This window comes from Lepisma saccharinum, chromosome 10 (genome assembly GCF_977018435.1).
Source record: "Lepisma saccharinum chromosome 10, izLepSacc3.1, whole genome shotgun sequence".
NCBI classification, from domain to species: Eukaryota; Metazoa; Arthropoda; class Insecta; order Zygentoma; family Lepismatidae; genus Lepisma; species Lepisma saccharinum.
The window spans coordinates 44,137,156-44,209,244 of NC_139238.1; the positions used below are offsets into that span (position 1 = coordinate 44,137,156).

General features: G+C 37.3%; 2 protein-coding genes across 3 annotated transcripts; one reads left to right on the forward strand and one right to left on the reverse strand.

Annotated features, from left to right (window-relative positions):
• Positions 1–615: 615 nt before the first annotated feature.
• On the reverse strand, positions 616–43,383 carry Tango11 (transport and golgi organization 11). Of its 2 annotated transcripts, none has more exons than XM_083129776.1 (6): positions 43,269–43,383; positions 32,876–32,995; positions 26,658–26,759; positions 22,564–22,658; positions 7,282–7,424; positions 616–2,093 (listed from the first exon to the last, which is right to left on the reverse strand). In XM_083129776.1, exons 2-6 carry the CDS (start codon positions 32,991–32,993, stop codon positions 1,892–1,894), a joined length of 660 nt encoding a protein of 219 aa, XP_082985902.1. In that variant the 5' UTR covers positions 32,994–32,995; positions 43,269–43,383; the 3' UTR covers positions 616–1,891. The 2 variants fall into 2 exon arrangements, with proteins under 2 accessions (XP_082985902.1, XP_082985901.1); XM_083129775.1 differs by having other exon boundaries at positions 32,876–32,998; positions 43,269–43,381.
• A 24,322-nt stretch (positions 43,384–67,705) lies between these two features.
• On the forward strand, positions 67,706–68,512 carry LOC145994079 (protein CFDP2-like). Its single transcript, XM_083130164.1, has one exon. It carries the CDS (start codon positions 67,706–67,708, stop codon positions 68,510–68,512), a length of 807 nt encoding a protein of 268 aa, XP_082986290.1.
• Positions 68,513–72,089: the final 3,577 nt, after the last annotated feature.

The following is a 72,089-nucleotide window of genomic DNA, read 5'->3' on the forward strand; positions in this document are numbered from 1 at the left end:
TACTCTGCAAAGGACACTAACAAAGTAAATGGATTGGAAGATTTATGTTTTATTTTCTACGCAGCTCTCTTTTCCTTTCACGATAAAAATAAAAGCTAAACTGTGAAAAACGTGCCTCGGGGCATTTATAAATAGGTTTAGTCAATGAAAGTTGCAATTCTTCACGTCTATGGAGAAAAATTCATGTAGAATTCATGCATAATTCCGGGAGGTAAAAATTCATGCATAATTCCCGGAACTTAAGGAATTCCCGGTGAGTAGCCACCCTGTAAATCTTTGACTATCAGCATCCACTCCTGCTGAAATTGACATGGAATGATACATATATTCCGAGGTGAGACAGGTCACATTGCACACAAGATGATACATGTTTCCTCTTGATACCATCCCTGTCCACCAAGATATTGAATGGGCTTGCTTGGGTAGGTTATTTTTATTTCTTTCTTTCCACAGGCTCAAAATCTGCTTGCCCAGTACTGAGAATGATATTCACAGAAAGAAATAACTTGGCTCAGTTTGTCAAATGCAGCCATTCTATTCATCCATTTTTGTCATCCTTGAAAAGTAAAAAAACAAAATAATTTTGAAAAATGAAAATAAAAAGGAAAGTTTGTATAATTCAATTCTCAATAGTTTTATATAAGACAACGGTACAACCCCAAAAATGGAGAGAAAAGAAGTGTAATAAGGCTAGTACATTTCCAAACTAAAATAGGTTCATAAATATTTACCCAGCATACAGTGCATTAAAAATGATCGAATGTGTAAACAGTGCTTCCTTACAATAACATATAAAATGCCTTTTTACACTTTTTATTTGGTTACCAGAGTAATAGTTTAGCATATTTGACAATAAATATATTATTTAATTAGGCAACATAAATCAAGAATTCATTCTTACAGGACATCCTTTTATATTACACTGGGGAACTTAATTATTTGAAAAAAAAAGGTAGCCTCTGACTTAAGGCAGAAGCATGTCAGATATAGATTGAAAATATTAAAAATACGTATCACAAAATATATGCATATATATACACACTTTGGTTCAGTGGATAATTTACGTTGAACCTATTCAAATTCAATTTTATATTTTACTGCTTAGAAGTGGAACTTTTTTTTAAAGTATTACGACAAGAGGAAAAGTGTTGAAAGGGTCGAATTTCAAGAGTACATAGAGCATTAATTAATAGCATATGTGACATATGTACAATAGATCAAATAAGTAGCAAGAATTATATTATTTTAGGCTCCTCTCCGTAACTCTCTAAGGTTAATGAAAAACGAGATTGAAATTTGTACTTTCCATTTATGAACCGAAATACTTAAGCATCTATCAACTACTGTATTACACTGGGAAACTTAATTATTTGAAAAAAAGGTAGCCTCTGACTTAACAACATGCTACTGTATTATTAACGTCAATGCATAGGAGTTTCACCATTATTAAAGATGTGCCATTTCTATATATTCCTATTAACCTTCCCTTTCAATTCTTGAGACCAAGGATAAAAAAAGGGAGAAAATAGGGTTGGCATTACAATGCTTCTATTGTTCTGTACAAGAATTGTAATAAACAATTTATTTGCAACAAAGAATCTATCTATCTCAATGCTACTTCTAGACTGAGACCACGTTCTTGCAGTACGCTATCACAACCTTCATTCACTTTTTGGCATTTGTGACAAGTTATTGAAATAGGCTTCTACGTCTTTTATGGAGGTAAACAGGTCTCCAACTGTACAAAGGCAATGTCCAGTTCAGGTAACACCCAAGAAGGTTGCACAGTCCTCGATATCACACCGTAAGAAACATTCACGCACACACAAGTCTCCCGTAAGCAAATTAGTAATCTAGAGAAGAAATGCTAATTAAATACAAGTGCAGCTCATTACGATCTATTCAACCAAATCAGAGCTTTCAAAAAGAAATAGGCAAGTCCGATGGCATAGACCATTTTCTCTCTCTGCTGGCGTTGCAGGTTATCCAGCTCTATGGCCATAACTCTCCTGTTGAGTTTGGCTATTTGGCGACGGAGATGGGCTGTCTCTTCAGCTGGCGTCATGCCCTCTAAAGCAGGTGGTGTAGAAGGTCTGCAAATATAAGATACAGAAGTTACAAACCCTTCATGTATATGTTGCATAACTGAAAAGTCTTAAAACTTATAATTCATTTTTATGAACTTCGACTTGTTTACATGCAGGTGGGCCATAGGGGATAGTAAAAGAAAACTCCGATAATTAAAAATGTAGGGTAGTTACTAAGGTGCTTTGATTTAAATCGGGTGAAAAAGAGGACTTAAATTGCTTTAAAGAAATTATTTACTGAATAATGTACATGAGGAATTTCTAGATATCAGAATTACTTTTGGTGAAAGTACATTAATCTCATAATTGCTAAATTGGTGTTTATTAGGCTCTAAGAAAGAAACACACTTAAACACAAATACAAGTTCTGTACGGATGGTGGCTAACTGAATTTAATAAACAGGTATGCTGATACGTTAGCATGTTTCATGTGTACATTAATTAATTGATTTTTTCAGATTCATTTCAAAGGACTACTGCCTTTATTAACAAAGGTTATGGCTTCTGGGATGGACATGATAGTGCGTCACTGCTTTGTTTGTTCCTGGTTGGTGGTAGTTCCGATTTTTCCCATCTGGTGGTGCTGGTGGGTATTTCTCCATTCCAGATACTGTAACCTTTATTAATGAAGGGAGTGGACCTTCAAAATTAATCAGAAAAAGCAATTCAATTTTTCAACATGGAAATATCAGTGGTGGAAACTAGTCAAATGGTCAAAACTACCAATTTAACTGACCAAATACCGACCTATTTAATTACACCATATCAATATATTGTCATCCTAAAAGTAATACTGGGATTTCATTTTCTTAACATTATTTTCTGGTCTCCACCATCCTGATAGCCAGCCACCCCAAATTATTTGATTCATGATGAGACAATGCTTCTATTATTGTGCAAAATTATGTAAGGCAATAAAACAATCCTTTACAAAATAGTCTGTAGCAGATATTGAAATCCAACACATATACAGGGTAATGCAAAATTATCGATATAACATGAAAGGTCAACTCATCAAGTTACTTGGTACACGAACTACACGTTTCTACGGACATTCAATGTGCTCTCACGATATGTTCATTTGGTGGGGCTTCGTAGGCAAGTCACATGAGTTTTCAACCACTTCGTTCTTGACTGATGGCCATCCTGTGCTGCTTTTTCCCTTGCATAAGCATCACGTTTCCTCGAACTGTTTCACCCACCTTGCAATGTTGTAACGGTGAGGTGCTTCTTTGGCAAATTGGGCCCAGACATGTCTCTGAACAATAGTTGCTGATGAAGTTTTTGCGTATTCTAGCACACAAGCCTTTTCTTTCACTGATGCCACCATTTTGGATGACGAGCTTGTTTTGTTTCAGTGTTGCCAGATGAAACCTTGAAAGGTTATCATGCTCCATCAATAATTGTGAATTAAATTCATTACAGCAGTCACAGTTATGGTTTATTTGTGTACCATTCATCTTGAATTACCCTGTAATTAAAGGGTAATTCAAGATGATTCAATACTGATAAAAAAAAATATAATTAAATGCTTTAGTTTCTCTAGTTCTCTGCACCTCACTGGCATGCATTCTTTGCTTGTTCTACTTGTATTATTTCATTGCTTTCTCCCCTCCTCCTACCATGTTTGAGCAATCATCCTCTTCTCATTTTGTCCTCTCGACTTCTCCAGGTTTGCTTCCTTCTCTTGTATACCGTTCTTTTTGCCACCGATCTTCATCAGCCTTTCTAACTTCTCTGCCTTTTTCCTTTTGTTCATTTCTTTCTCCCGTTGTTCCTTGTCTTTCAACACAACACTGTTCATCACAATGTTGATTGTAATGAACATAAGCTGCTCTTGCCATCTGTAAGAGCTTCTGTGTGAGATTAACAAGTTATACCTTGATCTCATATACCCAGACTTACCATAAATACTGTCACAAGATTTAGATTGATATAGCAGCAGATGCTTTAATATACTATAACACCCCATGGCTGTGTGTTCCATGGATATATTGTGTACAAAAAACACTAATCATTGTTCAAAATGAAAACCTTTAGTCCGGACACATGCCCTAATTCTTTGTGGCCACTTGCATTACACACTTTATGAAGATAAAATTCTGCAACTGCTTTCACAAGAGAGCACTTCTGCAAGCCATGTCCGAAAAGCACAGATCGCAATTTGTGATCTAGAGGGTTGAGGTCTGTATTGCAAGATGGCCAATCTGAAGGGAAAGTGAAGTCGGGCAAATTAGTCTCAAGCCACTGCTGGGTCCTTTGTGGCTTATGAGCTGGTGCAGAACCCTGTTGAAAGCTCCACTCCTGAGCATGAAAGATAGTCATGCTAATATCCTTGACCATTGTGTCCACGGCTGACTCCAGGTACACCCAGGCTAATGTTTTTTGCAGAAATGGAGCTGTGGTGCCATTATAACTCACCCCCACCCCACCATGATTGATGCAGGATGGTGGCCCCTCTGCACCCTTCCCACTACCTTCTCAAGAACTTGTGACATTGACCCTGACATTTTGAGAGTTGAAAGCCTCCTCAACTATAACATTTTTCCATCAGTGAACAGAATTCTTCTGTCCCACTTACTGAATAAAGTTCCTGTAGGTGCATTGCCTTTATTGCCCTCGTAATGATCTAACTCAGCTGTGAGCAAGTGGCCTGTGCATGGTTCGTAGGCTTTCGGTCCTTGATCACTTCGTAACACCTGACACACGGATATTGTGGAAATGTTCAGTTCATGGTCCACCACTGACTGCACATGCACAGTCCTTGCTTGGCCATCCCTGAATGGACCTGGCATTCACTGTTCCAGTGTCACTGAAATGCTGGATAGTATGATACATGGACATCTTGCAGATTCAAGGCTTCTGAAACTGATGAAAATATCGCCTGCTGACTCCCCTATCTTACGGAGTGCCCCATTCTGCCATGGGAGCTGTATCTCAACTAACAATGACTCACGTGTTGAACAGAGCTTATACTCAAGAAATGCTTTCATCACTAGTAGGGAAACTGTCTTGCCTTTAATTGAATTTTAAAAAAAAATCACTGGGAACTCATAATGGAGTAACAAAATAACAAATTGCACTCTTTGACTTTGTGTTTTAAGCCCACTTTATGCACAGATAGGTTAATTGGGATTGCACATAAAACAATTCAAACAAATTACAGTCATGCAAACACAAAAATACTGACCTTATTGACCATTTTTTTTAAATACTGACAAATTACAGACTAAGCTGAAAAAAAACAGACTTTTACTGATTTTACTGACACATTTTCCACCCCTGAAACATGAAATATCACCTGTACAAAATTTCATTTTGCTGGCGGTGGGAATAAAAAAAATATATATTTTTCTCTGTATATTTTCTCAAGATAAATGTCATTCATGTTAACTGTGGAATTTGGCTGCACAATGCAAGATAATGGGTGTATATCAAGAATTTGGCATGAGGGGGAGGGGTGCAAGGATGCATTTAGAGCCAAAATGCCCATAAATTAGGTCTCCCAGAAATTTTTTTGGAGCATTAAAGAAGAGGGGAGGGGGGTGAGGTTGATAAATCACTGGTGCGAAGTAGCAGCTGTTTTCTGCTTATTGCTGTTTCTATTTCAATTCATAATCATCATATTGTGGAAAACAGAATGAAAATGGTGATTGCTGTCGTGGTCAAGAAAAGGCTGCTTTTCGAGGCTTGTACCATCAAAATGAAACCTCGACAAGAAACACATTGAGAAAACTCAGTGGCGTATCCTGGATTTTCATAAAGGGTAAGCTGTACACAAATTTTTTAAAACATATATATTATGGAATAGGGGATAGCATTATACGTATTCAATAGTTGACGGACGATTTGCACATTAACATTACTAAATATTGCATAACGTATAAAGTAATAAAATATGGATAATAAAAGTTTAAAACTTACGACGTTTGATGTCTGATGTGGAAGTCTTCATAAAATTATAAAATCACTTGATATTTATGAACAGTTTATATTTACATTGGAGATTCACAATTTAGTTTTGTTTGGCTTATGTAAATAAGATTATAGTAGAGGCCTAAATTACAATCAGAGATTCAGGAACAATAGACCAGACTTAATTTAAATTATTTAAATGTAAATTCTGCTCTTCCGTTTTCAGTGGTAAATTTCCTTATAACATCTTCGTAAAATGATTTTGTTACGGCCTCATTATGAAGCTTTACAGATATTTTCAATTGTTGATTTATCTGGAGATCTATTCTTGTTCGCCCAAATGTCGAAAGCTCTAAACTTGCTCTAATATGACAGAGAGATTTTTCATGTCTTGAAATAGAAACCGATAGTACGTTTAAATGTCTAAATCCATCCTTAATCCACACACTTGTTCTATCAACACCAAACAATAGACAAGCCCAACAGAACAACCTCTCTCTAACATCACAACCTGCTAACCAGCTAGTTTTCTTGTATTGCGCAGTTCGAAAATGTCTTACATACTCCTGTTTCTTATCCTTATGATTACTACAAAGACCAGTTAAAGAAGGGCAAGGTCTATCATTTTTAACTATTTCTTGTTTTTCTGAGAACGAGCAAAAGTTGAATGCTTTTTTAATTAGGTCCTGTATCACACCCTCTGTTTCATTTTCAGTCATTTTTTAAATATTTTGGGAGAATACTGCACTTAGTCATGTGGAACTTTGAAAGAGGCCCAGAAATAAAAATAAACCAAACTTTAAACTAAATGTGCATTGCATTGCATTTCTCCAGGGAGAAAAATCAATCGTGCCACTGCTCTTTGTTCAACGAAAAAACAAGCACACTCTTCTCTGTAGCTGTTACCTCACCGCATGCAGTCAACGTGATATTCACGCATTGTGAGGGGGAAGAAGCACGCGAGCAGCGCTTGCCCATGTTAAAATCTTCCTTCGCTGATATGGTCCATCCGACAGCTTGCTCTGCGACGACATTAATGAGCATTTCTACATTCTAATTTCTTCATATAGGAGAAGTATTACACGAGAGTGCTCAACTACGCTTATATTACATTTCTTGGATCTGAAGTGAAAGAAAGTAATAGTTCTTTTCCCACAATTGACGCATGTGCCGCATGCACCCAGAAGATGCCTCTGGAAAAGGTACATCCTATACATAGTGGGAAAGTTTTGTCAGTGTTGTGCAGCAACACCCTGTATACTGTGCATGTGTCCTTTACCTTACTGCAACCCTGTAGTCCGGTTCTATTGCATTCATTTGAATGCTGAGAGGTTTGACAATGACTGCTTCTTCAGTATTCACCGGTTCTTCTTCTGCAGATGGAAAGGTGTGCTCCTCCAAGGAAATAACACGAGGTGGAGTCTGGAAAAGAAAAATAAATTATAAAAACTCATTTTAACAGGTACATGAGAATGTGTGTGTTGTAACATTATGAAGATGAAACACTGGAGATTCTGTGGATGAAATTTTACTTTAGTCACATGATAATTTTCAAGTGCAAATCAAAGTCTTCCAGGGTAATCTTTTGAAAATTCCAAGGTTAATGCATAGGGTGATGTAGGTATTTTCTTCAATTATTGCATTATTAAGTATCTGGCAGAATTTCATCTATTTATTTATTTCTTCATCACAGGATCAAAGTCCTGTTTATGTTGAACATAATATATACCAAGATAATATAATTATATATAATGGTTTTATAGAATTTTGCACCTAAGAACATTATATGTAACAAAGAATATGTCCTAATCACATACTAGGTGTTAACCAATTCCTGAATTCTTACGATTGGAGAGTTTTTGTGTAGATTTAACCTTGAGAATGGCATGTAGAAAGTATTCCATTCCTTGCTGTAAAAGGTATTACACGGAAGTTTATTTCCTCTTAACAGCTCAGAACATGGCCAATCTTGTCTTACTAATTTGCATAAAAATATTAGATCATTAAAAACTCTTCTGCCTTTCAAGATACTGAGACCAAAATGACTACTTAAAAGGCCATTGTAATTCCTATTATGATATTCAATACTGCTTGTGCATTCGGAAAACATTGCGACACCAATTTAAGAAATGGTTTCAAGAATTTGCAAGTGAGTTTTTTAAAGAAATCTGTAAAAGTAGAATGATGATAATTTTGTCTTAACAATCATTGCTTTTTCTACAGAAGCCAATAACACCAGAACATGGTTAACCATATCTGTAACTCCATAACACAGTGCATTTATTAAGATGGCCATGAAATCTCCGATAATACTAGCTTCTGATATATATATATATATATATATATATATATATATATATATATATATATATATATATATATATATATATATATATATATATATATATATATATATATATGGGGTGGTCCAGTTACCCTGTGACCAACTGGGTCAGATATACAGGGGACAAAAATATGGAAACACCACATCGGAACAGGTGAAATCGGTGCAATTTTTCCTCTTGAAATAGAATGCGGTGCGACATTGGCACACTAGACAGCATGCAGTGCAGTTGATACTGAATCATGTCTGAGCTGACATTGTTTCAAAGAGCGCAAATTGTTGGTGCCCACCTTGCAGGCACCTCTGTGACCAAAGTATCCATGTTATTTGGCATATCGAGAGGGACTGTATGTCATGATGGCATATAGTGTATCCGGAAAGACATCATCAGATAAACACCTATGTGGAAGAAAATGTGCACTGAGTAACAGAGACAGATGGACATTGAGGAGGATTGTGACCAGGAATAAGAACTGGAATATGTTTTGCATGAAGAATGGTCCAGAATCCCCTTATCCACCATCCAGGACTTGTATTTGCCCATTCCTTGGAGACAGCAGGCCGTTTTGGATGCTAAAGGCGGTCCTACACCATATTAGCTTCAGCATTCAGTCTTTTCGCAGGTGTTTCCATATTTTTTGTCCATCCCCTGTATATATTGTAAACAGAGAAGGAGATCTTGAAAGAGGAATGCAGGTGCAACTTCTGATGGGAGTCATGAAAAACTTAAAGACATTGACCGGAAGGAAGTCATGGCTGATCAAGGAGGAGTTGCTTTTGAGAAGTGTGGCGATTTGCTTGCTGCAACACCATAATTTTGATGCGTCACGTAAACTGCCACAATTCAGCCCTTTCCGCCACTGTACCAGTTGCGGCATACTCTTTCTATTGTTTGTGGAAACGCTTGGGTCAATCAACACTAGGTGGCAGCACCAGCCACCTCACCACATTGTGTGGAAAACAGGAAGTTAGACAGACGCAGTTCACAGTTTGCTTCGACTCGTGGTGTAGAAAGACTAGGAGTGTTTGCCGGTATGTCTCTCGCTGGTACGAGACTGGACTTGATACTGCTTCCACTGCCAGGAAGAGAAAAGAGGAGGATGTGGTAACTACATTTTTGTTCATCACCCAAAATGCAAGACATACAAGATACAGAGAACTACGTCGTCCAAATTGATTTGGCTCCAGCAGCGCGAGACTTTGACCGTCAAAAAGAAGAGAAGGCTACAACAATTTATCGTCTCTGACTGACACGAGGTTGCCAAATACTACGACGTTGGATTTCCATCACCACGCAGAAGCCGAGAAATTAGTGCTAAAACTTTGAATGCGGAATTGACAACAAACTCTTGTGCATAAATACTTTGATAACCTTTATTTTTTGCAAATAAAATAAATGTACGCAAGGTTTAAATTGTTCTTGGAACATTATTGATGAAAATTACATAAATCATTGGTGGGTCATTCCACGTCAGATCGATCAGGGCCTACAGGTCATGGTTATTTGATTTCGATGAAATTTGGCATGAATGTTCAAATCATATCTGGAAGGCTTGTATTCCAAATATTAGGTTCCTCCGAGAAATAGTTCTAGAGTTATAGCCTGTGGAGGAAGGTGGTGCGCAACAGAAAATGTGATCCAAATATGAGAAATGAGCCTCACAGCTAACTTCATGACTCAATAACTTTGGAACTATTGATCACAGTCTAGTGATATTTACACACCAATCAATCTTCTCACCAACGAACACGTGTATTGCATCAAAATACCCTCAACTTGTTTACGTTAGCAAATAAAATACCCCAAAATATGCCTTAAGAAGCTGTAGGTGGCAAAAAATGCATATTTTGTGTGCCTGCTGTTACAACTGTAATCCAACCAGGAGGGTGGCATTAATTTTTCTAGTAACCCTGATGTGAGCTCAGTATGCACACATTATGTTGTCTCCATATATATATCACTCAATCCATATTATATGTTGTTGAATATGCAAGAAATTGAAAAATCACCGGAAAATTGTGTATTTTTTAAATGGTGTAGCACAAAAGGGACAAGAGATATCCAAGCCAAGTTGCATACACTACATAACTAGACCTTCCTCTAATGTATGTTAAAATTTCAACTTCTTATTGCAAGGCCCTAGTGCACAGTAAGGGTAGACCCTTAAACGCCCAGCACATTTTCAGTGAAGTTTAAAATTACGCAAGGTTTTAAATGAAGCTTTATATATCTGTAACTACGAATGCCATAGTTACAAATTATAGCTTGTTTCTTTCAGTATAGTCTCTGCTACACTCCTATTGTGGAAAAGACCGAATCTGCACTAACCAAATAGAAGACGACGAGAGTCAATAATCTTATTTTTTCTTTACAAAATTTCAATTTCGTCTGGCACCCACGTAGGCAATGCCAGGACGTGAGGGTTCAAAACAGTTCCTGCGTATTGCCTAATATGTATTTCATTCTCGAAGCAAGAATTGTGCACTTACTGATTACACTTTCATAGAAAAATATTTTCTAATATAAAAGCCATGCTTTTTAATGGAAAATTCAAAATTCCAAAAATTGTTATCCCTGAAACTATGAATCCTAGAGTTAAAACTTATGTCTAGTTTTCTTTCGTACACACTAGACAATATGCCCATGGTCGAATAAACTTAATTTGCATTTATCAAGTAGAAGAATATGAAAGTTAAATAAAAATATATTTTTTACGAATTTATTGTTTTTTTTACCATCAGATGATACAAATGCAAAACCCACACTTCATGAAAGTGTTATTTACATTTTTGCTTGCACATTTATAAAATTATCATGTATGTGATTCCAGCAGTTCACATTATGGCATTTGCGTAAGTAAGTTTTCCATAACAACTTGTAAACCCACTCAATATTGTAAAGATGCTCTTCCCTCCCATGTCACTAGTAAAGCATTATCATTTCCTCCTCCTTTCCTATATTTTCTTCTTTTGATTTATTTTCATGTATTTTTGAGGAAAAATGTTTCTACAAATCTTCAACCAAAGAACTATGGAATTATATGGGACCAGCTCTACAAATTGCAATAAATGGGAGCGATAACTACGAAAATGGAATAAAACAACTAGTGCAAATCAACAAATACTTCATCGTGACCATCAAGTTTTGGAAGTATCAACTCTCAGTTACAGGAAAATTTGTCAAGTTTGGTGGTATTGTGAATTACAATTTTTGGGTATTTTTAAATGATTGCCTTCTTTTTCAGAGCTTAGATAGAAATGATTCTTTGAGTGTTTACATGAAACATAAATTATTAAAAAACACTAAGTTGCTGACCAAGGCAGTTTATTAAGATCTAAAAACAATTAACATGTAAAGTTTCAACCCTGTCTCAGGGTCTTCCTCAGAGGAAGAACTAAACTAAAATGATGAATAGAGACCAGATGTTTAGGCACTAAAAACATATAAAATAGGCAGGCAAATAAGCACTTATGATTTTCAAAATAGGCAGTAAAATAGGCATTAAAATACAAATAGGCAATAAAAAAGGCAATTAAATTTAACTCAAAATAATGAAGGTAGACATACAAAAAGAAATAGGCGTTTAAAAAATATATAAACATACCTGTACATTCTTTATAATTGCTTAAAATAAACCAGGAGCTCATAATTAGAGACAGCAGTCCAATATTGTACTTAATAAATCACTGCAAACAGGAGTCACGTCAGTAAAAATTTTTTTATTGTATAATGGCTACACACAATAGTCTGACAAAAGAAATTGTTGGCTACTTCCAACCAGTATGCAAATTATTTAAATATACACTTTATCACTGCACACAGGGTTATTTCAGTTAAAAAATTTACACTATATATTCCACACAGCAGTTCGAACTAAGAAACTGTTTAAATGCATTTCAAGTTTGTACTGTACGGTTTGGCAGTCTCTGAATAAGAAGCACTAATTGCGGTACAAGGTATTTCTTAAGGTGATCAACCGACAAGTTATGTCTGCAATCGGACAACACATTTTTTAGAATTGAAAAAGATCTTTCAACCTCCACAGATGTTACCGGAACATACTTAAAGCACGCGAGAACATGTGGATCTAACTCAGTTTGTATATTTTCAGCTTTCAGAACTTGTTGAATTGCCCTTAATTTGTCCAAGTTCTTATTAGCTGCAATAACTCGCTAACTGTTATTTTTAAATTTCTTGGAAGCATCGGAAACTAATCCTGGGAACAGGAAATTGTATGCACAGAGTTCAGTCATGTCCCAATTTTAAAGAAAATGCCTAAAATAGGCAATATCTGGCATTTATGAAATAATATAGGAAATATCATATGAAATAGGCAAAATTAAATTGCCTTTAAATGAAGCTAATCCCTCCCCCCTGGCCTTCGCAACATTCGTTTTCATCATATCTCTAACAGGAAAGAATAGGCATTTTGCCTAACATCCGGTCTCTAATGATGAAATATACTACACACAGAAAGATTACATACACAAAGCAGGGTCACTAGCCACACAACAAATCAAGTTGACAGTCCTTATCTTGGAAGACTTCTTCAAAGGAATTGAACATATCACCTCTTGACAGTTGACTAATGGGTCTACCACAGTGAAAGGTGATTGACAGGTCAAGATTAGCAAGTCTGGAACCAACTGTTTACCATTCCCCCAACCCTCCTGCCACTTTGAATATGGATGAATACCTCCTCCTCTGGTCATCTTCTTTTCTCTTCTCTTTCTTCCTTGTTCATTCTTCTCCTTTTTCACCTCATTTTTTTTCTTCATCCTAACAACTTTCTCTAACACACTCTTCCATTCCCTGTTTATCTTGAGTCCTCAATTCCAATTCATGATGTCTTCTCCTTTCTTTTCTATTTCATTGGCCTCCTTCCATTTTCTCACTAGTTTTCTCTTCTCTTTTCCTATTCGCCTAGACGAATCCCATTCTACTTCATGTCCCATTTCTCTAGTGTGTTTGAATATGGCATTCCTGTCTCTCTTCAATCTCACATCATCCGTGTGTTGCTTTAACCTGTCTTTCAGTCTCTTCTTCGTTTCCCCTATATATACACTTTCACATCCTCTGCACTTCACCTCGTAGATAACCCCTTCCTCTTCTTCCTCTCTCTTTTCTTCCTTCTTCTTGCTGGCTGTACTTAAAACAGTGCATCCTCCCTTCCTGTAAGTTCTAATACCCACTTTCCTCAGCACCCACTTTCCTCAGCACTTTGCATATCTTCTCTGTGACATCTCCCATACTTCTTATTCCAAACCATCTCTCTTTTACTTTTTCTTCCTTCTCTTCCAGTCCTCTCTCTTTTATTTCTTTCCTTCTTCTGTTGATGTTGTGTCTGTCTTTCTTTTCATAGCCATTCTCTTCCAGTTGTTCCAACAGGCTATTAATCTTAATTTCTTCTTCCCCTTTCTCTGTGCATATCTTCTTTATTCAGTCTTCCATGTTCCTTATAAAATTACATTTAGTTGCATCACCCACATCACTTCTTTTGTGGCAGAACACTCCTGCCGAACACTTCTTTTGATACCACGTAGCCATAATCCCCATTCCTCTCTTCTTTTTCATCATAATATCCAAGAAATTTAATGACCCTTCCTGTTCCGTTATGAGCTCAAGGAATATCCCTGCTCTCTCTCATCTTCTATATCTTTAACAAGCTTACTCAGCTGCCTCTTCGATCCCTTCCACATCCCAAAACAATCATCCACATATCTACAAAACAGAATTAACTTATCTCCTCCTTTCACTATCACTTCCTTCTCCCATTCATTCATAACTAATTCCGCTAGCACAGGGCTCAAGCAAGAGCCTATATTCAGACCTTCACTAATCTTGATGATTTACTCCCCACTCTGCTGTAGCCATTGTCCCAAATGGTTTCCAGTGCTTGCACCACTCTCTCACTATCCCATTCCCCTATAATGTTTCTTCCCATTTTCTTTCTCACTATCGTACCCACTACATGTGCCCCTTTTGATGCTCTGGAACATGCTTCTCACGTCTAGGCTAAACATTGCTGTTTTATACCCACACTCCTTCAGGCCTTTTATAAGGTCCACCACCTGCTCACTGTTTTTCATGGTTCTGCTTTCTTGTTCTCTCACTAACACTTCAATGACCTTTTCCAACTTCTTCTCCAATGGTTCCAAAATATTTTTCCTGCAATCCATCACTGGTCTCAACTTTATCTCTTCTTTATGTATTTTAAACTGGGTAGTCTTCCTGCCTCCTTCGTGAACTTTTTAAACCACCTCCTCCCACAATCTTTTATGATCTTTTCTCTAATATTGTGTTCCTCTTCCATTCCACAAATCTCTTCATACGTGTCTCCTTTTAGGTCTTCATACTTCTTCTCGTAACATTCTTTTTCCATCACGACTGTGGCCCCTCCCTTATCTGCCTGTTCCACCACCACATCCTACCTTGTCTTGATTCTTTTCATACCCTCCCTTTACTTCTGGCTCAAATTATCTAATCTTCTATGTTTATCCATTTCTTTCTTCAAGATGGCTGCTGTTCTTCTTCTAATCTTATCCCTTTCTGCCTCTTCTTCAATCTGTAACACCGCTTCCTCAATGTCATATACAATCTCTTCATAGACCACATTTCTCTCCATCACTTTGAAACCTCGGCCTAATTTAAAAAAAGCTTCCTCCTCTTCCGATATTTGAACGTCTCTGATTATCACCACTCTTCTCCTTTCCTCTTCATCTTCAGTTTCACCTTCTCTCTAAAGTTTTCTTGCCAGCTTCTCATTTCATGGAATTTGAATTCTCTAGTAAATATGGTGAGTCCATCTTCTATTGTTTCTTCCATTCCTGCTGGCAGTGGTGTATCTAGTGGGAGATAAGTACATGTAAAGAACACAGATTTGTAGTATTATTACGCAATGAACCTTCTTATAAATCACTTGATTTTGCAAGAAACCCTTTGATTCGATAAATAAGTTGTGGCATTCCATGACAAATGACGACACGGGTTAAACATGCTAAAATTGTGAATGTAAATGTTTAATAAGGTGTGAAAGAAAACCCTTGTACTAATAGTCGCCCTCGAGTTTTGTCCTTATACCACTTCATAATTTAAAGATTATATTATGGTGAAGAAATAATTGAATTATAAGTTATAAGGAGCATCTGTTTTTTCGTGAGATGGGTTACATTAATTTGATTAGTGATTTGTTAATGTTTTATCTTGGTGCTGGATCACGTAAGAAATGCCAAAGGCGTGCAGACGTTGTTATTTGTTATAAATGAATTGTCGCTACTGAAATTCTTAAATTATAACAGTGCATTCATTAACCTTGTTGCAAGAAGTACGTTAAATAAAACGAGTTATGTTAAATTGTACCTCAGACTTGTTTGTAAATTTTCCTGCGACTAAATACAAGCCTGGCCATAACTAAGAACGTAGTTGGTGGTTGGTGTAGAGCATTGTAGTGAAGTAGCAAGCAGTTGGATCTAAACCTGTAATATTGAAAGTGTACTATCTGGCATTGCTACGTACTCCATTATGTGCTAGTCTTGAGAAATTGCATTTTGATTTTTGGCTAACAGTAAAGCTCTGGCAGTGAGGATCAATAGGATCCTTGAGGTGGCTTGTAACCTCGAACCAAAAGCCTCACAAGTAAGAGACACTTGTGCGTTCTACTATAATTTGGTGCCAACTTCCCGGACCTCACGCATGCTTTCCTGGTTAGCCTAGATAGAGTAGAACATCACAGAAGTAGAGAGTCTTGTCCACAAGGTTGAGGTGCTCTCAATAAATGAAAGATTGAACAAGCGACAGGAAGGGGGTCTACTCAGTTACATCCCAGGGTTACCAATGAGGTAACAACATGGTGTGGGTCTTTAGCATTTTTTTTCTTCTCTCTTAACGCCTAGTGCAAAACGATTCCATACTACACCTCGAGCAAGAGTTAAGCCAGTGCTTGAACCTAATAGCAGATTTAGGAAATGCCTTCATCACAAGTACACCCATCACGGAAGGCTGCTTAACACGTCTCCAAGCATGGAGACAAAGAGAACTTCAACAGGCAATTGCTTCCAATCATTCTTCAGAAATTTTAGAAAATTTGCACGGACATGGATGAAAATATATCACCCAGAAGAGACCCAGAACAAATAGATTGATTATTTCTTCCTTCAAAATACAGAAACTGTAAATTGTTTCATAGAAATTTAAAAAATAACTTATCAGATTCTATATTGATGTAGACATCCAAAATAATTTTCAGTTTGCTTTGTCTATTGTTGCAGGCTAAGAATTTTATTTCATTTTTATATATATAGCATGAAATAGGTTTGGATGGTCATGCCTAATTGTAGAATGTAACACAGAGTCAAGTTTTTTTCATATATCTTCCATCTGGCTTGTAAGGCATTTAATAAAATGGAAAACTTCTTGTTTGAGTGGTTTCAAGATAGCCCACATATTATGAAAATCATATATTTTTCTATTTATAAGGTTATTTCGTTGTTCTTGGTTTGGTCCACTTTATAAACAGCAATGCCAACTGGGACTGGACTTACAGTTTAAAGTCGAATCCGAACCACAATGTGCCTCCACTGGGTATTGAACCTCAGACCCCTTGAATCCAAGGCAATAACACTGCACCATCGGGGAGGCCCCATAAGGTCGTTTGGAACTCCATATGTGTTATGTCAGATGTGTATTTCATGTTTCAATCATTTGCAACTACAAAATGAAACAACACAAAGTTTCTCTAACATTTTTTTAAGTAAAAAAAAATAAGCATTGTAATAAAAGTTACTGAAAACATATTTTTAATACATAATATAGAAATAATAATAACCAAAAAAATTCTTCTTGGGATTGAAATAGTCAGTAAATATGAAATCCAAAGCTGAATCCTCGTAAAAAAAATTCCACAATGTGCATATACGAGGAGGAGTCAAATTAAAACCTTAAAAGTGTCATAAAATGTTTAATATGCTATTGTGATGAAATTTGGTGGCTGTTACTCGTACTTTACTTTCTCTCCAATAGGTGGTAGAAGAGTGTTGGTGACCAGTCGTCGTCATAGGAGCAGTTTCAAGATGGCCACCCCACTAACAACATTCACCAAGGAAAAACAGTGTTCTGTGATCAAATTTTTGATGAGTGAGGGTATTAAACCTATGGATATTCATCGTAGAATGAAGATGCAGTATGGTGAAGCTTTGTGTGTCACAGCAACAGGTATATGAGTGGAGCAGGAAATTCAGAAGTAGTGTGACATCTGTTGCAGATGCTCCTCGGCCAGGCCAAGCACATAAAGAGTTGTGTCGCGGGAGAATATAGCGGCTGTTGAGGCCCTTCTATGGGATAATCGCCAAGTGACTGTGGATGAAATGCTACCATTATAGATATTAGTCATTGTTCAGCACATAACATCATTCATGACATGCTCCTGTTTCGTAAAGTGTCAGCCATGTGTACCATGTCATCTGACAGACGAGCTGAAAATGTGACATATTGATGCGAGAGAGGAACTTTTGCAGCGCTCCAAACAAGAGGGTAATGACTTTTTTAAGAGACTTGTAACTGGAGATGAAACATGGGTCCCTTATTACATTCCCGAAACAAAGAAAACAAGCATGGAATGGCACCATTCATCTTCCCCTAAACCCAAAAACTATTGTTCAAAAGAATCTGCCGGTAAGGTCATGCTGACCCTTTTCTGGGACCAAAACAGTATTAATCTGGAGTACTACACGCCAGGGGGACACACAGTAACTAGTGCTTCATATTGTGATCTCATGAAGAACCATCTGAAACCTGCAATAAGGTCAAAACGACGCAGACTGCTGTCGACAGGTGTCATTTTGCAGCATGACAATGCTAAGCCACATACTGACTGAATGACTGTTACAACAAATAATGACTTGCATTTTGAGTGCCTACCCCATCCTCCTTACTCCCCAGTTTTCACCCCAAGTGATTACCACTTGTTTGGACCTTTTAAAGAGGCCCTAGGAGGACAGAAGTTCCATTCTGATGACGAGGTCAAAGAGACTGTACATACGTGGTTATGCAGCCAACCAAAATATTTTTTTCCAGAGGCATACAAGCACTTTGTAAATAATAGGAAACTTGCATTCAACGTGGAGGAGATTATGTAGAAAAATGATAACCATTTGTTCACTTCCACTGAATACATATATTTTTACAGCACTTTTATTTGATTTGACTTGCCCTCGAAAATTATTTAATGCTATTCAACAGTATAAACAAAAGTGTGCCACCTAACTCAACTCTAGTACAAGTAAAAATCAGTAATGATTTGAAAGAGGTGGTTACAACACAAGTGCCCATGAGACGTGATGCGTCATTCGCAATATAATTTTATAGTTAACAACAGACCATGCCAATTACCTGTCTTATTGGACAGTAATTGTATGATGGATTATGCCTGTTGCTTGTCTTGGAAAGGGTTAAAAATATTAGTCATTACTCATTTTCAGGAGGAGGGATAATTTATATAACAAACGAAAATACATTTCACTCTCTCTTGAACTCGAATTTAATGTGTGAACAGGATATCTTCAAATGTTTATTTATTTATTTATTTAACAAGAATTCCAAATACAGTGTTAACCATTTTACATTGGAATGTATAACAGTAGAAAAAGAACAACAAAAATAATAACAAACAAAAATTACATCATATAAAAAGCCTTACACGTTTTTCTACAATAGCCTTTCAAAACGTGCTTGATTATCAAAAATGTATATTTGACCTGTTAACATTTTGAATTGACTGGGTAGTCTGTAGAGCAAGGAACGCTGGATGAGGCTTAACTTTGGCTTCTGAGAAGCGAAAAGCTGAGTGCTTCTTGTTTTGCGAAATGACACTTGAAAGTTAATTTCCTGAAGAAGGCTGTCACTTCTGATGGTACCATTAACAATTTTATGAAGGAATACATGGTCTGCCAATTTCTCTCTCTCGCGAGGTGGTTGGATATTTAAAATTTTCAGAAGAATAGTGAGTGGATGGAATTCGGTAATGAACAATGGCCAGGAAGAAATTTAAGACAGAATTTAGTCTATCTAAATTTGAAGGGCATGCCATAGACCAGACCGGAGAACAGTATTCAATTTTAGGAGAAACGAAAGATTTGTAAAAAATGCCGAGAGCAGACAGGTTCTTCATTTCGGTAAAACGATAGAGTAGACCCAGCATATATGTATGGAACCCTTCGTGACTTCGGAGATGTGTTCAGAAAAGTAAAGTTTCTCATCAAAGATGACACCGAGGTGGCAACTCTTTGAACACAATTATTATTTATGAAGTATTTTGTGTTAAATGTGTTTTTCTTTAAGGAGAATGTCATTGTAGTATATTTTTGAGGGTTAAGTTTCAAGTTCCATATTTCAGATCACTTTGTCAGGGAGTCTAAATTCTTTTGCAGAAGTGCCATTTCACTGAAATTTGATATTTTACTGTAAATTTTGCAATCGTCGGCAAGCAAAAGATGTTTTTACAAGAGTCTGAAAGATATTCTGGAACGTCATCAAGATACAGGATGAAGAGAAGAGATCCAAGAACACTGCCTTGGGGCACACCAGAAGAAACAGCTTGATAAGAAGAAGAGATTCCAGAAAGTACAACTTTTTGTTGCCTATTTTGGAGGTAATGTTTGAGCAGAGAGAGAAATTTTCCATGAATATTGAATTGAAGAGATAATTTATGTAGCAAGTAATTGTGGTTTATGGAGTCAAAAGCTTTCGAAAAAACAAGATATATATTACATCCAGTTGGGAGTTTTCAGATATGGAGTGGATAGCGTCATATAGTAAAATGCTCAAGTTAGTTAAGCAGGAGCTGCCTGGTAAGAAGCCGTGCTGTGCTGTATTTATGTATGGAGAAGTAAATTTGTAGTCTGTCTGTAAGCAGCAACAGCACCCTTGTCTCCATATTTTTATAACGGCACCACATTAGCGTTTTTCCATGAATCTGGGAATGTACCCTCATTGAAGCACCTGTTTAATAAAATGGAGAAGGCGATAGAGAAGAAGCAGTGGTTTTGAGGAAAATAGAAGTGATTTCATCAGGACAATTAGCGCACTTTTCAGGCATTGAAGATAGGATATATTGCACTTCTTCTGGAGACGTAGAGAGAGATGTCAGAGTGTGATAGGAAACTGGGGTGAGGTTGGGACGAGTAGAAGCCGGTGTATTTGATGCTGTATTTCTAGTGAAATACGAGTTGAAAAGATCCACTCTGTCAGGGCCCTCTGCGTATACAGAGTCGTGTTTAACTTCGAATGGTATATGAGAATTTTGCCCCCTCGAGTTAATGAGTGACCAAAAGCCTTTGGGATTTGATTTAATTTAGTTTGTGATATTGCCAATATATTCACTGTATTTAATTTTCTGCAGTTGTTTAGAGTGGCGTCGTAAATCCATGAAAGTTTTTCGTGTGTTTTCATTAGGAATTTTCTTCCACATATCCCAGGCCTTCTTCCGGTTGCGAAGGGCAAGTAAAAGTTCAGGGTCAAACCAAGAAGGGAATTTGCAAGATTTATTTTTCTTGCGTGGCACATAGTCTTTTATCACTGCGTGAATCACATCTGTCAATAGGTCACAAGCTTCGAACACACTTTCCAGTATCGTCCAGGGGATGGAATCCAGTGTCGAACGGATGCGCCCCAGGCTGCTTTGCGTCTAACAAGGAATTGCCATCCGGGGGTGGAAGGTTGTTGACTCTTCAGGTGGTCAGGGAAACAGAATTCAGCATCCAGCGATTCGTGGCCCGAAGGGATGAGGTTTCTCAAAGGCGTGATGTGCGCTGAAGGGAGTGATAGAATGTAGTCCAGGTTATTGTCTTTACGTGTGTTGTACATATTGTGTTGATGAAGTGCGAGGCCATGTATGAAGTGATCCATGAAATATGTGTCATTCTCGTCTTTTCCAATACCGTGCGTGGAGTCTGTCCATGTGATTGAAAGATTAAAGTTACCAAGAAGAATTACATCACCCATAAAGGATGCTGACATCACAGAATCTTAACAAGCCTCCAGAACTGCCACATGGCAAGTTCTGTGTGGCCTGTAAAAACAACCGATGAATAGTTTGCATTTTTTGCTGAGAAGCACCTCCACCCATAGGATTTCACAATTTCGATCCAGATCATTTTGAACCACACTTTTCCATTTGTTGTTTACACAAAGCATCACTCCCCCACCCCTTGACCCGAACTGTTTTGAAAATGGCAGTTCACAATCCAGTACACTGTCGTTGAGCCACATTTCAGTTATTGCAATGCAATCTTGTCCCATAAAATTTCCCATTTCCACTAGGTGGCAGGGCTGTGCTTAGCAGCCCACTGTTTGGCTAGTTTGCGAATTTAGTTGGAAGTTACACAAACGCGCATTCTGAACAGAGAGTTAACATTAAGTTTTGTGTTAAGCTGGGAAACCCTAGTGAAACATGGAATATGATACAGCAAGCATTTGGTGACAAGGCATTATCGAGAAGCCGTATCTTTGAATGGCATAAAAGGTTTTGGAAGGGCAGAGATTCAGTGCAAGATGATTCAAAGACAATGTCGATCCCATTTTTTCATGCTAAAGGTTTGGTGCACCATGAATATCTTCCTGAAGGACAAACAATAAACAAAAACCTTTATATTGACTTCCTGGAACATTCGCATCAAGCAATTCTGCGGTGCTGTCCTGACTTGTGGACATCTGGGCAGTGGTTCTTATTGCACGACAATGCAAGGCCACATACTGCTTTATCAGTCCGGGAATATCTGGCCAAGCATTGTATCCCGGCTCTACCACATTCTCCATACCAGACCAATTACCATGTGATTATTATTTGTCTCCCCATGTGCAAACACCGCTGAAAGAAAAGTGTCATGAAGATATTGGTAGCAATCCAAACGGTTTTGTGGCAGATGTGTTGAGAAGCATCCTAGATTAAGCTTTCCCTGCTTGCTTCCATGACCTCCAGAAACAGTGGCAGCTCTGTATAGATAGCCGAAGGGACTATTTTGACAAAATGTAGGACCATTAGTGGAATAAATTATTTTTTACGAGCTCAGTCCTGGAACTTTTCTGACAATGGTTGTACATGCACATGGATGCATCCCCCTCAATGTATACATGTAAGATATTGGTGTATTACAGAGCATGTCCAATGCAATAACATAAAAGGCAACAACTTGCGTCATTTGTGAAACTCAATTGCAGCTCACCTGTACCCTGATAATTCCTGGGTCTGGAGGCATAACGGCATTTTCTAATTGCAGCTCTCTGGGTGGAGCTCTTGTCCCTATGTGCTGTTCTTGTCCTGGAAATAAAAGAATACAAAATATGATTTTTAAGCAAAAATAATGATTTATTGGCATTCAACAAGCTTTTCAACATTCACAATTAAAAATATCATGGTTTCTCTTTTCTTTATTACAGAACCATGATAAAATTGAAGCATAATTCCTGGTTTGAAAGGAGAATTTTCTAAACATTCAAGGGTCCAAACAGAAGTTTTCTCTATTTCAATTTTACATATTACCGTCTCTCACCACCCACATATGTATACACACCCAAATATACTGACAACATAAAGGGTATATGTGATTCCAATGTATCCAAACATTATAATTTGATTACGTTAAATGGTATGGTGTATTTAAAATATTCAATTTCATGTGCGGAGTTTACATTTGCCATTTCACATACTCAAAGACTAGAATATGTACTAATCTACGAAAAATTGCCAATTGCATAAGAATCTCAAACTGAAATTTACATACTCAACTTCAAGATACATTAAGTTGCAATAATCTTCAGTCTGTCAGATATATTGTTCTGCAAAGGACATTAACCAAGTAAACGGACTGAGAGAATCCTGTTTTATTTTCCACGCAACTTCCTTTTTCTTTCCTCGATAAAAATAAAAGCTAAACTTTGAAAAACTTGTCTCGGGATGCTTGTAAATGTGTGCATTGATTTGGATTAATAAAAGTTGCAATTTTTCACGTCTACCAAGAAACATTCATGTAGAATTCATGCATAATTCATGGAATTCCCAGTGAGTAGCCAACCTGTATTACCAATATGCTGGATCAGTTATCAGCAGGCTGAGTGTCAATGCACACTAAAAACTCTCACACAAAGGGGAGGCAAAAAAGGTACAGAACTATGACATAACAAGCACTAAGAAATGATGGACATAGGGTTACCCGACATCCTCTTTTTCCCCGTATACAAATGTATGTAAATCTTGTAAACATATGTTGTAGCATGAAATTCGTGGAGTTAGTTTTGTGTAAGAGTCATAAATATAATCATTTCCACTCTCTTTTGACAGTTATAATAAATTAAGAAAAGTCTTGGTAATGTGCAATATCAGTGTTTTAAATTGAAGCAATTAATGTGTTTCATAAAATAGCATAAATTTTACACGTAAGCAATCGAAACCCCACAACTTTTTTTTTCATGTTAGAACACACATACAGCATTAGTGAAACACAAATACAGACAAGTTCAAAGGCTAAAATATTAATTTATGCAATTTTGATGTTTTTGGCATTAAGACACGTGTTTTGCTTTACATAAAAATCATTTTTTGCAATGCAAAAAACACATAATTTTTTGGGCATTTTTAATTGAATCTGCACACTTTGATTGGCTTACAGAGAAAAGTTTATGGAGCTATGGATGTTGCATGCTGAAATATAATTATGTTATAAATATACTACAATCCTGCAACAAAAAGTCAGGAGCGACATACATAAGCAAATCCTGAAAACTTTGACCTACTGTTACTGTAAAAGTATAAGGCCCAGGGAAGAACAAACTGATATGGTCAAAACTACAAGTATGCAACATTTTGTTGAAATCTGTGCCAGTGGTTGACATGGCCAGGGAGAATTGACATGAAATAACCTTGCTTCCAATTGTAATATGCAGTTACTGTAACTGCCAATATTCTCCAACATAACATTATTCCTTATTCATTTCCATTCTGTTCTCCATTAATATGTTACAATAAAGCTTCTGACTTCACTCATGTCATAATTAAAAATATAAATCATTTTTACCACTGTGTTTCTTATCTAATAAAAGAACCTGTAGTAAGCTGACTACCCTGTTCCGCTGGTTCTCATAAACTGTTTCCACTTTAATGATTTCTGAACATAGAAATATTTCAGGACTGTCATAACTGTTGGAGAAGTGTAAAGTTCAGGCTCTACATATGAAAGTGATAAATACAACACTCTTATAGAGTAAGAAATTAATGTGTGTCAAACACAGCCAATATCTAGTTGCCAAAAAGTCATGGCTTGAAAACATTATGAACGTGCAAAGCAAAAATTCTAGACACGTTTTGCATCTTGCAACCTCGATTTCAAACAATGGAACAAGTCATTAGCCTGTTTTCAGATCCTATATGTATGAATTCAAATTCCCCCAGTAAAGGACCTAACAGATCCAAACCATTGCGGATAAAGAATGTATACACACTTTTTCATGTTTTTGGTATTAAATTAGTTTAAAAGTTTCAGCAGATTACAATCATCCTCATGTAATGGATACTTTAACCTTTTGCCGCCCAAGCGTCTAGAACGAGATACCCAAATGTAACCCTCACTGTCCCAAGCGTCTCGATGGAGACGCTGTGTCAAGGTCGTAGTTTTACGTTATAACTTTTCTATTTTTGGCTAGAATTTCGATTTTTTTATATTGTTCCTAACACATGTATTTAACAGAAATGTTTTTTTGCATTTTTTTTGTCTTCATGAAAATGGAGGGGGGAAGGTGGGAAAAGGTACTTCCTTTTGCGTCTCTTTTCAAGGTCAAATTTTTGCCGACAAAGGAACACCGGCTTTGTTGTTCTAAAGCAATGCTTTTTCACTCCCACCTGTGAATGCTTTCGAAGTAAGCTTGTTTATCAGTATCCGAAGTCAAAATGAAAGTTTTCCGTGAGGGGGAAGACTGGTTGCTGAATCTGCATTGTGAGAATGGAATTTCGAAGCATAGTGAAGGAAACCTTTTTTTTTTTTTTTTTTTTTTTAGCACAAGTGTCCACAAGTTGCGACAGGGGTTACCCTGCATTGTCTAAAAATAGAATTTCAAGTAGCTGCGAGAATCGGTGCTCATTTTTCACTGCCTTCTAGCTTTTCGTCCGTGAATGTTATGCGTAGGTGTCGTTTTGTGCCCAAGTGCGAGGACATTTTTTGAGTGAAGTGACAATTTTTTAAAATAATTTTTGGGCATTTTCTCCCTTCCCCCTCCATATATACGCCAAATTTGCATAAATTTTGTGCATTTTGACTTCTTTTTCGGGGGCAGGGGAAACACCATTTTTTTTTAAAGAAAAGTATTTTTGAGGGGATTTCCCCCTTTTCCCCCTCCATATGTACGCCAAATGTGCATAAATTATATATCGTCTGAATCTGTGATTCATTCTGCGCATTCTTTCATATCTCTAGGGCATTTAGTTTCTGAGGTATAGTCATTTCTAGGTACCGCTGCATTTTGAAGCTTGAATCAGTGGCCATTCCTTTTGGGGGTACAACTCAAGTTACATTGGTCATATGACAATGATGCAAATATTTTTCTGTTTCTTACATGCCAGCGATAATTTCTATGTGCATTTTGAACTTTTCATATCCTTTTTTTCGGGGGGGGGGGGGTCGAAACCCCATTTTTTAAAAAAGTATTTTCAGGGGATTTCCCCACTTTCCCCCTCCATATATATGCCAAATGTGCATAAATTATATATCGTCTAAATCTGTGATTCATTCTGCATACAACGGTATATCTTTCATATCTCTAGGGCATTTAGTTTCTGAGTTATAGTCATTTCAAGGTACCGCTGCATTTTGAAGCTTGAATCAGTGGCGTGCCGACCATTCCTTTTGGGGGTACAACTCAAGTTACATTGGTCATATGATAATAATGCAAATATTTTTGTGTTCCTTACATGTCAGCGATCATTTCCATGTGCATGTCGACACTGTCATGTACTTTTTTCTTGGGGGGAGGGTGGGGGAAACAAATTTTGGAATTTTGAGAGTTTCTTTTACACAAACATACACCAGAGGCCCCAGGTTTGAATCTCAGCCTGGTCATGCGCGTTTTAGTGTTCCTTCATCAAATTTATCATATTATCACACATGAACAAAGAGATTAAAATGACAGTAAGTTTTCAACCAAGAGATCAAAGCTGAAATCTTGGTTGAAGTGTTATTATGTTTCTTTGGGCTTTTCGTTCGTTGCCTTTTAAAAGGTAAGTTCAATGAAACTGCCAACACATTTAATTTCATGCAGAATCTTTACTTACCAACAACAAGAATCCTATCCGGTACATACATGTCAATCTTCTCTGGGCCATTGAATCTATTCCACGTACTTAATGTTGTACTGGCATCTTCTTCATTATCACCTAAAATGGAAATATATTTCTTAAATTAACAGCATGATATTTTTTTTAAACATTTTTCAATAAATATAATTTATTTATTTGAATATGTATTATACAGTGTGTTCCACTTAGAGGAATTGCCAAACAATTGATAATTTGAAGCGTAAATAATGGTTCATTAACATATTTTTTTACATACCTTGATGTAGAAACTCTCCGAGTTTAGGAAAATGGTCAATACAACTGGACGTGTGCACCTTGAATTGCCCTGCAGACATCAAAATGGTATTCAAGCTCTGCCAAGTGTTATGTAGCATCTGTGGAGAGACTAGCACAAGGCTTGCTTCCACATTACACAGGCATTTGTATTCACTATTGGTGTAACAAACTCAAGAGTTTCTGTATCTTGTAAAATGAAAATCATAGCTATATATTCCTCTGTTTTGAAATGGTGAGCATTTATTTCTCAGTCCCTCCAAGTCGAACATGCTGAATATTGGTGCACGATATAAAACATTTTTTCTTCTTCTTCTTCTGAGGCACTACAGCTCTTTATGGGCTTTGGCCTGCTCAATTATATTCTTCCATTCTCTCTATTCAACACACATTTTTTCCAGTTCTGGATCTTCATGTATCTTATATAATTTCTAACGTTGTTTATCCGTCTGGTCTTTGGCCTTCCTTGGGATCTTGTAGCAATATGTTTCCAGTTGCAAATTTGGTTTACAATTCTTTCCTCAAGCATTCTTTCAATGTGACCCAACCAGCTAAGTCTTTGATCTTTGATGTATCTTCTTATATCTTATTAATATATCAAGCTCTTCATTTGTTTTAATTTGTCATATGTCAATAGGCTGTCTTGTTGGGCCATATACAGTGCGGAAATTTGAAATCAGGACTGTTTTTTTTTCTCTCGGTAGGTGGCGCCACTGTGCAAGCGTTCTCTTATGTGAACGAATGAGGGGTATTTAACGAATAATCCATGCAGAGCTTAATGATCTTGAGCGACATTGTTGCATGTGATTACTCCTTGCAATTATCTTTTAATTTCCTAAGCTGAAAGCTGCACTGAAAAGTTCCTACTTTGATGCTGTACCAACAATCAAGAAGGCTAAGTACAAGGATTTTAAACAGCATTACACAAAACCAATTCCAGCAATACACTGGTAGGCAGGGTGGAATGATGTGTGGATGCAGGAGGGTTCTACTTTGAACGATCCCAGCTAAGTAAGTAACTTTCTGTGAACTTTGTTTATTTTTTACAGCACCAGTCCCGATTTCAAATTGCCACACTGTGTATTTTCCTTAATATCTTTCTTTCAAATATCATCAGTTTCCGAATTATATCCTCTTTGAGCACCCAGGTTTCACAGCCATATATAACAGGTCTTATTATGGATTGGTAGAGTTTTAATTTTGTTTTCCTGCAAACTAGTTTAGATTGAAATAACTTCTCATTTGAATAGTATGCTCTGTTTCCAGCTGCAATCCTTTCTTTAATTTCTTCTTCAATTAAATTGTTTCCAATCAGTACTGACCAGAGATATTTAAATGGCTGAACCTGTTCTATTTGCATTGTATCTACTACTACGTACAAAAAGTACCCGGAATTTGTGAATAAAACACAAAATATGTGGTTAATAATCAACATCTATTTTGTTGCCTTCACAATAGGCCCCATCAGATGGAACACACATATGCAAATGGTTAACCCAGTCTTGAAAATACTTTTCAAATGCAGAAGACTGTATCACCCTGAGTTCCTCCTGCGAATTTCCTTTAATGGATTCAATTGATTCAAAACACCTTCCCCGAAGTGGTAACTTGAGTCGCGGAAATAGAAAAAAATCACATCGAGTTATATCTGGAGAATATGGGGCTTGGGAGAGAACATGTGTTCAGTTTTTGGCCAAAAACTCGCGAACAAGAGTCAATGTGTGTGACAACGCATTATCGTGGTGCAAAATCCAAGAATTGTTTTTCCATAACTCTGGTCTTTTCCAGCGAGCATTCTCACGTAGATGGCTCATAACGGTGACATGAAACTCTCTATTCACAGTTTCTGAGTGCACAACACCACATTAATCAAAGAAAACAATGAGCATGACCTTAATTTTTGAGCGACTTTGGCATGGTTTTTTGGGTTTTGATTCATTTATGAAGTGCCATTCCAAAGATTGTTGACTTCTTTCCATGTTATACTCATACACCCATGCCTCACCACCAGTTATGATGCGTTTCATGAAGGTTGTGTCACTAGAGGCTCGCGATATCATGTCTTCAGCAACATCCCTGCGATGTGCTTTTTGCAGGAAATTCAGCTCCTTCGGAACAAGTTGTGCCGCGATGCATTTCATGCCTAACACATCAGTCAAAATGTTGTGAACGGACATGTTTGATATGCCAAGTTCACGAGCCACCTCTCTCACACTCACACGCCGGTTTTCAAGCACCATTGTTTTGATTTTTCAGACTTTTTCGTCAGTCGTCGACGTGGAAGGTCGACCAGAATGGGGCACATCAGCAACAACTTCTCTGCTTTCTTTGAAAGCCTTGTACCATGCATACGCTTGTGTTTTCGACAAACACGAATCACCAAAGGCCTTTTGTAGCATTTTCAACGATTCAGCACACGGCAGTCCGTTGGCATCACAAAATTTCAAACAAATTCTTTGCTCGATATGTGTCTCCATTCTGCAAATCGCAGGACATACGTCAACACAACTAACATAAACAGCTGCCGTGCACAATCTGATGGATAGATTACTCTACCCTCTGCGTGGGTCTTTCAGTACAGTGCTGCCATCCTACGGACAAAATGAATTCTCGATACCTCCAATGTGGGACATGTACCACCCACATCCCGGGTACTTTTTTATACTGAAAGTATGTCTGCTTTTTATTCTTGGATTCCTCTTCTTGTACACCTCATATATTTTGTGTTATTTTCATTCACTATTAATCCATATTTCATTGCCTGTTCCTTTAATTTCACAAGTGAGTCAACCATTGATTGCTTAGTTCTTGCAGTAATTACGTCATCTCGATATGCACAAATCTGTCTTAATCTTGTTGAAATAATATATGATAAATGATATAAAGCATTTACCAAGATAAAATGAGAAGCAAAAAATACTATTAACACCTTTATCTGGATTTACAGACAGGCTATCCCTGCATACAGTTGCTCTCAGTCTCAAGTAAATGGGAACTTGGAGGCAATCATATGAGTAAAGGTGGCTGGAATATGGTGCTGATTACATCACCTCCAAAATAACTAGGGTCGTGAATGTGAGATTGCTAGATACTTGGGCTTGAGCAGAGTAATAAAAAGGAAACTTACATCATTTATCTTTCATGTTCCTTTCCAACTGAAGTTGGTTTACTGCAAGGTAGCCCATAATGCCATACTAGCCTTCACAATCCTGCCTTTTTGTAAAAGGGGGAGGATGTATTATATGCAATGGGTCATGGAAATTCCACCACCCTATTGGTGTTCCCACTCCGACCCTTGTTTCGATTGTGTATTGATTTTACAAGTTCTACATAAGGATAAGGAACGTGTTTAGAAAGTTGGATATATGTGGGAAATAAGATTGGAGAAACTAATTTGAGCCTTTGAAAGTTTCACAAATTATAAATTTGTGATAAATTATATCATGAAAAGGTTGTGTGAGTCCCTTTTGTCCAAAACATTATTTTCAAATAGAAAGTTCAAGGTAACTCAAAACGTACTGCTCTACCAAGAGAAAAACTCTTTGGTGCTATGGTCGAATTTGGAAGCGTAAGGGAGCAAAGTGAGCTAGGGTGATGCAATCAGCTGCTTGCAATGTCCCTGTGTTGCCAAAATGCACAATACATCAAGGTCACTTTTATTCAGTGACAAATAAATATATCATGAAGAGGAAAGCTACACACAGTGAAATAACACACAATATTTAATGGTGTTGAATTTCTGGGTTCGACCACATATGCTGTAACTTTTAAGCATGTAAGAGGGTATTTATATCCTAAAACCAAAGCCAATCTACCTAACCTAATCACATTAAAGGGGCAAAATCAAAACGTAGACCCAAACCTTGCCTAACCTGCCCGTACTAGAAAAATATTGTAAATATTCATTCAATATCCCTTAACACTGAGTGCTGACCTCTAAGTCGCTTTCTGTTCCAAGAATGCTGACCATTTTCACCACTTTTTAAAAAATCATATCTCAAGAACTAAAAATGTAAATTATATGTAACATACACTGTTGAAAAGTTTGATTCTTCCTCTTTATTTTGATATATGATATGTTACATTATAACCACAGGGCTACCATGGACGTTTCATCATAAATGATATGAAATGTACTAAAAATAAAAAGTTGACAAGATATATGACATGCAGTGGCGGCGATTGGGTCCCAAAACTAGGGGGGCAAGGACAGTATATTTCCCTTTGTAAATAAGATTTAGCATAGTGCGGGGGCAAAAGTGGCGAAAATTGGGGGCGGAGACTGCCCCACCCCCCCTAATCGCCGGCACTGTAGAAAAAGGAAGCAAGCATATCGCTATCGGACAACGACGCGAACAGAATTGTTATGAGCATTTGCCCAACATCTAGTGGCAGTATGAGGAAGTACGATGTCCAAACATTACTCAGGATTGCTAACTCCATAAATGTACGGCAAATGACTGTTGAAATAAATTTTGTATTCAACTCCCTAACTATACGTGATAGCACTCTAAGTGTTAAGTATGTACATGTAACAAATTCATATGGTGAAGAATAAGTGCACGCAAATCTATAATGAATAGATTAGCGCCTACGAATCGCAAGTTCGGAGGCAATCCAGAAATCAAAGGAAAGAGGTTAATAGTAATTTCTTTCCACAGTTTTTTGAGGTAGAATTTGTTCACAAAGTTCTTAATGTGATTTATTTTAAATTTTATCTTCCTGATTTAGGATTATGTACTCTAAGGGCTGTTCATCATGCTAGGTTTTGGTTGTATCACAGCATATAACGATATTCAAACCCAGAATAAACCAGACATTTTTATTCATCAATGCCTGTGATGCTTTACTTGCAATTTAATTGCCAGCAGAACAACTAACCACATTCATTGTGAGCCATCACTGTGTTAGAGCATTTCAAGTCGAGAGTGTATGGTCAATATTCTGACCTTTGGCAGATACATGGAGCAATGCACACAAGCGAGACCCTCTTAACCAAGTAACAGTGTGTAATGACAGACAAAGTGTGTGTCAAACTGTTCAAAATGTTGCTAATTTGCACAGTAGCAGATTTACAACTCTCGTGACTGAAACTGTTATAACTAGGGCTCGGAAGTTGAGGAAAAATCCTTTTTTTTCCTAGTGTCAGAAGACGAGGCCCAACATAATATATGTTCATTTTGGGTCATTGTAGGCCAGAAAAAGGTGGGTTTTACTTGTCCTTCTTTGCCTTTTTCGGCGTTTTTTGGCTTAATGGTCCTTTTTTAGCCTTTTTTTAGATCTTAACGGCTTTTTTTTTTGCAACTTCACCTTCTTTCGACTACGTTTTTACTGCCCATTCTCAATTCGAATCATCATCAGTTCATCACCTCTTAAACATCCTTTCTGTAGTAAAGAAATAAAAAGAAACCATCCCTGAAACGAGAGAAAAACATTTTTGGACGACTGAAGCAGGTACGGTACAAGGTCCTTTAACCTTGTCTGGAAAAAAGCGCTGAAAGTGGCAACTTTCTCTTGTTTTGAACCTTTCAGTTTTTTTTCGCACTGTGTTTTCCATACCAACAGAATTTTTTATTTTTTTATTCATTAAATATGTAATTAAAATGAAGTTAATAATTAATTTGGATCACATTTATACGTCCTTTTTTCCATTTTTAGGTCCTTTTTTTGATATTTTTAGGTCTTTTTATAGTTTTTTTTTTTGGCAATTTATAGGTCTTCCTATAAATTCCGAGCCCTAGTTATAACAAAGTGGCAGCTCACAAAGATTACAGTTAGTGTTTGTGCAGACAAAAAGAATTTCAAAATCCAGATTTGGCCATCCTTAGTGCACAAACCAACAACAGTTAATTGTAGTAAGTCTATCATTATGCTATATAACACTAAAAAATAGATCAAAAAGGTACAAACAAATGTCTTACCTGCAACTCTTATCCTCTTTGGCACCCTCATCTTCTGGCTTATATCAGCAGTGAAATTTGGATCATAAAAGTGATCCATTTCACCTGTGAAACGTGTTGGGCTGGCAACATTTGACATCTCTGCTGCAAAAATGGAAATCTATACGTTAATCTACTTATGTTTTGGGGAATAAAACACGTGGGAGCAAATTAATACATGAAAATGAAATACTCACTTATCAATGAAACCGGTTTAGAAATTAACAGTTTCGCAGATAAGAGAGTATTTTCGTTCAGAAAATAGAAATTAATTTCTAATACCATATGAGTCAATCAATCAAGTGGCATTTCTCAACCTCACATTTTATTATTAATTTGATTTTTGGCATACTGAAAGGGTCACCTATGGTAGGAAAATAAGCAAAGTTGCAGATCAACACCTTTTGTATTTCCGAAATTACCACGGTGCAAAATGTGTGATTTTGACTTTTTTTCAACAGCCTGTTAACTTTAACTTGCAATATTCACCTATACAAGTGATTCAGACAATGTTGGTCTGAAGGTCTCATTCACATGATACAAAGGCCAACCTGAAATTAATGCCTCCACCTTAATAACTCTTCATATTGTTATCGGATTGCAATGAAACTTCACACATATATAATGCGATATGTTAATAATGCACACAACTTTTTCATTTGCAAGTAACTAAATAAACAACATGAATAGCGGAGAAAAACAAAGAACTGTGATCAAGTTCTTGCAAATAGAGGGTTGTTGGGCTCCGGAGATCGATAGCAGGCTGCATATGGAGAGGACACAATTGACATTAGCTATGTTAGAAGATGGATGAAGATGTTCCAAGAGAGGGAAACCTCAGCGGCGGATAAACATCAAAGTTGCAGACCTACAAGTGCAGTGACAGATGAAAACCAAGAAAGAAAGGGACAGAAAGGGTGTCATCTGTAAGGACTTCTTGGAACGTGGTGCAACAATGAACAATGCTCAGTATGTGCAGACTGTAAAAAAAAAAAGTTGAGGGAGATTATTCGACAAAAAGGAAAACACATTCTTCTGGACAGTGTTGTTTTGAACCACGATAACACCCATCCCCATGTGAATTGGAACATCACAGACCATTGCCAAAATGGGGTGGTCATTAATGCCCCTTACAGTACTGATTTAGCCCCATCAGACTTCCATTTGTTGGCCCCTCTCAAAAACAACCTTCGTTGACAGCATTTCCAGGACGTGGAAGACATTAAAATTGCTGTGAATGTATGTGTCAAAAAAACAACCTCAGACTTCAATCCAGAGCAGATTTTGGCATTGGGTTGAACTGTGGCAGAAGTGTATCGAAAGCAATGGACAGTAATTTGAACAGCCTTAATAGGTACCCAACATTTCCACACAAACTTTCCAATTGGTATTTCTTCACATATTTCTTTTACAGCAAAGAAGGCATTAATTTCAAGATGACCTTTGTACACTATTTACCAAAAGGTAATTGGGCACCTATGATGGTGGTTAATTTAGTATCTAATTTGATTCGTGTGGCCTTCATATTGTTCTGTGAGCAAGAGAACCACTTGTGAAAGAGATGGCACGTAGTGCAGAGCTATTAGACTTTGATAAGGGCATAATTGTGAGCTGCCACCTCAGTGGGCTGTCTAGTAAGGTCATAGCCACAAAGTTAAACAGGCCCAAATCAACAATAGCATTTGTGCTTCATAAGTGGGGCGTTCCGGGCGACTGAAAAACTTACTGAGATCGGAGAACCCTAAAACACAGTGTGGGACCACTGGTGGTTGTTCGTGGCACAATGAACTCACAGGCATACTGTACAATACTAGACAATGAAATGCTCCCAACCTTGTGGAGTTTTTACGAAATCGACCCCTGTTACTTGCAGGATGACAATGCTAGGTGCCATGTTTCGGAGGCTACTATGCAGTAGTATGCCGACAACAATGTTCACTGATTGGTCTGGCCGCACAGAGTCCTGATCTCAATCCCATAGAACACCTCTGGGATGCATTGGACCGGCGGGTGAGGTCTCGGGAGATGCTACCAAATTCCATTGTCCAACTGAATGAGATCTTGCAAGAGGAATGGTGACGCATTCCAATGGACGTCCTCCACAAACTAGTCGAGAGGGTGCCTGACAGGGTGGCTGCTGTTATAGCAGCAAGAGGTGGCTCCACGAGGTTCTAACAGAGTTGGCACCACCAGACAACCATTTTGTACAGGTGTCCAATTACTCTTTGGTAGATAGTGTATATTACACACCTATGTCGGTGAAAAAACAATTGAAGGTAGTGTAAAGAAAGTTTTGATAGCCATTTTCTCAAACATGAGCCCATTTTCTTTTCTTTTCAAAAGAACGTGTGTCATACATACAATATTATTAAAAAACTGTGCATTTAAAACTGAGATGCCAATGGAATTCAGTTATGCTAGATTTACCGGTAGGTTTTAGGGTAGGTTAGGTACAGCCAATTCCATGCATCACTTACACTACATAACACACTGTTATTGGCCAACTCTTTTTTCTTCTTCTTCACAAACTTAGGACTTAAGGTCAGAGTTTTAATCAGAAGTCATGTCTATGATAATTCGGGTTTTCAATTTAACAGTCATGCATTTCACTTTAAGTATATAAAATATATGGACATTTAAAACATGTATATTTCTTAAATTTCACTGATGGTAGTTTGAAAACATTTTCAAAGAGACAAATGACAATATTGCTTTGTGAACTTGGTGCTAAATTATTTATTTTACACAAAATAAATTATTATCCTGCATGACTTACATGACACTTTTGTCCTGATTGCTTTTTGATTATGGATAATGTTGGTGATCACTTTTGATCCCATACAGAAACACTACAATTTATTGAACATATTTATTGTAGTACAACATGCGTGTGTTTATTGTGAAAGAAATTTTCGATCAGTGTGCAGATTGAACTTCATTCTGATATATAGTAGAAAGTTCTCACTAAAATCGAGCAGCATGAGGAGCATGGAGGCAGGTGTTTTGATGTGATCAGCTTGCTTCCTTTAAAGTATACATGTTCAAAAATATTCAATTAGGTCTTCAACAAACTCGAAATTTTATACACAGGCTGTAACCGATCTTGACGCACCCCTTATAAAGAAGTTGACCCGCCCTCGCTGGGGACAAAAGGGCGGCAAGAGAAGTTAACGTCTTTTCTAGTGAACGGTTGATGTGCGTTGCGGAGAAGACAGTCCGAGTCAAGCATTCATACGATTAGGATCCGTGTTACGTTGGTTATTGGTTTCGCGGGCTGTGAAAAACTGTAAGTGAACTATCGTCCATAATCTCTGCCGGAAAGAGAGATAGTGTCTAAAGAACAAACTGTAAGTGAACTAACGGTCATGATCTCAGCCGGAAAGAGAGATAGTGTCTAGAGAATAAACTGTGAGTGAACTATCGGCCTGTGCAGTATCTCTACCAGAACCTGAGAAAAGGTTACTAAAGAAGAGAGGCTACATGTTTATTATGAACCAACGACAGGAGAATTAGAAGATTGAAGACGTCGAACTCTGTATCAGCAAGATTTGTGCTTTCCCCCCCAACTCCCCCTAAGTGTTCACCGTTAGTGTTTTTCAGCGTGTTTATCGCCACGTGAATTGAATACCTAAGTACAGGGTGGCTACAAACAAGAAGAAATGAAATTCCCTGACTTTTCCAGGTTTTCCAGGACAAAATTTACTTTTTTCCCTGACAATTAAAAACTAAACTAAATCGATGTTTTTGCAAAATGGAAATAATAAACTCATACAGATCCACGTATGGTTTTGTTAAGTACCAATATCATCTTCTATGAAATTGACTTAATTTCTCTATGATTTGAATTCAAACTGCAAAATAGTGAATTTGGAAAATTATTACAATTCACAAGCTAGGGAAGGATTACGGAATTTTGTCATATGCAGTAAGTTTAAAATAAAGTTTTTAAACATTTTTAAAGTTACGACTAAATGAGATAAGAGTGAAGAGTGATTGATTAAGAAATACAATTTGTAATTTATCAGTCTCCTTATGCATTCTCGGTATTATATGTTGATATTTGGAACCCTCTGTTTGCAAGAACCATGAGTGCGGATTCATTTTTCAATGCATAAAGCTACTTCTCTCTTCTCTGTAAAGCAAACAACTTAACTCTTGCATATAAGTGAAACAATTGAATCGAACAAAATAAAGTGTCATATTTCCTTCCATTATCAATGGGATTTCTGCTTCAGTACAGTATATCCAAGTGAAGTGCTGTGAAACTGACAACATGCAGTTATACCATTAATGCTGACGAAAAGGGTATGTAGGTTGCCTATTAGAAATTTAACGCAAGGAATTTATAGAATAGCATTGTATAGGTACCTGATTTAGCTAACCACACATTAAAACAGGAACACTAATAATATAAGCTTCTGAAAGTTCATATATGAGGGAAGTGCTGAAAAAAGCTCCAATGGTGCCTATACGCAGCACTAGTGGTCCGAGAGTGACCCACACACATGCAGGCAGGAAGAAGTGGCATGTAGCTGTAATCTGGTACAGTTGCAATGCAGCCGTTTTAGGACAGTTCTAGGTTAAAGATTGCAGCTCTCATACAGTCTCCCACTGACTGCGATGTAGCCTACATTGCAAGCTCAGATTTTGGCACAGAGCCACCAGCAATCGTGTGAGGTGCGCAGACCGGATAGTATGGTAAGACGATGGTGCAGACAATTCACGGAAGGAAGGGACTCCCCAATGGCGGAGTGGTAGCGTCACCACCTTGTAATCAAGCGGTCCCGGGTTCGATACCCAGTGGAGGCACAAGTGGTTCGGATCCCACTTTAAACTGTAGGTCCAGTCTCGATTAGCCTTACTGTGCATAAAGTGGACTTAAAACACCAACTCAACCAACCAACCAATTCACGGAAGGCCAGTCGAATGTGCACAACCCCATACAGCTAAGTTCACACGGGCCGTTTGCATCACTTCAGGTGAGAGATCTTGAATCACTCCCTGTACTTGAATGTACAGACTTTCATCTCTTTGTTTAACTGAAGAGGTTTCTGGCAGGGCAAGGATTTGACAGCTACACTGTGGTAGAGATAGTTCCAGTTTTTGCCGTCACACATATATGCCATGGGCATACAAAATTTAGTGCCATGCTATGACGAATGCTAGAACAACGGTGGTGATTATGCCGAAAATTAGGTTAGGACTCACTGTTACTAATGCAATAACTTGCAACTGATATTCTTGTTTTATTTATGCCTAATCGGTAGGGACCTTGATATTTTGTTATTTTTTTTTTTAAATTGGTGTATTTTCTTATTTTTCATTTTTTACTATATGGTGTTATTTTCCTCAAAATTAACATTTTCATTTTAGCACATTTTCTGGCAAATATCTGAAATTATACCTTCATGGTGTTTTTAAACTACTGTTTCAAATTGTAAGTGACATGGCTTACGCCTCTTCGTGAGAGTTTGATATCTTGAAAGTTATTTTGAGAAAGTTATTTTCCATACCCCCTTTTCAATTTTCAGGTAAGGATTTTAGATAATAGAATTTTCCCTGTATATATTGAAGGGTGCATAATGACCATAAGTGGCGACGCACCCAAAAAAATTAAAATCAATCAATCTCCCGTGACAGATACCGATATATTATGGCACCAAAAATTGGCTTTATCTTTTTTTGACTTGTTAGTGTTAAGTTTCTCAAAATTCGCATTTTTATTTTAGAACACTTATCTGCCAAATATATATGTGCTTTTAAACTATTATTTTAAATTGTAGGTCACATGGTCTACGTATTTTCGTGACAGTTTGATATGTTGGAACAGGTTTTTGAGGAAGTAAAAGTAAAGTGTTCCCCTGCACTTTTCCATGACGGTGTATAGGGGTGTGGAGTTAGGGCCCGCACTTTCTTGATCACGACTGAAGGTGGGGGTGATGTGATCAGCACCACACTCCTGGCTACCTTTATCCCTCCAAGTTTCCTCAAGGTACCAGCTTCATATGATGCTGGGTGGGCACGGAGCATTTTGAATAGGTGGAGAACATCCCGGTTCTCCCCTGCAGGGGATCAACCGTGGGTCTCTCACACAGTAGTCAGATGCCCTAACGACTGAGCTCCATTATTACTTGTTCGACAAATGCCGATGGTGCACACTTAGCTTGGTAATTCAAAACATATCTCGGGCAACAAATACAAAGATGTGGCTCCCGTGTGACGGTAGATACACACTCGATCTCCTGTTAGAACCTGCCACTTTGCTCTGTGATGCAAATGGTTTTGATAAGAGTTGAAAAAATCATGCAAAATACATGATTTAATGTAGCTGTTGGAAATATTCCATGTATGTATAACTCTATAGGCTAGTTTACTCTTGAGTAAAATGTTGGAAAACTTGCATGTTATATGTACACAAACATGGCCTAGAAAAGACAAGAATGTTGGATTTCATGGAATTTTTTTTGTTGTTTTAGGACATTTCTTTAAAAAAAATCACTAAAAACGCCAACAATTCGCATTATTTCGATATTTCGAATGGGCGAAAAATGTGTCCAGACATCACTGCACATTCCTAAACATAACTTCACAGCAATTACCATTTTTCACAGTTTTGGCGTTTGCGAAAAATCAATGTCCCTACTAATTGGAAATTACTTTCTGGCCACCCCTCGTATAAATCAGTAGATGGAAAGTGAAAATTTAGCAGGGCTGGCAGAGAAAAGTCAATTCTTGAAGAAAGTGATTTGCTTTTATGATTGAATGATTCGAGTAAATACGAGTATGATATTAAAATATTTACGTATTTATTATTAGTATTATATTTCATAATATTGGACATTAACCTTACTCAGTGAGAGATTAGTGACCATCTCTCACGAGTTTAAAGAGACAGGACAGAGAGTGGCGTTAATTTCATTGCAAAACTAGTGTTGCAGTAAATTTGAGGTTGGGAGCATGTACTTGCCAATTTTTATAACGTTCATCAATGGAGTTTCATGTTTCACTTTTTCGTGATAGTATTCAATATATATCCCATTTGGTTGGATTCTTCTTCATATCTAAGAATAGTGCAATGTCATTGTAAACGTATGTTAACTTGTGCAAAACCAGTAAAACGTCAGGATGATGAAAGAAAACCTTTGTAAGCACTGCTACATTAAATAAGGCGAAGTGAGCCAGAAGAGTAATAAAATTCCAGCAGCATACCGTATTTGCAGTCTAAAGCTCTTCTTGTTCATGCATGCGATTTTTGTTGGATGTTGCAGTCCATGCAATTTCTGTTGCATGTTGTAGTGAGATACTCTGTCGGGTGGTGATATTCGACAAAAATCGTATGTATCAATGGAACCTATTTGTTTCCATGTTCCTTCAGTTTGCCCACCAAATTCCCTTCCTACGACGTCCGACAACTATCAGACTGCCCCACCCGCTCGTATCCCCTCCATCTGTTGACAAGTCCCCTTACTACTCCCATACGGACAAAAAAAATGATAATTCAATGCATTTTCCACGTAATATTTAGAGTAGGGATGTGCCGAAGCCGATTACAGATGTATGAAAATCGGCCAAAATTGACACATCGGCATCGGTATCGGCAAAAATCCGATATTTAAACCGGTACAGATTATACTAGAGTTTTTAACATCTAATAAGTTTTATATTCTAGTTTTGTAAGATTTATTGAAAATTTGGTTATGATTCGTCATTATTGTAGAGTTTTTGTAATAAAATTATTGCAAACTCATTCAGAGGATCAACCTAACTATAAATCAGAAATAAAACAGTACATTGCTGAACCAGGATCTGCTGTTGTATTGGAAATTCAAAAATGAATATTCGAACCTGAAGCAAGTCCTGAGAAAATACTTGGGCATACCTGCTGCATCAGTATTCAGTGATTGAGTGTTCAGTGTTGCTGAACAGATTTGCAATAAGAGAAGAAGTAGGTTACTTCCTGAAGTGCTTCCAAATCTCGTGTTTCTGAAGTTGAATCTGGCAGAACAGGAATTCATTTTGCATTTCAAAGAACTGTTAGTGTACTAATGTTTAATCTCTTGAGAATCCATGTTCTTCTTAAAGGTTCACATAACATTTTGTAGATGCAAATGTACATTCGCATCTCTTGAGAATATATATGTATATACATATGATATGCAATAGAAATGTACATAGCAAATTTATTTTTGTCATGCTGAAAATAACATCCCATTTCTGTTTAATAATATTATGTATCGGAATCGGTTCCAAAAATTATCGGTGAGTACATCGGCATCGGTAAATTTTCAGCTTCGTCACATCCCTAATTTAGAGGCTTAACCTTTACTCCCCCACCGTACTGGCCCGATGATACCATATGGTATCATGTTGCTGATTACGAAATGAATGTGCTTTTTGGACCTTCATACTTATGTTCGGGTGGAAACTCTGACACAGGTCTGGAGCAAGCCTGGGAAATTCATATTGATGACCAACCTCCTCCCCCCCCCCCTCCGCAACATATCCATGCCACATTTCCGAACAGAGTTTCACATTTTGGCTCATTACTCAACTTGTATGGCACCCAGGAATATGAAACATGTTTCAATCTCTTTGGAAACGTCCATTCTTTGAAGAGAATACTAAGGTTTGCGCTCTCTTCCCAAAATAGCAGGAGAAGAGGGGGCAAATTTTGGTTTCTTTTTTTTTTTTAATTCAGTGGTCAAGCCCCAAAACCCTGCTTCCTCAGTTCGGCATTCTGAATTGTACACGGTTGCATGCTATGATGTTTTAGCTGCAAAACGAAACTTATACGAAGTAGATTGCTCTCATAGTGCGCGAGTTATAACAATTTTCCTCCAAAAATGCAAATTACCTATTTTTTCGTAAAAAATATCACGTTTTGGCTTATTATTCAACTTGTATGGCACCCAAGAACATGAAACATGTTTCATTCTCTTGAAAAATGTCCATTCTTTGAAAGGAATACTAAATTTCACGCCTTCTTAACAAATAGCGGGAGAAGAGGGGGGAAACTCCAGATTTTTATTGTTTTTTCATTGAAATTTGGGGGTTGCGCCCAAAAAAAAAAAAACTTCCACAGTTCGGCATTCTGAATTGTACACGGTTGCATGCTCTGACGTTTTAGCTGCAAAACAAAACTTATTCCAAGTAGATTGCTCCCATAGTGCCAAAGTTATAACAATTTTCCTCCAAAAATGCAAATTATATATTTTTCGTAAAAAAAATAATCACATCTTGGCTTATTATTGTATGGCACCCAAGAACATAAACCATGTTTCAATGATTTCCAAAATCCTACAATAATTAGTCTTTGTGCTATGAGAAATCATAAAACAATCGGAACCGTTACGGGAACTACTTACGGAAATGAGTTTCTCTAAGGTTTCCAACATTCGTCGAGGTATTTTCTTTCATCCTGGAATCTATTTGACCGGGAAATCATGTATGTTTCAAAAGAAATATCTCACCAACGCACAAGTGCCATTGCTTTCGCTATGTGAACAGGATGCTGCATACGTTTGATGACGTAACCCCCTGTCAGTGTTTCCAACCCACCCTTTTTAAATATGCTTGCCTAACCTAACCTTATCGGAAATGGTTCGTGGGGCTATCGTCAGCTACCCATGCATAATGTACAATTTGCACACGTAACGAACACAATAGTAGGTATTTTTCGGTGAAGACTGCATACCTACAACGGCAGTCAACCTCTGCCCGCCATATTGTGTGTTACGGAAGCGAAAAAAGGAATAACAAAAACTACTCTCTATGTGAAAAATTGTGTTTGTTTTCGTGTAAAAAGCATAATGGAACCTTGAACTATATTCCGCAATACACAATTGATAAGTACGAACCATGCGAAACACAAAATATCCGATGTTAATGTGTCTCCGATATAACGAACTGTTACCAAAATGTCTTGTAAAAATAAAGAACATGGCCCCTCCACACCAGGTGGAATCTAATAAAGCTCAATATCAGGCCAACATGAATATCCATGCTGACAAATAGTAACTTGAGAGGTTATTACATTAAACTTTAATTCCTTCTTCATTTGACCTCGCCTTGAACTTTCACCTCGTGCTAATTAAATAACTCAACTTACAAAGAATTCCAGCTACCACCACCTAGCATTTCTGTCAAACATTCATTGAATACAGACGACAGCGCAGATTACTAACATTTCCAGCAAAAAAAATGACAAAAGTGGTGGAACATCGGCTTTCAAATTCGAGATTTCGAGATGTACTCAATAATGAGTACCTTAAAAATTGATATCTTAAACAATATTTCAAGATTTCAATAGCTACTGATTAAACTTACTTAAATAAACTATTATATATAATTTAAATTAAAATTATCAATCACTAACCTTAAATAGCAAGCAAAAAAAGAATTGAAGAATTAGAATACGTCGATCATTCGAATCAGCACAGGCTAATGCCAGCAGCTGATTTGTTGAATTCTGTTGAATTCGAACATTAAGGATCCTGTGGTACGGAAGTATATTCTTCTTCTTCTTTCTCTGACCCTGTCAGACAAAACACTGTCGACTTTGGCCAACGTTCCTGAATAGAATAGAATAGAAAAGAATACTTTATTAGTCATTAGTAGAATGCGGATCAATATGCACTAAAAAAGTGGAAAATATGCATGCCTCTATGCACTAAAAACAAGTAAAATATGCACTCAAATATGCAAATTATGCACTAAAGAAAAATATAGGCACAAAAAATTCCTCGAAATACATTTATTTTTTTAATGTACTACACACACATAGTGACCATTGAAGGTAAAGACGAAGTAACAACAGCTTCCATGTCAAGTAAGGTTGCAAAATCTTGTACTAAATTGAATTTACTATTTCCAGTTGTTAAGCACAATAAAACGAAAATCGTTAAGTACTTTTGAATTTATGTAAATTGCAGTGCACTACAACCATAGTGAAATTTTTCCGTTTATCAGTTAGTATATCCTTGTATGAAGAAAAGGTGCGCTCCACACTACTGATATGATATGATTTATTTGCATCCAAGGACTACTGTCACTGGACAATATTTCAATGCAGCTATGTCCTCTGGCGTGAGATCTTGTAATAGTTCTGTTAATTCGCCTTGTAGCACAGCTTTCACTCTCCTGTAATCCACTGTTTCAGTAAAACAATCTTCGATGATTTTTCCTTCGACATCTTCACGCAATGCAAACTACACTAATTCAACGGAGTACAGACTGTTTACGAGCAAAAATCTCCGTTGCCTTATATAGGCCAAGGATGAAGGCCAGGAGAGGGGTTCGAACCCTACTTCGGTTCGAAATGCTCTGAAACAACTTTAAAATCCGGTTGCATATTAATTAGAGGACCGGAATAAAATATGCAAATATGCAAAATCCGCACTCTAGTCATTAGACAACATGATTGCAATAGACTTCGTCTTAATAAGTATATAAATACTAATATAAAAAATTACAAAAGAAAAGAAAATTAAAAATACATATTAAAATATTACACATTCAACAATACAGTTTGCAAATTAAACTACATGTTTTATTACAGCGAAAGTAATTGGAAAATAGTACTCTATTTTCATTACAATACAAGTCATGTACAAAACCCCATTTTACAGATCTGTGATGCATTATGAGTAGACATTTACATTTTACAGGCCCTGACGGAAGTGTTCTTCAAATTCCGTGACACTATATATTCAATATCGTACTAATATATTATTAATGTGTTTAGCAAACTGCTTGTTTTCTAAATTACGTATAGAAGCTGGTAGCAAATTGAATAATCTCATTCGATTATGTTTAAAATTTTGTTGAGTCTTGCATAGTCTAGCGTATGGCATTTCTATATTCAGATTGTGCCTTGTATTATATTCATGTACATTAGAACGCAACCTAAAACTAGGGAGGTTTTCTTTTATGTGCATTAAACTATGATAAATATTTATAGAGGGCACTGTCATAATACGGTATTCCTTAAAGAATTCCCTACATGACTCCATATCCTGTACTCCTTTAATACAACGTATAGCCTTATTTTGCCATTTAAAGACTTCCTTTGCACCTGTAGAGTTTCCCCATAGTAAATTTCCATACAGTAAGTGTGAATGGAAAAAATGTGTACTACGCAGAGATCATCATTTCCTCACTTACAGACCTTTTTAATTTCCGCAATACATATAAGACACGGGCAAGTTTCTTACATAGTTCCTGGGTATGAACTGACCAGTTTAATTTTGTATCTAAATATATGCATTTTACTGAATCCTGATTATTTCAGATGCATGGTGGGTTATTTAAGTAGAAAAAGTGAGTTTCTGTTTTTGTCGTATTTAACACCAAGCTATTTGTTTTAAACCATAAAGAGGAAGCATTTAACATTTCTTTATTTTTGATACTAAATTTAAGAATACTATGATCATTTGTAATAATGGTAGTGTCATCAGCATAGATAACTGTTTTATACGGTAGGCAATTAGGTAGGTCATTCATATAAACTAAAAACAAAAATGAACCTAATACTGATCCTTGGGGGACACCAGACAAAACGTCTAGCTCATCAGATTTCTTATTATTAAATTTTACTATCTGTCGCCGATTAGTGAGATAAGACTTAAGAAGGGATAGTTCAATACCCTTTATTCCATAATACTGTAGTTTTTTAAGCAAGATTTCATGCGCAACTGTATCAAAGGCCTTACTTAAATCTATCAAAGTAGTACATGTATATGAGCCAGACTCGAAACCATTAATTATCTCATTTACGACCGTCTCTACTGCATTAATAGTAGATAGCCCCGATCTGAATCCAAAGTGGGCTACATTAATAAGTGAATTCTGTTCAAAATAAGGGGTCAATTGTTTTTTACACAGTACTCTATAATTTTAGAAAACACTGGAACAAGGGATATAGGCCGGTAGTTACCAGGGTTATCTCTATCACCCTTTTTGTGGATAGGGACTGTTATAGATATTTTTAGGTTATCAGGAAAAATACTTGTAGTATATTTTTCTATGGTATGGGACAGTAGTAATCTGTGGTATGGGATTTCAGTTACACAACTTTTCTATTGGTGAACCCAACTTAAGAGTTCAGTATGGGGCTTATGGCAACAGTGTTGCCGCGCGGAGCGCCTGCTGTAGTACACGCCGAAACAAAAGTTAGTGATCAACGGGGCTGTTCACTGCCAAACTTTTCCACTAGAGTCGCCAGTCCTGTTGTGTCCCTAAATAATTTCGTTCGTCATCTGGTTGCCCTAAGCTTTACATTGGAGCGCGATAGGATGGCTATTCAAACGTTATTTTCAACGAAGGTAAGAATTTCTCGTGTAAATCGATAACAAAATTGCTTAGCAAACCTTTAGGATTATGTAGCAAGTCATAAGTTTCTGAAAATTACATTCTCCTGAACCTAAGAATTAATATAAAGCGCAATGACAGGGTAGCTCAGACGGACTAAATATAGTATATTTATGCACAAAGAGCACTAAACTTGACGTTATTTTGGTCGTCCCTAGCTGCCATGGGTCTATAATAAAAAAAAGATTTTTGCACTACGCTTTTATGTTTCCTTTTGTTGCTACTTGCGAGTATGTGCAATTCAACGGCGGAAGTAGGAATCTGAGAAACTACCCAAATTACAAAGAGAAAATGTATTAAGTAGATAAGCGCATAATATTTATTATTATACACTACGCCCTATCAGATAACTTAATATTAACATATGTTTTCTTTGTATCAAGCAGACATTTCCCCCTCGTATTTTCGTCCTTTTAAAATTATAATTCCTGTAAATAGGAAAGCCCTAGAGGTTGCGAGATATGAAACAGAATGTAAGATTTTTTTGTAATAACTATTATTCTCGATAAATGTGTATGTATAAAATAGAGAACCATATTTACCAGGCTGTCCCAGAAGTTCTGCACCATACAAGGGGGAAAATGAAACACACAATATCAGAAACAAAGACAGACTTTATTCAGCAAAGTACAGACCTCCATGTTTGATGACCTTCACCCATTTCTGCGACAAAAGTCCAATCTCATGGCGATACCAGGTGACAGGTTTAGAATTGAAAAACTCGCGACAGGCAGAATTTACCTCATCATATGAATTGAACTGCCGACCACACAGGAAATGTGAGAGAGAACGAGACAAACCGTAATCCGATGATGCAACGTCCGGATTATAGGCGGGATGAGGTAACAACTCCCAACGCGTCAAGCTCAGCCAGGGTGTTGGTCACTCTTCGAGACTGATGACTCGGAGCATTGTCAATTTGCAGCAGCAACCTCTTCCTCCTCGTTTATGCCGGGTATCTCTAATTCAGAATGGCATACACCTGGCGTAATCGCTCAGAATACAGTTCACCTGTTACAGCACGACCTTCTGGAACAAAGTCATAATGGACAATCCCGTCAATATTCCACCACACACACAGCATGAGCTTTTTCATAATCTGTCCTGTTTCACATGGGCGATGGCCTCCTGTCCTCTTTCCACCCACTGTTTACGTGTATCGGGTTATTTCAGAAACACCTACTTCTCGTCTTCTGTCACAATTCTCCTCCAAAAACGAAGATGTAGCAATGCATGGCAAATTGCAACTCTGCGCTGGGCCTGCACCTCTGTCAGCTCTTACGGACTTTGTCGGGGCTGTTTATTGGTGTAATCCATGTCATGCAAGAGTCGGTTACTGTCGATTTGGATGCCCCAACCAGTCTTGCTAACACACATGTGCTGGATTGTGGTTCAACATTCACAGCATCCTGGAGAGACTCGTTAATGTCTATCGAAGAGAGTCCCATGCGGTACTTGTCCGCGAGCCGTAGATCACCTGAAGCGATTTTTTTAAAACCAATGGGAAGCTGTCGATCAATGCACCACTTCTTCGTTCTCCACATGACAAAATTCCTCCGCTGCCGCTTTTGCTGTTAGTCCTTTTTTCCATAAAAAACGTAGCACTGCACAAAGTGCAATTTGGTCCTCACAATTGCCCATCAAAAGCGTGGGGTCACAACAGGGGTGCTGGCACCTACAATAGTTTGTTTGCTTTGACCAGGAACATACAAGAATGCATGACTTGGTGGGAAGCTGTTCATTCTTGCAGCTGTTGGTCCAGAATAATGACGGTCCGTGGAGGAAGATTTGAAAATAACTGTTTCCGAATATACTTTTCACACGTCTTGCTCTCTATTTTATCACATGCGTCGGCAGTGTTTTTCTTTCCTTTATGCACAGAAAAGCAAATCGGGACTGGACCTACAGTTTAAAGTGGGATCCGAACCACTATGTGTCTCCAACGAGTAGCAAACCCGGGACCCCTTGATTACGAGGCGACGACGTTACCACTGCTCCATCGGGGAGGCCTCTTTCACATTTTTCGATGCACTGTCTCCTTTGAAACGGAACAGTGTTCATTATACCGGCCTGACTCGTCTCGTGGAAATGCTGTCTCGTCTCGAAAATATTCGTTTGTCTCGGGACACATGATCAATCTCGTCTCGTCTCGAATTTTTAAAAGCCTGTCCTCTCCTTTTTGCATATTTATTATTTTCTCTTCGCATGTTAACGACTTTTGTTTCTGACAGAATGGGGGTGGGGATGTCAAAAGTAGAAGACGATAACAGCCCATACTGAACTCTTAACTTGGGCTCCTCTATTGTTCCCGTATAATATGAATACGATACACGACAGATGACGCTAAGAAATCTTCATTTTTACACTAGTAGTTGTATTTACGGTGGGATAAACCCACGAAAGTATGAACCCCCCTCAAGCAGTTTTGCTATACTTAAAACTTGCTCAACATGAGCATATGAGCTTTTTGCTCAAGTGTGGAACTCTTGCCTAATCCAAGATTTTTGTAAAAATGCCCTCGGGAATTTTTCAGAAAGGAAGAGAATTTTTCAGAAAGGAAGAGAATTTTTCAGAAAGGAAGAGCTCCCCTCAGATTGATTTGCCTATACTTACAAAAGGCACTTCTGTGAGATTGTTGTCCATAAATTTGTTAAAAATATGCCCCTCTTGACCACACTTAAAACTAGGCCACCCACACCCACCCACACCCACATCCACCCACACCCACCCACACATATTTACTTCCGGTCCACTTCCGGTCCACTTCCGGTTTAAGTTCAATTGGACACCAGGCTCATCTTGCATATCTAGTATTAAGATAATGTAATTCTTCTAGAATTGCTCCGTGACTCTCTCATTTCTTACATCATAAACATATGATTTTTCACCTATGAGAATGACAGTACATATGGTGTCATCGGGTAATGCCTCGTGGAATTCACAGATAATTTTAATGTTTGTTCTGTCATTCACCACAACTTGTTTTCTTTTTGAAGTGTTGATGACAAACATGGGTCTCTGTGTTTTGAATTCATCTGGTGTGTAATACATGTCAGTATTGCCTGTAGTGACCCTCTTGAAAGCCGAAAATGCCTCATATAATTTGAGGAAATCATCCTTGGACATGTCTAAATTATAATTTTCTCTAGGAAAGACCTCATTTCTGCCATTTTTAAGATATATGTTTTTGATGTTGCAGCTATCAAATTTACTTGAATTTTTTTCCTGATTATTGTGTCTTCCAGTCTGAAACAGAACCACCACAAAATCAGGCATGTCGTATTGAATACTGGAGAATGAATTTGTAGCATCAAACTCATAATAAGAACCAGTGGCAACCTTCTGTACGCATTGATATGTATAAAATTGTAAAAGAACCTGTGGATTTTTTAGGATATCAGCTTTGTATTTAAGAGCATAGCTGGCCTCATATTCAACAACAGGGATTCTTAACTCCATAGTCTGAATAATGCACTTGCCCTCATCAGGTAGGGTATTAGGCAGAGCTTCTCCTGTAGGGTTTATTGCACTGTACCTCATCAAAGCATTATTATCATTAGCAGCTCTTCTAAATGTAATTCTTAACCCACCCTTCCACATAATTTCTTTGTAATCTGAGAAGAATCCTGGCAACAGGCGCATGGGGAACAGCACTGTGTGGCTCTTGGATAATATTTTATCACCAGCTTCAAATCCGCCTATTTTGTAGTATGAAGCCTCGGTTTTGGATAATTTTAGTGTGGCCAAAGCTGTGGAGGTAATGCCGGGATAATCTATTCTGTTTATAACAACACCATGCTTTCTGATCTCAATTTCAGAGAATAGATGCGGCACAAAATTGTCCACCAATCTTATATTTGAATTTGCCGGATAATCTGTTCCATCCAGCTTTACAACATCAAATTTGATGTATAGATCTGCTCTGTGGGGGTGTATAAAGCCGTCCCCTACATCAAGATCAACCTCGATTTCTGTGTTGGGTTGATTTAAATTTGCAAATGTCCTCCTGTTTGGAGGGAATGATTGTAGCTCATAACTCTCAATATTTTCCATTGTATGTATTTTTATTTAAATGTTAATCTCTATGATTGCAGTTGTTGTGGCTCCAGCAAAATCAACTAATTCTTCTTTTTCATTAGTGACCATCAATTCAATATAATCTATTCTATTATGGCACACAGGAAAATATAATGTTGGGGATGGATTGTAGATGATTGGCTCCATGAATTCGGAATTAGGTTTGAATGTTGCAATGATGCCGGTTTGTTTGTGAGTGCCTATGCCATTTGATTTGGTGATCATACCCTCGGCCACATTACAGTGAATATTCAGAGTCTCTATGGCTAAGAATTTGGGTATATTCATAGCAGTGTGTTTGATGCCTGCTTCAAGTTTTGTGTTGTTCTCAAAGCCCAACAGCTCTCCTATAGTATCCAGATGCACTGTCTCCGTAGCAGATACAATCTCTACTCTGTGAGTGACAGAATTTTGACTTAACACTATACCTCTGGGTAATTGAGCATTTAGAATGGACAGATTATATTGCCCTGGAGTGATGACAATTTTTTGATCCCCTACTGCAATTGTGTTGTTGTGGCGAGTAATATTAGGTATCAAGTACATGCCGTAAAATGCTCTGAGAGCTATTGTTTTGGGATACACTATATCATCATGCAATTTGAGTTTCAATATAGAATTTTGGCTGGTGAGATGGAATACCCCCATGATGTTTCAGATACCACAAGGCCTTTTGAAAATTTTCAATTGATGGTTTATTTATTTGAGACATATATCTGAGAACAGATAAACACAAATGTCCACAATTAACATCTTTGAAGTTTTGAACACGGGCATTATTGTAATAAAGATTAGCTGAATTTAGATATTTTATTAAATTTTCAGGTGGAACACCTCCAAATGAATCAAACACAAATGCCTCATTGTTTAAATATTTAAGATAACAGATCCAGTGAGTGCCCTGATTTTTGTACTCATCCAAATTAACAATGCCACACTCTTTGTTGAGTGGTTGTTCCGGCAAAGAATCAGACATGTACACACCTCTAAAATGTTTGATGCCCAGTGGCTTGATTAAAGCTTCAATATCTTGGTTTGTAAGCGGCTCTTGTTTTTTTTAAACTTATTCATGGCTCTCTTAACACCTTTGCCTTTTTTCTCCATGGCCAGGTTATGGCGCCTCTGCTCATCTAATTCTGCCTTATTCTTCTTGGCATCTATTACTGTTTTTGCTATGGCAGCTGATCCCCCAGCCAAGCTCCCAACAGCCCCGAGAGCAGCTAAGATGGCAGGGATAGTAAATATGAATCCCCCCACATGTGATTTTTTCCTGGATTGTTGTAATTTTTTTAATTGGGGGGTACTAAGCAACAATTTCATACCATGCCCCTTTGCAAGACAAGAGCTTTTTTTCTTGCGCTGCTTTTTGGTCAAAAGACTGTCAATAGTTTTAAGAGATTTGAGACCTGCATAAGGTATTTGATACATAACACCCTTGGCCTTCATTGTAGGTTTATTATATACATATTCACAACCCCCACCCCAGTTTTTGTTTGGTGCTCATAGCTATGGTGGTCCCCAATGCTGCTATTTTTTTCACTTAAAGAAGCATCTTTGCTTACAAATCTACCAAATGCAGCCTCTTCTAATTTCTTGTCTGCAACATGTCTCTTGTCAAGATCAGAATCTGTGTTGTATGCTATGTCATGGTCTCTACAAGCAGCATCTAAAGGATTAACACCAGGATCCCCTCTGTTTAATCTATGGTCCAATTTTGTACCGGGACCACAATATTGATAGCCTGGAATGTGTAGTTCAAATGGCAGCTTGTTTATAATGTCATTAACCAGGCCCCGACCCTCAGAAATATTCCAAAATTTAGGTGGTAGAGTATTAATAATTTTTATGAGATATCCAATTCCCTTAGTGTCATTCACTATAAAATTAGACAATTTGGTGCTTATCATGTCCATAATTCCAACCTTTTCATTGTAAAAATTGTGGTTGCCAGCATTTTCCTCCCCAGCTATCACCAATAACCTATCTACAAGTTTCCTGACATCATCAACCCACACAAATTCTTTAGGCAGGGTGTTGTATTGTTTGATTCCACTGCCAGTCTTGATCTGTGACCATATGGGTTTGATTAAATTATTGTATTTTGCCCCACTGCTTGACTTGACTCTTTTTTGCGTGGGATCATTGTTCTGGTATAGAGCATCTGATTTTATTAATATTTCTTTGTAATAATCATAATCTTGATCTGTATAGCTGCCAGGCCTTTTCCGAGTCATCAGTTCCCACAATCCAGGTGTTCCGGGGTACTTAACAAAAGCACCTTTTTCTCCGAGACGAGATTCTGAATAAACAATCAGATCATCCCCCATAAAAGTTACTCTGAAATTGCCAATTCTATGTATGATGCTACCATCAAGCTCTGTGTCAGCATATAAGCCAAAGACCTCATCTTTGTTGTCTTTAGGTGTGGTTAAATATTTTTGAGCAAGAAGACCCAATTCAATAGGATCCTGAGTAGCTTCAATTCTTCTAGGAGCAACAGGACTAGGTGTATGAATACTGGAAAGTGGGGTGAATGGATAATCTAATATGTTCCTTGCAGCTACAGGTACAAGCTCTGTGATCAAATTTTGATTCTGCTCTGTAACAGTTTTGATATTCTTACCTAAATTATTAATAGCATCAATTACAGGCTGTTCTGTTTGTTTGTGTTTTTCATAAATTCCACGGTTCTCTGTTTTCCATCCCTTAAATCTTTTTACAAGATAATCTCTTAACTTAAGATCATCAATAATTGGCCTTTTCATGGTTATTTATATATGTCTCTACGTCTAGAAAATCGTTGATTTTATTTCTGTATTTGCCACTATTGGGTGTTCTTGTCATATCAATTGTGACAAACCCATAACTGTCCTGGTTCCAGCACCTGCTGCAAAACTTGGAAAAATCATTGTAGCTCAAGTCCCCACCTACATATTCATCATGTATGTGTTTGAGGTTGGTATGATCTTGATGAAACGCACATATAAAATTGCTGTTGTCTCGGATCAGTTGCTTGGGTATTTTTGAAAAAGTCTGTGCCAGGTAGAAGCAATCAATGTTTTTGTGCCGGCCCTGTGTAAAGAAATTTCTAACCTTGTTTTGATTATCCAGTATAATGTCATCAAACACAACAACAGAATTATCGAGACATTCATCTAATGGCTTAACATCTGGTTCAAAAGTGGCAATATCCAATGCATCATATAGCTTCATCAGCTGCTGATATTTTAATTGTTCCAAGCTCTTAGAGAAGACATACAAGTGCCTGTTTTTCCAGTCTAACCAGTTGGGTGCCAATAAAAAATTATCAACCATTAGTGTAGTTTTACCACAAGCAGATGGCCCAACAATAAGACATCTAATATTTTCAGGCAGCAACTTGCCATTTCTCTTATTCTGCTGTTCAGGTTCTGGCAGCCTTTTTATAACATCCCAGGTGCTCATATTATTATTTTGTCTGCATCGATCCAGCTGTTTTCCGGATGACCCAGCCATTTGACAAATAACTTGTTGCCTTTTCTGCGGATAATTTTTTCTATGAGATATGTGTCAGGCTGTTTAGTTTTGCTGAGCTCTTGTTCATAGAATCGGCCTTTGAGAATTTCTCCTCGATGATCTTTTATTATATATGTGTTAAGGGTCCCGGGTTTAACTTGAACCACTGTAAATAATTCAGTGCTCCAGTTTCTCGTAAAGCCTCTTTTGAATAAGTGCTTATATTTGCTGATTCTTACTTGATCGCCCACCCTGTATTTGGCCTTTCTTGTTGTTAGCTGGTATCTAGGATAATAAACAGTGCTGATCAATTTTTGCTCATCAGATGAAGTTACTTCAGAGGGTTTCATGTTGATTGTGGAATGGACCGAGTTGTTATATTTATGTAGAAGTTCTGGAAGAATATTAATCCATTTATAATTACCTTGCAGTGTGAATTGTTTATACATAAGATTTTTTAGGGTTCTGTTGAATCTCTCTACAATTGAGGCCTTGAGATCACTGTAACTCGAGTAATGTTTTATTGACTGGCTTTTAATAAATTGTTGAAACACTGAATTATAAAATTCTTTGCCATTATCTGTTTGCAAATAGCGCGGTGATCTTCCTGAATGATTGATGATTGTCCTGAGGGCTTCTGTAACACATGTTCCAGTCTTGGATTTGAGTGGCACAGCCCAGGCAAATTTTGAAAATGTGTCTATTACAGTGAGTAGATACTTGTAGCCCTTGTTGATTTTGTCTAAGTTTTTCAACTGCCCACTTGACAACTCAATCAAGTCACTCTGCCATAAATCATCTATGCCCTTTGTGACTACTGGGAGTCTCTTAAAATTATGTCTGGCTTGTCTGTGTAATTCATCAACAATAATTTGTCTAGACATAATATGTAAACAAGAATATTGCAACTATAGGGTGTTCAGCAGCTGAGACTGCAGGATTTTCTAAATATAATTTGTCCCCTATTTGTATTTTAAATTCCAAAGAGCCATCATCTTCAGTATAGGCTGTTTCTAATGTATTGGGGTCTGTAAAATCCTCCAATTCTACACTGGTGATTTTCACTTTGTTATCAGCATTTGTTATTGATAAGGTGGGGTAGTGGTGTGCCTGTGGTTGAAGCCAATATTTGATCTTGATTGGTCTCAATGTGCCCCCAACAAAAAACTGGTAATAAAATTGTGCAGGGGACAGCATATATATTTTGCCACCTGGTGTAAATGGTGAATCATATTCTTTGTTGGGGATGCTGTACAATTCAAGAATTACTGTATGTTTTGGATTCTCGATTATGCCCGTTATTTCTTTTTCTGCTGTGAGCAATCTGCTTGTTACAGATTCAAGGTGCTCATTGATGGTCCTAACAACATCATCATGGCCTGGCTTGATCTTTATGTCCACAACAAGTTTCTTGTATTGTTGCACAATTTCTTGAAGCTGGGTGGCAAAAACAGACAGAGCATTTGCTTGATTGGATTCCATGGTCCCTAGCTGTTGCTTGATATTAGCTACAATTTGCTGTAAATTTTCAACAACTGCCAATTTTGAATTTTGAGCAGTAAGATCATGGACCTGTCTTCTGATATCCTCAAACAGGGCATGCAGTTCATTAATATGTTGATTGGTTGGTAGAGTGGCCACTGTCTGAGTGAGATGTTTGATCTCTGCCTGGATATTCTTGATATCTTCTGATTTCAATATCCTATTCACTGCCCTCTTAATATTTTTAAGTTCCTGTGATGTAGGAAGATTTGATACTGTATTTTGCAAAAATTCAAGTGCCAATTTCATATTGTTTAATTCAGATGCATCAGCCACATTTTGCATAGCATTTTGGAGCAGGGCTATATCTGCCTGAGAGGGTGTTGATTGTTGTAAAATTTCAAGTTTTGTTTGGATATCATCGATCAAGTGATGAAAATGAGATAGTTCAGATTCGGTGTTGAGGTTTTCAAGCTTTGTGATTTGGTGCTGGACACTGGCAAGGGTATCTAAAATCCCAGGCAATCTGGATTCTAGTACATTTGCCAAATCACTTTGCACTGCTGCTATTGTACCTTCAAGATGGGTTATGGAACTTTGAATTTTTCCAAAATCTTCATATGTTTCAAGTTGCAGCTTAATGTTTGCAACACTCCGAGTTATTGCATTCAAAGCATCAGAAGATGGCAAGTTGTTCATAAAATTTTCAAGTGTCTCAATTTTTTCTTTAACCTCGGCTATGGCATTGTGCAGAGGGTCCAGATTAGCTATTTGGAGTGACTGAATCTGTTCCTTTAGAGTGGAAATCACTAGATCAAAATCTTCTTGTGATTTTATGCTTTTGACAATTGTTTGGAGCTGTGTCTGGACATTATTTATCTGTTCCTCTAATTGTTGTTTCAATTGCTCGGAGTTGGTGGCCTGGGTCTTAAATTTGGCTTGAAGAGCTGCTACAGCTTCTTCCAAACTTTGAAAATTATCTAATGTGGCCAAGTCAGTATATTTCTGAAGCAATAATTTAAGTTCAGAATCAATTTTAAGAAGAGGGTCCATGCATTGTGATTGTAAATTTGTAATTTCTAATTGAAGACTGGCATTGAGTGTAGTTTGTAAAGCTTGTAAATCACTTCTCAATTTCTTGACTCTGACATCAAGCATCAGAATCTCATCACTGTGATCTTCATGCCTTGTATGGCCAAATATATCATTAGGCATTTTTGTTTTAGTGGTTATTTATTATAGAGTATCTGATTCTTAATTCTATAAAAAAAGGTATAAGCTTGTCATAAGATCCAGGGACCTCAATATATAAGCAGTCACCAGCAGAAACAGTATATACAGTGCCAGAAATCATGTTTGAGTGCTTAATTCTATAAATATTTCTCCCTACTGAAATTTTAACATCACCCTCAGGGGTTGTAATAAATTGTAATTGACCACCTACAGGTAATTGGTAATGATTTAAATTATTGTTAAATATGTACAATATTTTACCTGTTTCATCATCAACATCTGTAAGTATGCTGTTCAGATGAATAATTAACAAGCCACTCAGTTTAGACAGCATATCAGGAGAGGGTTGTGGTGTTGGCAGGTCCATAATAGCCTGTTTTTTGAACCCAAATAAGTTCATAGGCATGTTTATTTATTTCAAATCATGCTCTGTAATTGGGCATTGTTTGCCATTTTTCAAATCACAATAACCCCAAGGTAAAGTATGTATGCCACATGATAAAATGCATCTCTTATCATCATGTGGGTCCAGAGCTACTTTTCTTACAATATTTGAAGTCAACAAGTGATCCTCACTCTGAATTCTATTTTCTGATGTTCTAATTGTGCCACTTGATTTGAGGCAATTTTCATAATCTTCAAATTGGAGGTCTTTTTCAACAGTTACTTTGCCAATGCCCTTGGCCTTTTTGACAACAGCACTACATGTTTTAAAACTGTACACCTTGGCACTTAACCCAGCAAATTTCACAATAACATCACCAAGTGTCTCATCTTTTAACTTGCCAGGCACTTTTTTGTTGTGGTGTTTAATTATTGTATGTTCACTGGTATCAAAGTATTGAAACAATTCAGGCTGTGACATATCTTGATAAACATCTTCTGTTTTAATATCAAGAATAAAACTATCCGTGTCCATGTACATCAATTTTATATTATCACCATAAAAAGGTTTCAGCACATCATAATAGAGCTTTAACATATGTAATTTGGCCAATTCCAATATCACAGCCCCTACATAAATAGGTTTATCAAACTTGATCTTTGTTTTCTTCATGTTGAAAAGTGCCATATTCTCATCATAAATTCTTCTGTAATTGAAATTAGGCTTTGCAACCAATTTTTTGCTCAGGCTGGGGTCAGTAATTATTTTAACATCGGTATGTTTTCTGACATTTTCAATAGTTTTGCCATACACTGAATTCACCATCAATTTAAACAAGGCCTTATCAAATTGGCTCTTTGCAGATGTTCGAAGCTCCGTGTTTGTATCAATGTATGGTTTCAACCATCTTGAGTGCCTGAACCTTAAGACTTTTCCAACTTTGGTCACTTGAACACCATGTTTCATCAGGAACTGGAGGTTTTTGTAATATATGACATAACCTTGTTTCGGCTCCAGAGTCATCATGAGCTTCTTCTGTTTAGAGCCAGGTGAGCACTGAACCTCGGAAATTGGGGGCAGATCAGAAAATTTATTGTGCAAATCATCAGGAATTATCAGATCAACCTCTAAGAAGAGGCCATATTCACTGTCATCAAAGTCCTGAAGATCCTCAATATTGAAATCTTCGACCCATTCAAGCCCTGCATATGGCAGTTTTTGCATCATGGCATGACCATAGAGGCTGTTTGCATCTACATACAGTATATAATTTGATGGCCGTGCTGGATCATAATCAGGCATATATTTATTATTTGCTCTGGCATATCTCTGAGAACATTGCACCATCCCCCCTCTTATACATTTCTCCATAAACAGATACTTATCTTGATCGTGGATCAGATCCAATTGCATTTTAGTGTTCAAAAACGTTGCGGCCCATGCTAGGCCCGGGGCACTGTAAAAATATACTGGGTCCAGTCTATAATTTTGCATGGAAGATTTTCTGAATGCCTGAAATATATCAGCTGAGAGGGTCACATCAAGTTTTAAATATGCCATGTGATAATCACCAAATGTCTTGCATTTTAAATTGTTCCACATCAAGTGGGCATGGTGATAATCTTCATCACTGATTCCAGATCCTCTGATTCTGCTGTAAAACTCTTCTTGTGGTGGCAGAGAACACTCATCAAATTTAGAAAAATCTGTAACATAGTCATATGGATATACACCCTTCCGCCTAATTAATTTCAGGTCCTGATTTGGAAACATAGCACGTGTGATTTTGAATTGATCATCAGATAATTGATTTGCCAGTGTAGCCAGGCTAGCAGGTAAAAATCTGTAAGAATCAAGAAATCTTATGTGAATAGGAACACCATTAACTTTAATTATCTTGCTAATAGATATATATTTCTCATCATTTTCAGCTAAAATATTTAAATTCTGTTTCTCAAACCCCTCGTATCTGATCATATGATGGAAATCATAATTGGATGCTCCGTGGCAAAATATGGGGATAAATTTTGGTCTCTTGATCTGAATATTACAGCTATTACACAGGGCCATTTTGAATTTACCATCTGTATGAGAATGGTGTTTCACCTTGATATTTGTATCTGAAAATTCAGAATCACATACCGGGCATTTTTCTGCATTGTTGAAATCCTCAATCTCTTTCTCTGTTAAAGGCAACATAGGCTTTGATATTAATAAGATGTTAGATGCTATGTCACGGCACACATTTTCTATTATATGTGCAAATATTTTGATGGCATTTGGTCCCATGTATGAATATTCTTTAATAACAACACCATCCCGTATAACCACACAACAAAAGCTGGAAGGTTCATGTTGCTGATATGGTGTACTTGAAGATTCCTCGGGATCTGGATTGCAGAATGCAAGAGGATTGAGGTTCGATTCAAAATCACAGACAATATATGCTGGGTGTTCCAACAAGGCTTCAAACTTTTTGAATATGCAATTTTCACTTGGATTGGGCATCACCATATGAACAGGTTTATGGTTCCCACAGTATTTCAGATGCTCAATTAACTTGTTTTTTGCAATTTCTGCACTCTCTTCCCGAACCCCCTTCACCATTTTTTGACCATCAAATACAGTTAAGCATCTTCTGCACAACTTAAATATTTTTTTATATTTGTCTAGTTGTGTTCTCACTAAAGCTTCAAGATTATGTATCAGAGTGTAATGATTTGTGCCATCCCCTTCAATTAAGAGCAAATCAATTGGAATAGCAGATTCATCATCAAGTGTACTGATTCTGAGAGGTGCTATCGGGCAATTGCCAGTGGAACAAATAAATACATTAATAGATAATTGCTTGCCATTGATATGCCTGGCCCTTTTTTCAAATTTATCAATATTCTGAATAGACATTGGATATTCCAAACCCTCCATTGCATCGTCAAAATCATGTTCATGCTGTTTGTAATAAGTTATTCTCTCAGGATTCCTTGAAACTGGAAACAAAGCAGCTAATATACACCACAAAAAGCATTTCTGGTCGGTATTTTCTATATTAACCACGGCTCTTTTGTTTTTAATATTTGCAGGTAATAGCAGATATGTAGATCCTTGTAATGGGCTGAATTCAGAAATATTAACATATAACTTGTGCGGAGAACCGCATAGGCTCCATCCAGACTCTTTTGATGCAAATTCAGAGTGTTTAGTGTTCAGTTGATCTATCAATCTGCTTATTATTTTGTCGGAATTTGCGTTTGAATATACCGGTACAGTTTCTGTTATGTGGGGCTGTGTAAATTTTGTGCCATTTGGCTTCTTATATTGTGTAAACAATTTGAGGGAGAGCTTATAAGAACCATTTTGTGCATTTAGAATTGCCTGGAGATTAGGATTTATACTGTTCAAGAAATTCTCAATGCCGCATCTTGGCTCTGATACAAACCGGTGATCCCTTAATTGGCCGTTAAAACTGCTACGGATAGGTTCATAGCGTGGCTGCTTTGCTGCTCTGGCATTAAGAGGTGCTTCGTGCTTTCTTTTCAGACCAGATGTGGATGGTTGTGTTGATGATTGTGCAGAGCAAGTATCTTTATGTGTATATGTGAAGTATTGCATGTTGTATTTTCTATTGCATTTGGGGCAAATTTTTGTGGGAGTTCTGTATTTGTCCGGGTTACAAATTTTTTGGTGCTTGGCCCAATTGGGGCTGGATATATTTTTATTGCATTGATTACAATATTTTTGATTTGGCATTTTTGCTGTTGTTTATTATATACAATTTCCTGGGATTCAATTCAAAACTTTATGCTGGATAAAAATATCAGTTGGGTTCAGCTGTGTGATTTGTATGTGTGTGTATGTGTGTATGTGTGTATACACTTAATATTTTTGGCTTTGGTATTTATATAAAATTTCCTGGGTTTTAAATCTAATCTCTATGCCTATCTTATGACAGGTTGTAAAGCCAATAGCCCACAAGTGGAAAAAAGGAATAAATATTCATTCACACAGAACAAATATAAGCTTGACTCTAAATATGAGTGGATTACAACAAATATCAGATTTTATATTGTTCAATATGAATATTTAAACCAGTAAGTATGAGAAGTACTGTAAAAACACATCTGCTCTCCTCAGCCACGCTCACAATACTGGCTGATGCAATACTCGGGAATTTCTGTAAGTATTGGCGCTGGGGAGAAACGTGCAAAGCAAAAATCAATACTATCGTCTCGGGAATTGTACACACTGACACAGAGAGGGGAAACATGCAATCACGGGGCAATTCTAGAGGGGCGCTCTGCATATTGCATTGTTTTAATATTAAATAAACAAATTGAATGGTATCCAATTGAACTTAAACCAGAAGTAAATATGTGTGTGTATGTATGGGTTTTTGCTTAATTTCTGGTGTGGTCAATTTTTGACAAATTTATGGACAAGAATCTGGCTGATGCAATTTTTGCAAGTATGTACAAATCAATCTGAGGGGGTTCATACTTTCCGAAGGGCATTTTTTACAAAAATCTTGGATTAAGCAGAGTTCCACACTTGAGCAAAAAACTCATGTAGGCATGTTGAGCTTGTTTTAAGTATAGCCAAATCTGCTTGAGGGGGGTTCATACTTTCGTGGGTTTATCCCACCGTAAATACAACTACTTACACTTTTACATTCTATGTTCTGTTTATATTTCGATTTGACATTTTCGTGTGTATCCATATAAAATCCAAATAATTGGTATTGATAAATCAGATAAAAGAGAAAGTAAAGTTATAGAAAATAAAAAAGGTAAAGTGATCCCCTGTGCTTAGCACCACGCCATGAAGGCGTATAGGGGGTGCGGGGATAACGCCCCACACTTTCTTGATCCGGTCGTGAGTGGGGGTGATGTGATAAGCATCACGCCCCTGACCGCCATTACCCTCCAGGGTTTCCCCCAGGTACCCATGTTATTCGACGCTGGGTGGGTGCCGGGGCCGCTTCCAACGTTACAAAAATTCCCGGATTTGAACCAAGCCGGAGATCGAACCCGGGATCTTTAGCATGGTAGTCAGACGCGTTACCGACTGAGCTACCGCGGCCACAAGTTATGGGTGTTATTCCTGAATAAACAAAAAATGATCGATCAGAGAATTCGATTATTGATGGCAGGGAAATAACTAACTAAAAACTAACTAACTCCCTAGCCTTCTTAAACCCGAAGGTTCATGGCTGCAGCAACACAGGCCTTCAATCTTTCCCTATCTTGAGCAAGTTCTATATACTCTTTTCCATCCCTACCGATTTCCCTTAGGTCCATCTCAACGTTGTCCCTCCATCTTCGTCTTGGCCTTCCTAAAGGTCTCTTCCCATCAGGTTTCCCAACAAGAATACTGTAAACTCCTCTTTCCTCTTCCATTCGTGCCACATGGCCTGCCCACCTAAGTCTTCTTGATTTAATTATTCTAATAATATCTGGACATGAATACAAATTATGTAGTTCTAAATTATGTAACCTTCTCCACTCACCTGTCTCCTCATCCCTTTTAGGTCCAAAGATTTTCCTAAGGATCTTATTTTCAAATACTCTCAATTTATGTTCCTCTTTCAATGTAAGGGACCAAGTTTCACATCCATATAATACTACAGGCAAAATTACGGTTTTGTATATTTTAACTTTTAGTTTCTTAGATATTAAACGAGAAGACAAAAGTTTATGAAGAGAGAAGTAACATGCATTTCCTGAATTAAGCCTACTTTTTATTTCCTCTTTAATATAATTTTCATTTGTTAATATTACTCCTAAATATTTGAATTTGGAAACTGGTTCAAACGAGTTGTTATCAATAATTAGATTTTGATTTTTACCTAACACTTGGTTTCGGCATGTAAGCATATATTTAGTTTTCTCTTTGTTAACTTTCAAACCTATCTCTTTAGCAGTTTTGAAAAATATTTTAGCATTATTCTTAATTGTATTCACATCATCCCCCAGTAAGTCTACATTATCTGCATATGCTAACAACTGGGTCACACCATTTAATTTTAGTCCTTCTTTAGTTTCTTTTACCTTCCTAACAGCATATTCTAAGGCAAAATTAAAGAGCAATGGAGATAATGCATCTCCTTGTTTTAACCAATCATGAATTGTAAATTTGTCAGACATATTAATACCCACACGAATTTTACTTTCTGTTTCACTGGTGCATATTTTTATCATACTAACAAGCTTCTTAGGTATTCCAAACTCTACTAATATATTATATAATTTATCTCTTTTGACCGAATCATATGCTTTTTTGAAATCAATGAATAGCTGATGGACATTTTGATTATATTCCCACTTTTTTTCAAGTGTCTGTCTGATGTGAAAAATCTGATCTGTAGTTGATCTGTTACGTTTAAATCCACATTGATAATCACCTATAATTTCATTAGCATATGGAGTTAGTCTTGTTAAAATAATGTTAGATAATATTTTATATGTTGTTGAGAGTAGAGAAATTCCACGGTAATTATTGCAGTTCGTTTTATTACCTTTTTAAAACACAGGAACAATTATGGATTCTTTCCACTGTTAAGGGATTTCTTCTTTATTCCATATTAAACAAATTAATTTATGAATTTGACATATTAATGAATTTCCACCATATTTAATTAACTCCGCTGGTATTAAATCAATGCCAGGTGCTTTGTTATTCTTTAGCTTTTTAATAGCATCCTTAACTTCAATTAAGTTAGGTTCTGGAACCCCTTTCTAAACTCATTTACACCTTTATATAAATCTCTGATATTTTTATTTTTGCTGTTTGTTTCAATTTCGTTAATTTTGCTTTTCAAGTAATCTCTTTTTTTACTTCTAAACGTGCGGTTAACTTCTCGCTTTATTCTATTATAATTGTTTAGATTTGTATTATCAGAGTTATTTAACCACCTAAGTCTAGCCTGATTTCTTATTTCTATTAGATTATGACATTCATTATCAAACCATGGCTTACTTTTTCTCGGTTTATGGTAGCCTATACTTTCTTTAGCTGCTGATTCTATTGCATTACGTATGTGCTCCCCATTCTTATTTACGTCTGTTTCATTTATATTTTCATCATCATTTAAATCATGCAAAACATCAAATCTATTTGACAGTTTAATTTGGTAATCTTTCTTAATTCTTTCATCAGTAAACTTTCCTGTATCAAATTTTAGAACTTTTAGATTTTGTTGCTTATGATTTATCACTGAGAGTCTTTCTCTTAATTTAGCAATTACTAAATAATGGTCACTGGCACAGTCAGCACCTCTATGTGTACGAACGTCAATTATACTAGTACGCCTTCTCTTATCAATGAGAATATGATCTATCTGATTATGAGTTTTACCATCTGGAGAAGACCAGGTATATTTATGGATATCTTTATGTTTAAAAGTGGTACTTTTCACAATTAAATTCTTTGAGGTTGCAAAAGTAATCAATCTTATACCATTATCATTTCTTAATTCATGAAGACTTTCTTTACCAATCGTGGGTTTAAATATCTCTTTTTTGCCAATCTGTGCATTACAGTCACCTAACAGAATTTTCATATCATACTGAGAAAAATTATGAAAGACCTGTTCTAACTGAAATCATCTTTAGTATTATCATCTTTATCTTCCGTTGGTGCATGTATGTTTATTAAAATAATTTTACACCACCTATCCTGTAAAACTGCATATGATATCATATCATTAATAAATTCTACTGTTTTAAGAGCCGAGATAATTCTATTATTTATGAAAAAGCCTGTTCCAAAAATATGATTTTCAGTACCACCATAGAAAAAAGTATAATTTTTAATTTTACAATTCCCTTCTCCTGGCCACCTAACTTCCTGGACAGCTACTACATCTAATTTATACTTAACTATCTCATTAACTGTACACTGAAATGCCCCAGGCCGGTAAAGGCTCAGAACATTCCAGGTGCCTAATTTAATATCCTTATTCCTAACGTAGATCTTATCCTTAGTCCAGGGACCTCCCAAAGTAGTCCCCACCCGGAGATCCGAACGGGGGACTATTTTACCTCCGGAATATTTTACCTTGGGAACATCCATGGCCTTATATTGCTGTTTCTTGACATTTTTTTTATATAGTGCAGAGTTGTCATCTCTACGCCTAACCCCCAATATGAATGGAGGAACTACTACACAAGACAAACACAAACACATTAGACAGCACAACTACTACACAAGACACACACAAACACATCACAACTATAACACAATATATAAACACAAACACACCACAACTACTACACAATATAAACATAAACAAACTACACACCACAACTACTACCACAAGACAAACACAAACAAATTAGACAGCACAACTACTACGCAAGACTAAACAAACATACTAGACAGCACAACTACTACACAAACATACTAGACAGCACAACTACAACACAAGACATATACATACATATCACCGATACTACACAAGACAAACAGAAATACATCAGACAACATAACTACTACATAAGATAAGCACAAACACACTACACAGCACAACTACTACACAAGACAATCCCAACCACACTAGACAGCACACCTACTACACAAGACAAACCCACATACAAGCACACCACAACTATTACACAAGACAAACACAAACACACTAGACACCACAACTACTACACAAGACAAACACAAACACACTAGAGTAGCGTTCGTTACACCTGCACCAAGTGCACGTTTGATTTAAATCACGAAATGATTAAACATTAAAATATTAATCGTGAAATGATTGACCATGAAAAGCATTAATCCCGAAATAATTAACCATTAAAATATTAATCGTGAAATGATTGAGCATGAAAAGTATAAATCGCGAAATGATTAACCATTAAAATATTAATCGTGAAATGATTGAGCATGAAAAGTATAAATCGCGAAATGATTAACCATTAAAATATTAATCGTGAAATGACTGACCATGAAAAGCATTAATCGCGAAATGATTAACCATTAAAATATTAATCGTGAAATGATTGACCATGAAAAGTATAAATCGCGAAATGATTAACCATTAAAATATTAATCGTGAAACGATTGACCACAAAAAGTATTAATCGCGAAAGGAAAAATCACAAGAGGATTAACCTAGAAAAATGGTTCAACGTGAAAAGGAAGAAGCATGGGAGGAATATTCCGTGAAGCGGCTTGAGAGCGAAAACACCACTTTCGAGATTGCTGCAGCGACTCACGTAAGGGTGTGTTGGGGGGGGGGGGGGGAGCAACCACGCCGTATGAGATGAGGGACAGAGATTGACCCAAAATTAACGCCTCTGGTATTGTTGTTGAACGTTGTTGCATTAAAGAGCAATAAGCAAGGCGCATTCTGTGTGCATTATCGCGGTGTAACAAGCAAATAAGACTTTCGCGAAATCTCCAGTGATAAGCACCCTGTTACGTGACCGACTAACACGTGAGATCGAGACACCTGCGAACGGGATCCAAAATGACTGGAATTATCGCTTAAGGAGAAAGCACTTCGGCTGTGAACGGTTGTTAAGAAAGATTGGTTAATGCCGCACCGTAAGCTCCAAACACAGCGCGCCTTCTTTGCTATCGGACGAGCATTCTTTCCAGTTTGTTCTTCCAAAACGGAGATCTCAAAATAACAATTTTCTAGTTTCCTGGCAATGTAATCATATTAAACTATAATATCTAGACAACAACGAAAGCGAACCACACAAAGATTCATGAAAATGATCTAAACGCACGGCCATGAAAATAGGCGGCCGGGCAGAATCGTGCTGGTGCCACATCTGGGAGAAGCAAAGCGAGAGCTGGAAAACAGTCGCTGGTTCCCGCGCACTGTGTGGCAACGTCAAACGGGCTGCGTTGCCTAGTTCGAGCGTCAGGCCGACCTCTCTCTCCGGGCCACTTTTGTGTCACCCCTGACCAGTGGCGTGCCCAGGATTTTCGAAAATGGGGGGGTTATGTGCACATTTTTTAAGTAGTCAGTCTTCATTTTACCATATTTTCCTGCCTTTGACGTTCTTTTTTTTAAAATACTGGACCAAAAAGGGGGGTTATAACCTCCACCAACCCCCGCTTGGGCACGCCACTGTCCCTGACCTTTCGAGCAAATACTGTCACCTTATATCACATGGATTACAAAGACCAACTCCATAACGAGATATTTCATTCTCTTAAACCTCAGGAAAGACTACATTCATTACATAACACAATGCTTGATAACGGCCTGGTGACATGGCGAGTAAGCACCGCCATTAAATAGGTGCTGCCCCCGCTGCCTTGCGGGTAGGGATTAACTCAAAGGCTAAGGGAAGGAAAACCCTGAAAGAAAACAATGGGTAGAGAGAGCTCTGTAAGGCGTGGTGAAGCCAATCTCTCTAAGGGAGTAAACCCAATACAAATCCTGGTCCTCCAGGTTGGGGGTTGAGGCATTGGGCTGACGACCCAATCCTCGGAAAATATCCGCTGTTCAGAGACCCAACAATGAGCCTCGGATATGGAAGGAAACCAGAAGACGAACACGGCTACGAGTTAAGGTAAATGATCTCAGGATGGGGACATGGAATGTGCAAACAATGCTACAAGCTGGTAAGTTGCCAGAAATTGTTGATGAATTTATAAAATGTAAGTTGCATTTTCTGGCACTGCAAGAAATAAGATGGCCTGGGAGTGGTCAGATAGACAAGGGAAACTGTACAGTTTTGTACAGTGGTGCTGAAACCAGAGGACACAGGGGTACAGGCTTTATAATAAGTAGAGAAGCTAGGAAATCACTAATGGAATTTATACCAGTAAATGACAGACTGTGTAAAATTAGACTTAAAGGCAAGTTCTATAACATCTCCATCATCTCTGCTTACGCACCTAACGAGGATGCAGAAGAACTGGACAAGGAAAAATTTTATGACGAGTTGGACTTGTTAAATGAAAGTACAAGTAGTCATGATATACTACTTGTCATGGGTGACTTCAATGCAAAAATTGGAAGAGAATCTGAAGTCAAAGAAGTGGCAGGAAAGAATTCTTTACATTCAGTCACCAGTGATAATGGTTGGAGATTAATACAGTACTGTATGCAAAATAAAATGCTTGCAAAAAGTACCCAATTCCCCAGGAAATATATTCATAAAGGCACCTGGAGAGCTCCCGGCGGAACATACACAAACCAGATATATCATGTTCTGGTGAACAGCAGATATGCCACATCTGTTATAGACGTTAAAACATGCAGAGGGGCCAATTGTGACAGTGATCACTTCCTAGTCAAATCTATATTGCGGCAACGATTGTCTAATATAGGCAAAATCAAGGGAAAAAGGAGAAATGGTTGGGATATAGAAAAGTTAAAGAAAGACAGCGATAAGAGAGCTTTTCAGGAACAAATACACCAACAATTAAGTGATGAGAATGAAAATAATAGCATTGAGGAAACATGGAATGATATGAAGAAAACTCTGATTGAAACATCAGAAGAGATATTAGGACAAAGGAAGAGATCTAACAGAAAAGATTGGTATGATGAAGAGTGTAGAGTACTAATAGGGAAGAAAAATGAGTTACGGAAAAAGATGATTCAAAGATAAACAAGAGCATCGATGAATGCATATAAAGATGCTAGGAAGGAAGCGACTAAAATCTGTAGGAGGAAAAATACATATTGGATGGAGGAGCGAGTAAGGAAAATAGAGGAACATCAGACAGAGGGTAATACAAGACAAATGTACAAAGCTGTTAGAAATCTTAGTACTGGATATCAACCAAGGTTAAACCTATGTAAAGACAAAAATGGGAAGCTTATTACGGATCAAGCCAAATGTCTGGAAAGATGGTCAGAATATTTTCAGGAGCTCTATGAATCTAAATTTAATATAACAGATAATGCAGATGAAGACCAAACCCAAGTTACAGAATGTGAGGTACAAAGACCATCGTTTGAAGAAGTAAAGTGTGCAATATTAAAATTAAATAATAATAAAGCACCCGTAGAAGATTTGCTCTCTGCGGAGATATTTAAAAAGGGTGGAGAAACACTTTGGAAGAAAGTTCATGAGCTAGTTTGCATGATATGGGATCAAGAGAAAATACCATGTAGTTGGAAATATGGAGTTATCTTCCCCATCCATAAAAAGGGTGATAAAAGGAATTGTGGCAACTACAGGGGGATAACACTATTAAATATTGGATACAAAATATTTTCCAATATCCTATATATGAGAGCATCTAAGCAGGCAGAAGAAATCCTAGGGGAATATCAATGTGGATTCCGTCCAAATAGATCTACCATAGATCACATCTTCACCATATCTCAAATTATGGAAAAATTCTGGGATCATGAAAGTATTCAAGAAAGTAGGATTTCCAGATAAATTAATAAGATTGATAAAGGTAACCTTGGAAAATACAACAGCGGGAGTCATGGTGCAGGGAGAATTCTCACCAACTATTAACATAGAAACAGGAGTGAGGCAAGGGGATGCTCTGTCCACCCTAATTTTCATTATTGTACTACATGATATTATCAGTCCACTGCAAAAAAGGGGGAGTATATTCTACAAAACAACACAGATACTTGCTTATGCTGACGATATTGTGATAATATCAAGGACACTTGCAGATCTTAAAAGCACTTTTTTAAAGATGGATAGTAAATCTAGAGAAATAGGACTATTAATTAATGAAACTAAAACAAGATATATATATATATATGAGAATGTCTAGATCGCCAGCCAGACGAAACTCTCTGGAATGTAGGTACATATCACTTTGAGGGAGTACCCACTTTTACTTACCTTGGAGCTCTTCTACATAACAACATAGAAGAAGAAGAGATTGTTAACCAAAGGATACAGGCTGGAAATATACAGTATTATGCACATACAGAATTATTTAAGTCAAAAAACCTCTCTAGGAACACAAAATTAAGACTGTATAGGACACTTATTAGACCAGTTATAGCATATGGTGCAGAATCTTGGAAACTTACATCTAAAGCAGAAAGCAAGGTAAAGTGTTTTGAAAGGAAGATATTACGTAAGATCTTTGGCCCCGTTAGGAATGAAGATGGATCTTATAGAATTAGGAATAATATGGAGTTAGAAGGATTGATTCAATATGAACATGTGGTGAGATATATAAAATCTCAACGCTTAAGATGGGCAGGACATCTGATGAGAATGGAAGAGGATAGGCTACCACGCCTGGTATTCAATCAGAAATTGTGGGGAACAAGGCCAAAAGGAAGACCGAGGGAAAGATGGATCTATGCGGTTGAAGATTTGAGAAGGATGAATATACGCAATTGGAAAAATGTAGCTCAAGATAGAACGAGGTGGAGGAAGATTGTTTGGGATGCCAGAGCCCACCAAGGGCTGTAGAGCAAAAGAAGAAGAAGAAGAAGAGAACTTCATCCATATGCACGAGAAGTATTTTCCCTTTTCAGGGACCAACAGTTGTCTGCCATCATGTTCACAGTCTAACCACCATGGTATCTTCTTTCCATGTCTTTCAAATCCTGATGGAAACGTTCACCCTGTTCCTCGCTGTAAAATCCAAGACAGGTATCTGGAAAATAGTCAACGTGAGCATGTAGAACTTCAAACTCATGGTACAACCTAGTTTTCTCAAATTTTCCAACATGATGTTCACAATGGTTTTGTAAGCTGGAATTCTTCTGTTTCCTAGGAAGTTTTTTTACATCTTTGTAGCTCTCCCAGGCTTGCTTTTCTGCTTGGCTAATTGTATCCTCAAAATTGGGGTCACACATTAATTTCCTGATCTGAGGTCCAGTAAAAACACCTGCTTTCAGCTTATCTAGGGTCATTCTCTGATAAACACTACATACGTACTTAAAACACTCACTGTCCTTATCTAGGGCACGTACAAACTGGCTCATGATACCCAATTTAATGTGTAGAGGAAGGAGAAGACCTTTTGTGGGTTGCACAAGGGACACATGCATAACATTCTTTGTTCCGGGTGCCAAGGGTCCTCTGGTTGGCCACTCCCGCTTTTGATAGTGATTTTGTCTGTCTCGACTATTCCACTCGCACAGGAAATAGGACATTTTTGTGTATCCCATTTGTAGTCCCAGTAAAAGGTTGATAACTTTGAAGTCACCACATACAACCAACCCATACTCGGGGTACTTCACACACTGCAATAGTAACTGCAAACTTTCATATGATTCTTTCAAAGTAATAGAATAAGCAACTGGTACAGGTCCAAGAACATTACCATTGTGGAGTAAAACACCTTTCAGGCTGGTTACAGAAGAATCTATGAAAAGCCTCCATTCAGAAGTTACATACTTTACACCAAGCCACGTTACAAGTTTCGGTATGTCATTGCAGAAGATCATAAACCTTTCTTCTGTAAATAAAGAAACTATATCTTGTTCCCGGGATCTGTAACATGAAATTTTAGTGCCAGGTAACAGAAACTAACAGTTCAGAATTTTCCTTTGGTAACGCAAGATCACGTACCAAGTCATTCAGTGTGGTCTCACTAAATAAGTGAGGGGTATTATCACTTGTACTGATCCAGTGATGTCCGTTGTATCGCTTACAACTCCCTTTCGAGGCGATGTACAGCTTGAAGATGGACGAGAAGAAATAGGTAGACTTTCGTCATGTTTGATTGGTCTCATTGCAGATCGCGTGTGGATACACTATGTCACTTTTGTTCTTGATATTAAAACCTTGCACTTGAACTTGACAAAAATAACAGTCATCCGTATGGTTTATTGTTCCCTCCATACCATTGGCAGAGCAAAATAGAATTTCTCTCTTTGTCTGTTCATCCAGAACCTCAAACCTTCAACACAAGTCTTACATACTATTTGGGGTGCCCATGGTTTATTTTCATCGCCAAGCATAAGTCCAAAATACGCAAGGAAGCCTTCTTTGAACTTGAGTTGCTGTTTTAAGTCCACTTTATGCACAGTAAGGCTAATCTTGACTGGACCTACAGTTTAAAGTGGAATCCGAACAACTTGTGCCTCCACCGGGTATCGAACCCGGGACCCTTGATTACAAGGCAATGACGCTACCACTGCACCATGGGGGAGGCCCGGGCTTCTTTGAAGAATGGCGTTATATTTAGTCTTTGTTTACACAACATGTACTTCCCACATACTTAACAGAAAGTGTTCGGGTCGTTTAT

What these genes read in the sequence shown, in the direction of transcription:
- LOC145994079 (XM_083130164.1), top strand. Translation starts at nt 67,706, where the DNA reads ATGGAATTTATACCAGTAAATGACAGACTGTGTAAAATTAGACTTAAA.
- Tango11 (XM_083129776.1), bottom strand. Translation starts at nt 32,993, where the DNA reads ATGTCAAATGTTGCCAGCCCAACACGTTTCACAGGTGAAATGGATCAC. An exon ending in AAAGAGGATAAGAGTTGCAG is followed by an intron (nt 26,760 to 32,875) that starts GTAAGACATTTG and finishes TTTCCATTTTAG; the next exon opens with GTGATAATGAAGAAGATGCC. An exon ending in GGATAGGATTCTTGTTGTTG is followed by an intron (nt 22,659 to 26,657) that starts GTAAGTAAAGAT and finishes TTTTATTTCCAG; the next exon opens with GACAAGAACAGCACATAGGG.